Genomic DNA, 72,089 nt, shown 5'->3' with positions numbered 1-72,089 from the left:
AGAATTCTGAATGAAGGCTACTCTACCTTGATTAGACTCTACTCAGCCATATAAAGGGATTCTGGCTTTACCAGGACTGCCAAGACTGAGATTCTCAACAAGATTGCCAACATAAGGAAAACTTGGAGGGAGCCCAATGCTTTGCCTAGAACTTTACTCATTCAAGAAAGAGGAATTACAATTCACAAATCACCTCATTGGTTGATGGAGTTCAGAGACAACAAAGGAGTCAGAAGATTTTTCAGAATTGAAGATCAGCTAAAGATTTCCAGTAATGAAACTCTCAAGGATATGCAATCTAAGTTAGATATCAATGAAGAAGATGAAGCTGAATTCTACAGACAACTTCAACTTCAAATAGAGGAGAATGACAGGAGGCTAGGAAAGAAAACCAGGGATCAAAGGAAAAGAAAGTAATTTGCTAAGGCTAAAGGAGCACCCTTGGAAACAATGTAATTCTTCAATTCCATCTCAGCATATATATTTTTGTAGCACTTTTGAATTTCTGCTTTATTACAGTTTATATATTTGTTAAGTGTTTTGTTATCATCAAGCTAAACCCAAATTTATGCCTACAGTTCTAGTAGACATAAATAGGGGGAGATTGTTAGGAATATGTGTATTAGTTTGATGATAAGTTAAGCAAAACACTTAAGTAGAAATCTAGTGTTTGTAGCCTCAACGGATAAGACCATCTTGGCTATCCGTTGAAGGAGTAGCTTTACTTAGCAATAAGTTTAGTATTGTAGCACATTTCACTCTCTGGTTTCAAGCTGTAATTCTTAGACGTTGTTAGGAAATGATCAGTCATGTTGACTACTAATGGATGTACAAATAGGAGGGCTAAGTGTAAATATTTCATGCCTTGTAATTTTATATAAGTGAAGAAGTGTCAACGGATATTGAAGACCTTCAACGTATAAGAAACAAACCTTTAACGGATGTCTCTAATGCTTCAACGGATAATATCCATCAATGGATAAGTGCTTCAACGGATAAAGACTTCAACTGATAATGCATCAACGGATAAAGCTTCAACGGATAAAGCCTCAACGGATAAGGCATCAATGGATGAAAGCTTCAACGGATGCTTAGTTCATTAGCAGTTGATAGTGACAATTCACAAGCTGACAGAGGCACATGGGTTGACAGAGATACACTGGAATGTGGAAGCCTCTAGGAGGAATCAAGAAAATGCAGCATTTCCATTCTGATGCAAACAAGGAAGTATTCAAAGATTTACAGATTATTCTAGATTGCATTGGATAGAGAAATGAAGAAGAAACATGTGAAGAATCTTTTCAATTGTATTTTACAGTTTGTCTTCACTTGTAAACTTGGTGATATATAAACCAAGTAGCAGCTAGTAATTAGAAATGAATTTTCCTTGAGCTGTTTAGAAATATCAATAGAGAAAATCATCTAGTTTGTACTAGGAAGCAACTGTGATTTAATTCTTTGAATCACAGATTTTCTGAAATAACACATCTCTGGTGGAACAACAAATCCACCAGAAAAGTTTTTAAGTTCTTTGTGCTCATTACATTTGTGTTTGAATATATATCTGTCTGCATCAGCTTCAAGCAATTCACACATATTTGATCACTCAAACACTTAGCCTTAGAAACTGCTCAAAACTTGAAAAAGTTTTGAGATTTACATTCAACCCCCCTTCTGTAAATCTCATTGTTAGTCCACTGGGAATAACAAAATCTTCCAGTATTCCTATGGGGTTATGCATTGGAAACCTCAGCATATTAACTGAATAAGGTGCTTTCCAAATCTGTTCCTCAAACTTCGTATGAGATATGGAAAGAAAGGAAACCGAGTCTTAAACACGTTAAGATTTGGGGATGTCCAGCTTATGTCAAGAAAGTTGACCCAGATAAGCTGGAATATCGATCCGTAAAATGTAGTTTTGTGGGATATCCTAAAGAGACTTTAGGGTATTACTTTTACACCGATCATCGGGTGTTTGTATCCAGACATGCTACCTTTTTGGAAAAGGAGTTTATCCTTGAAGGAAATAGTGGGAGCAAAATTGAACTTATTGAAGTTCAAGAAGCACAAACTACTACGGTTCAAGTGGAAACACCTGTTCAGACTGAACAACCTTTTGTGGAACAGCCCATTCATAGATCAGGGAGAGTGTCTCGCCAACCTGAGAGGTAATATGGCCTTGTCATTGAGAATGACAATGAGTTGTCGATCATTGATGATGACGACCCTGTAACCTATAATGAGGCTATGAGTAGTGTTGACTCAGAGAAATGGCATAGTTCCATGAAATCCAGAATGGAATCTATATATACGGTATACAAAAGATAGATTATAGCAGATGGCCAGGTGGAGACCTATAAGGCCAGGCTTGTGGCAAAAGGATTCAAACAAAGGCAATGGATTGACTTTGATGAAACCTTTTACCTGTAGCCATGTTAAAATCAGTTCGGATTTTGCTTGCGATTACTGCTTACTACGACTATGAGATCTGGCATATAGCCAGATGGTTTTCTTTCTGAGGGAAATGAAAACCTAGTGTGTAAGCTACTGCGAACCATATGTGGTTTAAAGCAAGCTTCTCGAAAGATGGAACATTCGTTTTGATGAGACAATCAAAGAGTTTGATTTTATCAAAAAAACGTAGATGAACCATGCGTTTACAAAAGGGTTAGTGGGAGCGCGGTAACATTTCTTATATTGTATTGAATTAGAGTTGACACACATAACAACATAGCAGACCCACTCACAAAGCTACTTTATGAAAGTCACTTTAATCGTCATAAAGACAAGATGGGTATTAGATACCAGGGTGATTGGCTTTAGTACAAGTGGGAGATTGAAAGGAATATGTCCTAAGTCCAATCATGAATTAGGATTTAGGAATAACTTCCTGTGTAATCTGTTTTGATTTCATTGATTTTAATAAAAGACTTGTTTTGTTTTTATTACGGGCTCTATCTATTTAAGTGTTTAAATAAGATATACCATAGTTTAGAGTAAAGGTTTTTATGGATTATGATGAGATCATAATAGTGAGACCTAAAAGGATGATAACTCTAAACTTAAATAGTTCCTGGTCATAGGATTTCTAACTGGTAATTAATAATCCGCAAAGATCGGTACATACTATGCTTGCTTCATTATGAAGGATGTCTGTTCTCATAGACATTTGTGTGGTGACACTATAGCTAGTATGTAGGTGCTTATTATGGAATAAGTTCACTGAACATGACTCGCATAGCTGAACAACTGATGGAGTTCACTCACGTGTCAGCAGTTGTTCACATAGTGATAGTTGTACAAGTATCCTTAGACTTGAGGTCATCATAGTCATCTTGTGTACACTGAACTATGTTTTGGCTTAGTTCTTAGTCTCCAGGGACAATTATTAGGGCTCTACTGGGTATAGGAATTTGTACACGAAGATAGTGTATGATCAATAAAGGATCTACCCCTTCCAGTGAAGGAAGCGAATGTTCAAGGCTGATCCACTTATGCTAGTTCAGGAATCTCTGGTTAGAGTAAATGAAATTAGAAAGGAGTTTCTAATTTGTATAGAACTACGCATAGTAAATGGTAAGCAAGTGATTGAATTAGATAGGCTTGACACGAGATCCATGCCTTGTATTTAATCGGGACATTGTAGGGTAGAATGAGTTTATTGTACGGTAACTATTCACTGAAGAGGTTCTTGGTATTCTAAGCAGTGAATTCGTATTATCCGGATAGTCACGATATGCTGAGAAGTATCCCTCACGATGTAGAATAAATGTGATTAATTAATTAATCATATTTAATAAATTAGAGAATTTATATAAATAATGATAAAATAGTTTTATTATTATTTATTTCTACTACCGGCTTAATATTGAACCTACAGGGTCACACCATAAAAAGAGAATGATTTATTGGTGGAGGAATTAATTAATAATGGCTAATAATTATTTATTTATGAAATAAATAATTAATTGGCAAATTTAATAATTGATTAAATGAGATTTAATTGATTATAAATTAATTAAGAAAAGTTCTTAATATTATTAATTAAGGATTTAATTTTTTGGAAATTAAATCAGGAGAGAGAATTATTTCTAAAGTGTTTAGAAAAAGGATTAATAATTAAAAGGTGTTTTAATTAAATAATAAATGGGAAAATAATAATAATATTTATGGGAAAATTTCAGCTGAAAATTTTGCCTATAAATATACTATTATAGACCCTATTTTATTCTAACCCCAAAAACCCAAAAAGTTTGGAAAACCCAATTCTCTCCACCTCCTTCCTCCTCCTTAACATCGTTTTCTTGGTGGATACCGGTGGAGTGCTTCACACTTGAGGAGCAACTGCTAAGGATCTCTGATCGTTGTCTCCGAATTATTTTAAAGGTTAGATTCGATCCCTATGTTTTTACCACGATTTATATGCTATTATTTGGATTTTATGTGTGTAAAAGTGTTTTGCCATGCCCCCGCTGCGTTTAAAATCCAACAAAAAGCACAAGTGGAAGCTGCCAATTTCTTGGAGGCAGATTGGTTTCTTGGTTTAGCAAGAAACAAAAATCAATTTCCACATCAACTGCAGAAGCGGAATACATTGCTGCAGGAAGCTGTTGTGCACAGATTCTTTGGATGAAGAATCAGTTACTGGATTATGGGTTAACATATTTTAAAATCCCTATTTACTGTGATAATCAAAGTGCTATTGCTATGACAGGTAATCCAGTTCAACACTCAATGACAAAGCACATCAGCATTAGGTACCACTTCATTAGGGAACATGTGGATGAAGGTACAGTGGAATTGCACTTTATTCCAACAGATCAACAACTAGCAGATATCTTCACAAAACCACTTCGTGAAGCTACTTTTATAAGATTGGTAAATGAACTTGGAATGGTTTCAGGTTCTTTCTCTAAATCTGCTTAGCTTTTGTTCTGATGCATCAGACTTTATGATCAGTATTTACAGAAATTACTCTCTTTGTGTATTCTGTGCTTAATTGAAAATTACTTAAGTACTGATTGTTGTTTGATGTGAATTTCTAAACTCTGATAGTGAACTGACTGTTTCTGTGACTATTCAATCCTATGAGGATAACTGTGCTAGATGCTGACCTAGTAGTCTTTAACATACTAGAGATCCCATGTTAGAAGTAATTATTTATGTGAAAATCTATTGACACAAGCAAATTCTGATATTGAGCTTAGTCACGTTTACTTTGTCTATCTTATTACTAAGTCAAAAACTAGAATAATGCTTCTCATCTGTTAAGTTCTGATATTAGTAAATCTGATGGATGTACTAAGTGCTGATAAACCTCACTCATCAAAAGAAAAAGTAAAAGAAAAGGGAATAAAAATCAGGTACTCCTTTGAGATCTAGAGTAAAAATGTGGAAGGGACGACCCAAGTACATTGCTGGTATTAAGTAATATGTATCAGAAAAGCAAATAATTATTTTTCTTGGTGACTTTTCACACTCTATGATTACTGGAGAAATATTATGATAATAGTATAAATTCTGATAAGCAGTTGTGACTCACTTACACTGAGGAGCCACTGTAAAATGGAATTTCAAAAGATGCATAAAATAAGCACAAAACAGTTGAGGTGGACTCGTGCATGAACTCATTCAAAAGTAAACTTCATAATAAATAACAGATTTTTTGTAAAGTTCTTAGTTATGCCTTATTTCTAAGATGTACTGAAGTGAATCAGACTTTACTCTTTGTCAGATATTTTGCTTAATGCACACACTTATACTCCATATGAATGATGAAAATTACTGTGGCGTTCAATGTTGTTTTAGATGAACAGTTTATGTATCAGATTGCATAGAACAAGTTCTGATGGAAGTTCTGATAAATAAGTTCTGAAGAATCGAAATCAGAATTTGTGTAAAGAATCACAGAGATAGGCATTCATTTTTCAAGTTAAGAAATCATGTTCTGACGACTGTTAAGTTCTGATATAAGTCTAAGTGCTGATATTAAATTCTGATCCTCTATTTGAGTTATTTGTGGTTAAAATCTGAAACCGTCTTATTTTAAATCAGAATATGTACGGGTGAGATATCAACGGTCAATATAATTAGGGTTAGTGGAACACGTACATGCACAGTAATTTTTACTTGTTTCTTGTGCGCATTAAACCCTGCTTTACACTTCCAATGACTGTTTTTCTTCTTCCCAGTCTAGGGAGACGAGGTAGAATTATTTCTACCTGTCAGCATTGAATTTCCTTGCATCTCCTGGCATTCTATTGCCTATATAAACCAACACCTCAAATCAGCCTACACATCATTTCTTTTCTCACATACTCACTCTCTTTTCCTTCATACCAACACAATCATGGTCAACTCCAATATGTTTTTAAACTATGAGACCTTCAACATGGAGTTGATCTGTGAGGACTGGCAGCAGGAATGGCACGTAACTGTCATTCCTGATGAGATTTGGGGCTCGGTTCCCCATAAGGTTCTAACACACCTCCTGTTCTTTTACATGGACTACCATCGCCATATGGAGCGATTGGAAGAAGAAAGGCTGGAAGCTCTCCGCCAACAAGAGCGAATCATTCGACTCGCTATTCTTTTTGTAGAGAGTCGGAAGAAGAAATAATTTGTTTTCTTCTTCCTATTTTTCTTCATCGTCAGCTTTGTCTAGCTTCTTAGCAAAGGACAAAAGCTGTTGATGTTGGAGTTTGTAGCTTAGGACAGTCTTGTAATGTTCTGATGTAAATTTCAATTTCATGAATGTATTCTCTTAATATATTAATAGAATTTTATATTTTTGCAAGATTTTGTCTCTGAGATGTTTTAGATTCTGCTGCATTTTTAAATCCTGATATATCCATATTCTGATGACCATTTTAATTAGTGATATAAATTAAGTTCTGATTTTAAAACATCAGTACTTGTTTACTTGATTTTTTTTTGGTCATTCTCACACTTGAATATTTTTACAGAATATTGGTTTTGCAGTGAAAATGATTAAATAAGTGGGAACAGTTTAAATTTTGAATTAAAACTGACTTACCTCAATTAATGGGATTACTTGGTAAGTGGAACGGTTTTTCCTTGAAAAACTGCATGTGATAAGTAATGATTACTGTTTTCCCGTGCCCATTAACTATTCATTATTGCTGCATGTCTGACAGGTGTCCAACGGTTATTTTTTTAACCATGTATAAGTAAGAGAGAGAGAAGATTATACAATCTTTTATTTACTTTTACACTTTATCTCTCTTTCTTTACTTTTACTCTCTCTCATCTCCTGACGCTGTTTTTCATACAGACATTTTGTCAAACACCTTACAGGCAAAATTATTTCGCAATTTTTCTCATGGCACCTAAGGATTTGATCATAGATGGAGCCAAGTTCGTTCCCAACAACTATGCTGCAATCTTAAATCATGATGAAGCTCCATCTGAGTTGCACTTTGTGCAAGATCTTCTTGCACACAGTGAAATTGGGTATGCATTGACCCAGCCACCAGTCTTTTCAAGCCAACAAGTTCTGACATTTTGGCGGACTGGGCATTTTGATAATGGTGGTGCTACTGGTACTCCCAGCATTATTTTTGAAGTGGATGATTTTGAACATGTGGTAACTCCTGGAACAGTTCGTAAAGCTCTACGTTTATTAGTGTTAGTGTATACTGAAAATATTTATTTGAAGTATGTACATTTATTTCTGGCCAGTTTATTTGAGAATCATTTGAATGTTTACATGTTGTCTAATATTATATATTGTGAACAATCTAGTATCAAATGGGATACAGAATATTAGATTGTTAAATACAGTTATATAATATAATAAGGTTCACAGCACAGGTGGTGTTGGACAATCCACTAGTATGGCTGTAGTATTATTTAGATTAGTTTATATTGACTAATAAATAATACTAGTATACTTTGTGTATATTGAACAGGATCAAATTTAGAATTGTTCCCTTAATACTGATTAAGAAGGAGAACTAAGATTCTATGTTATTATTAATGCTTAGGTTCTTAATCCGGAAATAGTAATTGACACGTGTATATTATTTACATGCTTTGATTTATATATGAAATAATTCTTTTGAATTATATCATTATATTTTGGGTGATGGAATTATATACATGGTGGATATTATTTATTGAAGGAATCCATGTCCTGATAATATTTGGGTTATTGATGTCCCCTTGAAAGCTCAAAAAGATTTAATTATGTGAAACCCTGCAGGTGAAATTTATTCTGGCATAATTAAATAAAGGTTGAGTGGATGATCAAGGATAAAAGATATTAATTAAATAAATTATCAGTAATGTATTTAATTAATGGACATATAATATTTTAAACATGAGGAATTTAATAAGCAAATAATATTGGAACCGAATTAATTAAATTACGGTATTAGGAAAGGTAGTGCAAATATTAATTCTTTAGTGGATTGAATTAATATTTAATTACATTGGGCTAGGCTCAAGATGTAATTAGAAGGCCCAACCTAATTATCCATGGTCCCTATTGTAGCCTATATATATTCTTATTCTCTTCTTGCTTGGAATTGTGTGAAAACATATTGTAGCCACCAAGAAGCAAGAAGAGAGGATAACTTGAGAAGACGGAGGCCACACTTCGCTCAAGGGAATTTGGGAATACAATAGAAGAGCGTGGAATCAACCATTAACAAGGTAATCCTCTTTTCGTAATCTTTATCGTAAAACGTAGTAACACCCTAAGTCCGTGGTTCCCAACAATTGGTATCAAGAGCCTGGTAATGGGTTCTACGTTTTATGATATTATGTCCATGTCGTAATTATATATGCGTGTATATAGTGTTTTGCTTGTATTGGTTTTGATGCAGGTTGTTAATCCACTATTATGGCCATGTATATTTTAATTATGTGTTTGGATCCCACGTGGTTTAATCGTGGTTAATTTTTGTTTTGGTTTCCACGTGGTTTAATCGTGGTTGTAATTTATACGAGGGTTGATCGTGTCAGAATAGATTTTACAAAATTAGTTTTGTATTAGATCTATTTTTTTTGTAATTGTTCCGGGTATTTTGTAATAGTTATGTGCGATCGGAAATCAATTCCGGTAGTTTTTTGTTCCGCTGTGCGATTACATGGGGCTGCTGGGGCTGCTGCGGCAGCTGGGACTGCTAGGGCTGCTGGGGCTGCTGCGGCAGCTGGGACTGCTGGGGCTGCTGGGGCTGCTGCGGCAGCTGGGACTGCTGGGGCTGCTGGGGCTGCTGGGGGCGTCGGGGGGCGCTTGGGGCAGATTTTTTTTTGAGAGCTGTATTTTTTTTCAAGGGCCATAATAGTGGAAAATTTATTTTAATTTTTTCCATTAAATTTTAATTATTGCTTTAATTTATTGATTATGTGTGTCGTTAATTATGTGTGTAATTCTTTTAAAATTGCATGTTTAACTTAATTAGGACGACATGGACATAAAATTTATTTATTGCTTTAATTAAATGTTATATGTTGCTAAAATTATGTGTGTATTTTGAATGCATGATTAGACATAATTATAACAACATAGGGCCCCATTTAATTTTAAAATTCCTCAATTTTAATAAAAAAAAATCTAAGTGGGAGAGGGAATTAATATGAAATTAAATCACATGGTCTCCATTATTGGTTGTAGGTAATTTAACATAAAGACGAATATAAATTATAAATACGTCACCCATCGTGGCATGTAATTTGTGGTTTCTAGAATGTTATAGAAATTACTAGAACAAACTTCTTAAATTAATAAATTTTGAAAGGAATAAAATACGGATTTTCTTTATTTCTGATTTGGGGCGATTTTGTCAAAAACGAGTTCATCGAACTTGTAAGGCTGTGGGTTTTAAGCGAGACCGATGTGACTCCTCCACTACCTGGAAATCAAACCATTGATGAATATTGAATTTAAGTATTCTATTCAAGGCAAAATTACGAATACTGGAAGGTATACACGCCACCCATCGTGGCGTACCAAGTTCCATAGATTTCAAATAATTTAAGATTTGATGATGGTATACACTTAGCTATGAAAAATAATATAGTCCACCCCAACGTGGCATATTGTTTAGTAATAGGACCGAAGTAACATTTAAACAAAATTAGGTGGTATACATGTCACACATCGTGGTGTACCAGAAGCTTATGGTGTTTATATATTAGTGCATTAAATTTTAATAATTGTTAGAGGAATCAATAGATCTTAATAATTAATGCACCCTTATTTATGTGATGTTTTTATGCATGATTCTCAGGATAAAATGGGCTTTAATCCACTATTCACCATACTTAAGGATAACAAACTTACCGGACCTAACTATATTGAATGGAAACGAAATTTGGACATTGTGTTGACTGCTGAGGAGTACAAGTTTTGCACTTATGAACCCAAGCCTGAACAGCCTGCTGCTGATGCTCCTGAAGATGAGAAAGAGTATTATAAACGGTGGATTAAGGCTGATGAGATGTCGCGATGTTACATTCTGGCAGCAATGTCGGATGTTTTGCAGCATCAGCATCAGTCTATGGCCACTGCTTCGGATATGCTCTTTAATCTCAAGGAAATTTTTGGAGATCAGAATAGGGCTGCTAGGCAAGTAGCCATGAAGGCTTTAATGAAAACTCAGATGGCTGAAGGCACACCTGTAAGGGATCATGTTCTCAAGATGATGTCGCATCTGAATGAGATGAGATCCTTGGTGATGAACTTGATGGGGAAACCCAGATTGACATTATCCTTGTGAGCTTGTCCAAGAGTTTTGAGCAGTTCCGCTTGAATTACAACATGAACAAGAGGCAGTATAGTCTCGCGGAACTGTTGACAGAACTTCAGGCAGCTGAAGGATTATTTCGGCAGAGTGTTCAAGTGAATGTGGCTGAGAAAGGTTCTTCCTCTAAGCCAAAAGGTATTAAGAAGAAGAAAAAGGCTCAGACACAGAAAGCTGTGAAGGCAGTGGGAGTTCAGGGTGGTGTGAAAAAGCCTAAGGGAAAGTGCTTCAGATGCAAACAGTCAGGTTACTGGAAACAGGATTGTCCTCTTCCTATGAAGACAAACAATACTGGTATGTCTCTTTCTCTAGTTACAGAAACATTTATAGCGGCTATATCTACGAGCACTTGGTGTGTAGATACAGGAGCCACTGATCATGTTTGTAATTCTATACAGGGGTTCCAACTATCCAGAATGCTTAGAGATGGTGAGATATACGTGTTCATGGGAGATGCTACAAAAGTAGCAGTAGTTGCAGTAGGAGTTATTCATTTATCTTTTGGTTCTGATAGGATTTTGGTTTTGAACAATTGTCTTTATGTACCTTCTTTTAGAAGGAATTTAATTTCGGTTTCTAAACTTGCTTTGGATGGTTATAATGTTTGTTTGGATCGTAATATTTCTATTATGATGAATAAACGAATTATATGTTCTGGTACATTGTAAGACAATTTGTATATAATTAATCCTAGTCAACCTGCACTGCAACTGCAATTTAGGGAATTGAACAACACATCTTCTAACTCTACTAAAAGAAAGGAACCTTCTAGTTTGAACCAAACATATCTTTGGCACTTCAGATTAGGTCATATTAACTTGAGGAGGATTCAAAGACTGGTAGTAGACGGGCCTTTAAGCTCATTGGCAGTGGAGCCATTTCCAGTTTGTGAATCCTGCTTGGAAGGTAAAATGACTAATAGGCCTTTCAAGGCAAAAGGGAATAGAGCCAAACAACTGTTAGAATTGGTTCACTCTGATTTATGTGGACCCATGAATATCCAAGCAAGAGGTGGTTATGAATATTTCGTCACTTTCATTGATGATTATTCTAGATATGGGTACGTTTATTTGTTGCACCGTAAGTCTGAGTGCTTTGATAAGTTCAAAGAGTACAAAGCTAAAACGGAGAAGCGACTTAATAAAAGTATCAAGTCACTACGATCAGATCATGGTGGCGAATACTTGCTTGGAGAATTTAGGGAATATTTATCAGAAAATGGGATAGAATCCCAGTTAACTATACCAGGCACACCCCAGCCGAATGGTGTAGCAGAGAGAAGGAACCGGACTCTTTTAGAGAGTGTTAGATCGATGATGAGTTATTCGGATTTACCCAAGTCGTTTTGGGGACATGCCTTAGAGACAGCAGCTTATCTTCTGAACTTAGTACCTTCTAAGTCGGTTCCTAAAACCCCCTTAGAATTGTGGACCGGGGATAAACCGAGTCTAAGACATATTCGAATATGGGGTTGTCCAGCACATGTGCTGAACAAGAACGTGACTAAGTTAGAATCTCGTACAGAAGTAAGGTTGTTTGTAGGCTACCCCATGGGAACAAAAGGATATTTATTTTATAGTCCGAAGAATCGGGATATCATTGTTAGCACCAATGCAAGATTCTTAGAGGAGGAATATATAATGAATCACAAACCCATGAGTAGTGTCGTTTTAGAGGAACTAGTGGGAGGGACAAATAATACCCATGAAGCTGTAGTACAAGTAGAACAACCACAACATAATGTACAACCTGTCACTAATACCGCACCAGTGCCTCGTCGTAGTGATAGGGTTGTTCAACAGCCTGATAGATTCATATTTTTGGGTGAGTCTTCAGACTTGGTCTCTGGTGAACATGATGATGATCCCCGTACATACGAAGAGGCAGCACAAGACAAAGATGCAGATCTTTGGCAAAAGGCGATGGAATCTGAGATAGAATCAATGTATTCTAATCAGGTCTGGGAGCTCGTGGAACCACCCAAAGGTATAAAACCTATTGGATGTAAGTGGATCTACAAGAAAAAGAGGGGATTAGATAAAAAGGTGAAAGCCTGGAAAGCAAGACTTGTTGCGAAAGGGTATACTCAAAAAGAAGGTATCGATTATGAGGAAACCTTTTCACCGGTAGTCATGCTTAAGTCAATCCGTATTCTTTTATCTATAGCAGCTCATCTCGATTATGAGATTTGGCAAATGGATGTCAAGACAGCTTTTCTTAATGGAAGTCTTGAAGAAACCATCTATATGCAACAACCAAAAGGATTCATTAAGGAAGGCCAAGAGCATCTGGTATGTAAGCTTAAGAGGTCTATTTATGGACTTAAACAAGCTTATAGAGACTGGAATATTCGTTTTGATCAGGCAGTCCAGTCATATGGATTTGATCAAAGTCCAAGCGAATCGTGCGTGTATAAGAGAAGTGAAGGTAATGCAGTGGTTTTTCTAGTACTATATGTAGATGATATTTTACTCATTGGAAACAATGTTGAGATGTTGTCATCAGTAAAGGCATGGTTGTTCAAACAATTTGACATGAAGGACTTAGGTGAAGCGGCATACATCCTTAGGATCAAAGTAATAAGGGATCGCAAGAAAAGGATGTTGGCTTTATCTCAAGAGCCCTACATTGATGAAGTATTAGCTCGTTTTAACATGCAGAACTCCAAGAAAGGTTTTCTACCTTTTAAGCATGGAGTTGCTCTATCTAAGAAGCAGTGTCCTTCGACACCTAAGGATATAGAGAGCATGAAAGCAGTTCCTTATGCTTCAGCATGTGGAAGCTTAATGTATGCTATGTTATGTACGAGGCCTGGCATCTGCTTTGTTGTAGGCATGGTTAGTAGATATCAGTCGAACCCAGGTCAGGAACATTGGAGTGTAGTAAAAACTATACTCAAGTACCTGAGAAGGACTAAGGAGTATATGTTAATTTACAAGGCCTCAGATCTATTTCCTTTGGGATATATTGATTCAGATTTCCAATCAGATAGGGATAAGAGGAAATCAACCTCGGGATATGTTTTTACTTTGGGAGGTGGAGCCGTTATATGGAGGAGTGTAAAGCAGAAATGCATTGCAGACTCCACCATGGAGGCCGAGTACATGGCGGCCTCTGAGGCTGCCAAGGAGGCTGTATGGTTCAGGAACTTCCTTTTGGACTTAGATGTGGTACCTAATTTGCCTAGGAGCTTGACGGTGTATTGTGATAACACTGGTGTTGTGGCAAATTCAAAGAAACCGCGAGACCACAAAGCAGCTAAACATATTGAACGTAAGTATCATCTCATACGAGGAATCGTAAAGTGAGGGGATATAGTTGTGGCTCACATATCATCAGAAGACAACCGAGCAGATCCTTTCACAAAGAGCTTGTCAACCAAGGTTTTTGACAAGCATGTGGAAGCGATAGGAGTCAGATGGATGGACACATAGATTTTTATGTAATAGTGGATTAAATAAATAATGATGTACACATAGAATATTTTGAGTATAAGTGGGAGATTGTTAGTGTATACTGAAAATATTTATTTGAAGTATGTACATTTATTTCTAGCCAGTTTATTTGAGAATCATTTGAATGTTTATATGTTGTCTAATATTATATATTGTGAACAATCTAGTATCAAATGGGATACATAATATTAGATTGTTAAATACGGTTATATAATATAATAAGGTTCACAGCACAGGTGGTGTTGGACAATCCACCGGTATGGCTGTAGTATTATTTAGATTAGTTTATATTGACTAATAAATAATACTAGTATACTTTGTGTATATTGAACAGGATCAAATTTAGAATTGTTCCCTTAATACTGATTAAGAAGGAGAACTAAGATTCTATGTTATTATTAATGCTTAGGTTCTTAATCCGGAAATAGTAATTGACACGTGTATATTATTTACATGCTTTGATTTATATATGAAATAATTCTTTTGAATTATATCATTATATTTTGGGTGATGGAATTATATACATGGTGGATATTATTTATTGAAGGAATCCATGTCCTGATAATATTCGGGTTAATGATGTCCCCTTGAAAGCTCAAAAAGATTTAATTATGTGAAACCCTGCAGGTGGAATTTATTCTGGCATAATTAAATAAAGGTTGAGTGGATGATCAAGGATAAAAGATATTAATTAAATAAATTATCAGTAATTTATTTAATTAATGTACATATGATATTTTAAACATGGGGAATTTAATAAGCAAATAATATTGGAACCGAATTAATTAAATTACGGTATCAGGAAAGGTAGTGCAAATATTAATTTTTTAGTGGATTGAATTAATATTTAACTACATTGGGCTAGGCTCAAGATGTAATTAGAAGGCCCAACCTAATTATCCATGGTCCCTATTGTAGCCTATATATATTCTTATTCTCTTCTTGCCTGGAATTGTGTGAAAATATATTATAGCCACCAAGAAGCAAGAAGAGAGGATAACTTGAGAAGACGGAGGCCACACTTCGCTCAAGAGAATTTGAGAATACAATAGAAGAGCGTGGAATCAACCATTAACAAGGTAATCCTCTTTTCGTAATCTTTATCGTAAAACGTAGTAACACCCTAAGTCCGTGGTTCCCAACAATTAGAAGGCTGCATTTTCTCAACACCGGAGGAACCAGTTCTACAGCAGCTCATGGTCAATTTGGGGTATGATAAGAGTTTGGCTAAGCTTGGACAGTTGAAACGAGCACATATCAGAAAGGAATGGAGCTTTTTCTTCGACTGCATCACTAAAGCCTTCGGGAATAAGTGTTCCAACTTTGATGTCATTCCAATAATGAGTTAGCACATCGGGTATGCTATTATTAACCAAACTCATTTTGATTTTGCAAGTACTGTGCTAGATTTTATAGGGGATAGGATGACAAAGCATAGGAATGTTGTCTACTTTGCTAGATTATGTCAGCTTATATATAATATATGTTGTGCTGATGAACCCCAACCTACCACTGACTTATTTCCACCCTTTAAACGTGCAAAACGAGCTTTTAATGACTTGGTAAATGCTGACCTTAAGAAAATGGTGGTTAGACCTTTACAGATTCCTCAGTTTGTAAAATAGATCCTGGTAAATGCTGATCCTCAAACCTATAGATCTGTTTATCCTGATGTACAACCTACCACCACATCCCAAACACCACAACAACCATCAGAACATACCACTCATACATCTATACCTCAATCCTCTATCAGAACACATCTCAAACCTTCACATATAGCTCAACCTTCATCATCAGCACATACTGTGAAGCCTTCATCTTCCAAGCCCAAGAGGACAAAGATTGTCCCTCAGACACCACAGAAGAGAAGGAGGATTGTTCTGAGAGATGATTCTGATAGTGAGGAATAGGTTTCTGCATCAGAACTTGTTGTTAAAGAAGCTGAGAAGGTCCCTTCTCAGAAGGATTCTGGAATTGGGGGATCTAAGCTTCTCAAAAGACTTAGAAGAATGACTTCTGCTGAACCTCCCAAGGAATCCCCACCTTCAAAGAGATACAAGAAACAGAGAGCTAAAAGGCCAGCTTCAGATGATGAGGAAGCAGCAGCTAAGGAAGGAGATCAGGAATCTCTGATCTCAAAAGAACCAAAATTTGTTGAAGCTACTGGATCTCCCTCTCCATTGTCCCCAACTCAGGAAGCTGCTACAGACAAGGAAAACACAACATCTGTGTCTCTTGTACATGAAACTGTATCTCCTGTAGACCCAGGCACAAGTGCTGAAATTGATATTCACAACCTGGTTGTGCCTGAGGTTCTCTACTTAGAAGCTCCAACAGCAATTAATCCATCAACAACACCTTTTACTGATGCTACTCAAACTCCAGAATTGTCTACAACACCTTCTCTGCATCTAGATATTGATGATCAGAATATAGGTGAGCATCTGGATATGGCTGTTTATCAGAACTTGGAAACAGATCAGCACTTAGAGAATGATGTTGAAGCCTCAATTGCTTCTCATACTGTTGTTTTATCAGAAGATGTTGATTCTGTCAGTTCTGATGCTGCAAATGCTGATACTACTGGTAATGCTGCTATTAATGCAGATGCTGATGAAGCTGGTCCTTCAGGACATGCACCTCAACAAACTGTTCATAAATCTGAACTAGTTAAGAAGTTTGTTACAAGAGCAGCCCCAGTACCTTGGAGTGAAACTCCTAGAGGACAGGAGTGGAATAAGGAATGGATTTCAGTTACCTTTGTTCCATCTGAAAAGATTCTTGCTGAGCACTTGGCAAAAGCTGATGAAATGTTAATTAATGATTATTTCAAGATACAGCTTCGAGTCACTGCATTGAGTACTAGACATCTGCAAGGTCTCCATTCAACAACTCATGCAGAGTTACATAAAATTCAGGAAGAATTGCTCAAGCAAGAAACGATTAAGAAAATTGAAAAGAAAAATTTCTTCCAACCTACCTTTGACAGAGTTGCTTACATTGAGAAGACCCAAGAGAAGCAACAGTCTCAGATTGATGATATTTTGAAAAATCAAGTTTCTCAGCAATCTCAACTCGATGAAATCCAAGCCTCAGTGGAATTGCTTGTCTCTCTTCTCTTACCTGCTGATGCCAAAAAGGGGGAGAAAGTAATTAAGTCCAAATGTAAAACTGATCAGACACTGAAGGAGAAGGATGATGAAAAAGATGACCAGGAAAACTCTGGAATGGGTGGAGGTCATGGTCAAGGTAGAAGTTTCTCATCAAGAAGAGCTGAAATTACAAGTCACAGGAAAAGTTCTGATGCTGGAAAAAGAATTACTTCTGCTACTGGTAAAAGGATAAGTTCTGATGAACTTTTGGATCTTGATGAAGAAATATCAAGACAGTTATTTCTGAAAGAAAATCCAGGAATGGACTTTGAGAGTCTGATGAAAGAAGAAGCTAGACTTAAGTCAGAAAAAGTCAAATCTAAATCTGAAGCTTCTGTTGGTAAAAAGAAACTTCCAAAGGTCAAAGGCATTATGATAAAGGAAAGAACAAATCCTGAAGCAACCAAGGCTAAATTACAATTGCAGATAGATCCAAGGTCCAAGGGCAAAGAGAAAGTTGGTGAACCTATCAAGGTTTATGTGCCTCCTGTGGATGAAGAAATTACTGTTGAAGATTCTGATCTTGCTCTGACTTCAAGAAAAATTTCTAAGACAACCTCTGACATGGCTCAAGTTGTTCAGAGTCAAGATATAGTTAGTTCTGATATCTCAAAGAAGCAAGTAACCTCTGACATAGCTCAAGTTAACTTGATATCAGAAGATAAATCAAAGGAAACCTCTGACATTGCTCATGTTAAACCTTCAAAGTTACTCCTACCAGGATTCACCAAAGCCAAACAGACTCAACCTTTGAAGACTGCTGTAAGTGGTTTTGAAGCAAGAGTGGTTACTAGAAAGGAAGCAAGAGATAAATCTGGATTGGGTAGTGCTGAAGAAAGAAGAATACATAACACAACCAATGATCCAACTTTCTTAAGTGAACCGGGTATTGGAGCAACTCCTAAAATATTGAATCAACTAGAATCTGTACAGATGGTTTACCATACCTACTTGAAAGAACACATCTTGTTGTACTTCATGACAGATGGTAGGGTTTATCATATAAGGGAAAATGCCATTTCACTGAAGTATTTTGAAGAATTGGAACATGTATTATTCTTACTTCAAGTGAATGACAAAATAACAGAAAGTGCTGCAAACTATTTGAAGAGTCAAATTCAGAGACAGAAAAGGCTTTATTCTGTAAAGTCTGACAGCACATATCTTCCAAAGTACAGAGATCATAAGGGTGATATTGTTGAGATGAAGCCTAACTCTGCTAAGATTATAACTACCTTTCTGGGTTACAAGGCTGTGGAATTCAATTTTGAGTCTGACAAGGTGTATTTGATCAGACTGGATCAGGACATAAAGAAAGGTAAAATTAATGATCTCAGGGCTGCAATCTTTCAAACTGGTGAAGATTCTGCAGAAATTAAAGATGCTAAAAGGAGGATGATTGATGAACTCAGATATGCTGAGAGATGTTTATTAAAGAATTATCTCAGAACAACTCCTGACATCAGAGAGATCATAAAGTGAAGCCAAGTCAAGATCTACAACTGCTCAAATTCTGATATGAATACAGACTGAAGTTGTTATCAGAAGTTAAAGTTGGTAAAGCTTTAAGGACTGTAAGTTGTAGTTATCTAGTCAAATTCTCATGCATTTGTACTTAAGGTTTTTGACATCATCAAATATCTGTTAAACTTATATATTATGCTAATTTACAAGTTGGGGGAGATTGTTAGATATATTTGATAATGTAATGTCTAATATGATTTATGTTTAGTTTTCAGATCTTACTTAAACAGGACAAATCAGTACTTAACTGAAATCAGCACTTATACTGAAGTCAGAACTTAAGTCATCAGTAGTTAAGGTTCAGGAGATATTTATCAGAAGATAATATCAGGACTTAAAGGAAATGTTCAGATAAGGAAGGCGGATAATTGAAAGGAAAAGAAGATCAAGACAAACGTAAGAAGAGATATGCATGAAGAAGGAATTCTATGAAGAATAGGATACTTGGAAGAAAAGATATCTGATTGATATATTTTAGGAAGCATAATTATATTCCATGTCAATTAGCGATTATCTTGTAACTGTGTAGTATATAAACACAGACATAGGGTTTACACTATAAGTGTTATCATTATCGAGAAGATTATTCATTGTAACCCTGGCAGCTCTCGTGATATTTGTTCATCACTGAGAGAGGACGGTTCCATACTGTAATAGAGTTTATTGTTTTGAATAAAGTTTGTTTTCTGTTACTTGTGTTATTAGAATTCGATTTGATTGTACTATACACTGTATTCACCCCCCTCTACAGTGTGTGTGACCTAACACTTTACATACACTTATATACCATATGGAGTACTAATAAGATCTCAGAATATCAATAAAAGAACTCCTACATAGTGTGGCATGAAAAGTTTTCTTAATCAGCAAAATCACTATTCATAAGGATTACAAAAAGTCCAAATTTTTTGGGGTTATTACAAATTTCTTGGTTGTAAGCCATACCGCTTACGTCTATCTGCACTATTAGAGAAACTTCTTCTTCCTCCATCTCAAGTTGATTGTGCCTTTTTAAAACTCGAAAAGTTGTTGTGTTATCACTTTAAATATCACCAATGAATGATTTCGTTTAAAGCGACTTTCATAGCTTTGTGAATTTCCCAAAGCTGAGATTCGAATACATTTGTTCCCTTCAAAGGTCCCACCTCACCCCAAACAAAATTTCCCTAGTAATCCCTATCTAAAATACCAATGTCATTTAGATTTCCATTATTGGGGAGGAGTTTCAACTAAAGTGTCGTGCATATTAATCTTAATTGTATAACCAACTCCGTTCCATTTTAAATCTTGATGTTACCTGTTAGGGCGAAATCACGCACTAATATTCACGCAAGTATACGCATTCGCAAGTAATATAGAATACTTTCTAGTTCGTTCCCTCAGAGTCTCAGACTAAGTTTTTGTCTAATTAAACTCACTCACCAATGTATGACTACTTCTCAATGTTAAGATAATAACACTTAAAATTGTTGATTAAATATTAACTATAATGAACTACTTAATTAACCACTTAACTAACACTTCAACTTATCAATAATAAAACACTCATGAGATCACAACTTCATTATTACTTCCTTCTATAGCCATTGTTATTACCTTTAGCATGTGACAGTGATGACATTAATCGAATAACACGAAATTGATAAAAGCCAACTTTCATTGTACTAATACCATTCTACCAAGCATCCACAATTAAGATAGAAGTTGAATAGTCATCAATTATGTTGAGTTCCTATATGTCTACAGAAATTGACAACACAACGATTTAAGCACAAGTTATTCCTTTTGATTACATAGGGCAAATAAAATTGTTAGAGTTACCCACTAATCATGCACAACGTACATGAACCTATGCTAGCATGGCAAGTTCTAAATCTCAAGATCCACCGTCGCTTCACAAGAGATTAACACCCTATCTTATATGTTCGCAACGCACATAAGACGAATACGCACAACCAATACTAGATATCATGCAATCATCACACACTAAAGTATTAAACAATTAACTAAAGAATTCCATAATAAATCTGTTGCAACCCCATGATCACGATTAGCCCATAATAGAACTTATCGCCATCATGGATTCATATGAAATCATGATAATCAACACAAGAAAATAATAACTAAACTAATTATATTAAAACAGAGTACGTCACAAGAGTAAATAAGTTAAAGCAAGAAAACTAGCATCCAACGTTACAACGAAACAAGAATCACAAGAATATATGCTTCCTCTTCGCTGCAGTGTGCTAAATCGGTCTTCTTCCTTATCTCCTTCGCTTCTTGCGCCAACACAATTTAAAACTTAATCTCCTTCTTATTATCTATGAAAACGTCTCAAATCTACTTATATAATAGTCCCATAAAACTCAGATTACATAGAAGTTGGAAGCCAAACAGAAGTAGAAGTCTAAAATAATTCAGCTTTTTCCCCGACCCTGCGCGGCCGCTCAGCATTTCTGCGCGGGCGCGCAAGGCTGCTGCGCGGCCGCTCAGCATTGCTGCACGGGCGCGCAGGACCCTACTGGAAAAATTCCCGGTTTGCTCCGTTTCTTCGCCGTAATCTGCCCGTTCTCTTCCTCTCACAATGGTAAACACATGCCAAGGCTTATTCTTGATTATTCCTCCTCTGAAATGCAACTAATACCCTGAAATGCATAAACACTAGAAAAACGCATCAAATACACAAAATACTTGATTTCAAGACACCAATTTAAGCCATTTTAAGACGTTCTAAGTGGTATAAAATGCCACTTATCACACCCCCAAACTTAAATTGATGCTTGTCCTCAAGCGTCACAGACTCAAAAACAAATAAAAATATGCATGAATGCAATCTATATGAAAATGCAACGATCCCCCTTTCTACAATTAACCAACCAAATTGTCACATCTCAACGAATGCAGTTAGACACTAAAGATCAATAAACTCATGCAAATGGACATACAGCCAGAAACGTGGTGTGTGCAAATGCTTAACAGATATGCTTCGGAACTAGACCAATTACTATGACTAGACTATCCTCAAGGCAATCCTACGATTATACAAAGAATAAAAATTCTAGACACAAAGTGATATACAACACTACAAGAACTCTAGAGCTTACTACGGAATCGTGCTTTTTATTTACAACTCAAATGCTTATTTGACCGTGCAATGAGTGAGGTCCACAAAAGACTTATACAATGGTATCCATGTAACGAGCGTTAGGTTAGCGGATCCCAGACTCTAAAAGCCTTAGGTCACTAGGCACAAAGTCCCCTAAGAACTTAATAACTCGAATACCAAAGAGCCCACTCTTGATCAATTATGCAAAAAAAAAAAAAATTTTCTCTGAGCAAGTGCGTTTCGCTCCATCTTGCTCAACCCTAGACTACTCGCATAACATTCGAGCCGGCTACTAGCCATTTGACGCCTAGCCACAACTAGCAACAAATTCCATTTTTACTCCATTTTTTTCTTTTTCATGCCTTTACCACTAAGAACCTATTATCAAATTCTAAGCATAATAAATAGATTATCCCCGAAAATAATCAGATCATAACAACAATCTAGCCCTTAAGCATTCTCTAAGACTTAGTGAAAATACAAGTGCTTCTAGCATGCATATCAACCTACACAACTTAATATCACTTTAATGCTATCACTACACTCGCATCAATATCACAATTCAGTCGATAAATAATTGCAAAAGGGATCATGGTATATGCATGAGCTATATGATATGACAAACAAATAAAGCTATATAAAAAAAAACTTATATGGCAAAAATTATGCAACTATATGAACTAACTATCATGAATATGCAGCTATATGACACACAAAATATTCCTTAACTACCACCCCCAAACTTAAAATCTTCACTGTCCCCAGTGAAGGTAGTAGAAAGGAACACAGGGTATACCTACTCGGAGTCATCATCATCATCACCCTCAGTGGGTGGAGTATCAGGCGGCGGGTATGCAGAGTCCTCACCAAAAACTGGCCACTGGATATCAGCTCCAAGACCTCGAAAAGCAGTCCCTAACGCAAGGGTGAGCTCCTGAGCAAACCTGCTCTGCGTCTCATACATGGCATCCATCCGCCGTGAAAGCCTCCTATACTGGGCATCACCCACCCCAGCACCCTCCTGAGCTCTCGAAGAACCAGCCTCACCACGCCCTGGCCTAGCCATAGTAGCACCTCGTGCTGGACGTCCTCCTGGAAGACGATAACCCAGCCCATGCTCCTCAGGCTCACCACCGGTCCACTCCTGCATCCCATTCAGAGTGCCAGAATCTATCGGAGCTGCTGGCAACTGCAACTGCTCATGAGCCGGCCAGTTCACTCCTACTGCTCGGCATAGCTTCGTAACCGTGGATGCATAAGGGATGTTCATATGCTTTGCTCCCCTCAAAAACTTCAGAATTCCTTGGTAGATAAACTCACCAAGGTCCACATAGTATTCCTCATTCAGAATTCCCCACAACAACTGTGCTCTCTCAACTGTGACCTCGTGTGCATGTGAAGAAGGCAAAATATTAGCACATATAAATGCATTCCATGCACGGGCATACCTGTTCATGGCGATCGCCGGAAAGTAACGATACTCATTATTAGCTGGACTGCGGTTCCAAACTGTGCCCGGTCGACAGAGAGTCGCACAAATCAAATCCAAGTCAAAATCCTCAGCAGTCTTTTCATTCCAGTTTTCCTCCTCGGGCTTCCTCTCTCGCTGTCCAATCACACGGCGAATCACCGCAGGATGATAATCAACCGTCAGCCCACGAACTACAGAAAACCCATTCTTTTCAGCCTTCGCGTTCACGTAGAACTCGCGAACAACACTCATCGGTACTGCTTCGGGTGACTCACAAAAAGCTATCCACCCCTTCTCTGCAATCATCGGCAACAACTCACCATCCCTCCCTGATGGTAAAAACCCCCTCTCCTTCAGAATCGGCTTCCCCAACAGCCTAGTGTACTCCTCCTCCGCAGCTCTGTCAGTTAACCGAGGCCTTGCAGCAGTACCCCTTGATGAATCAGCAGTAGGAACTGTGCTGCTGCTGTCAATAGTGCGTGCTCTCTTGGGTGCCATTGATTTGTGAATAAAAGTGTGTAAGAACTGATTTTTGATGTTTATGAGAGGGTTTAAGTGTAGGAAGTTTGTGGGAGATATGTGGGATAGGTGTATGTATATATAGGGTGTGGAGTAGGTTAAATTAGATTAGGAGTAGGGTTGAGGGATAAAATCATGGGGTAATGGGAAAAGAATTCGTGGGTTTATGGGCTGTGATGGGTTTTTGTGTTTTTGTTTTTGTTTTTGTTTTTTTTTTCTGAACTGTAAAAAATTTTCTGGAACTCGACCCCTGCGCGGCCGCTCAGCATTTCTGCGCGGGCGCGCAGAGGGTCTCTGGAAAAAAAAAATTTCAGCCCATTTTTCTGATTTTTTTTGTGTTTTTGGATAGGTTATTAACTTCTAAGGGTTCCTGTAACAACAATTCATGGGTTGCCTCCCACGCAGCACTTTTTTTTCGTCATTAGCTTGACGTTCCGTACCTTTCTCAAGTAATCAACAAAATGGCACTAACCACCTCTCGGTTTGCCATGTCCCCATAGTAGTGCTTCAACCGCTGACCATTAACCTTGAATGCTTGGTCCGAATCATTCTCAAAAATTTCCACCGCTCCATGTGGAAACACAGTTTTGACAATAAAAGGTCCAGACCACCTTGATTTCAACTTCCCAGGAAAAAGTCGGAGCCGAGAGTTGAATAACAGAACTTGTTGCCCTGGCACAAATAACTTAGGATGTAGCTTCCTATCGTGCCACCTCTTCACCTTTTCCTTATACATTTTGTTATTCTCGTACGCTTGTAGTCGAAATTCATCAAGTTCATTAAGCTGAAGCATTCTTTTCTTACCAGCTGCATCTAAATCCAGGTTCAATTTCTTCAATGCCCAGTAGGCCTTATGCTCAAGCTCCGCCGGTAGATGACATCCCTTACTGTACACCAACTGAAACGGTGACATCCCAAGTGGAGTTTTGTATGCTGTTCTGTAAGCCCAAACAGCTTCATCGAGCTTTAAAGACCAATCCTTCCTTGACGGATAAACAACCTTCTCTAGAATGCGCTTTATCTCTCTGTTAGACACTTCCGCTTGACCATTTATTTGCGGATGATAGGCAGTAGCTACTCGATGATTCACATTATAACGTTGCATCATAGAAGTGAACTTACGGTTGCAAAAATGCGATCCTTCATCACTTATGATTACCCGAGGCGTTCCAAACCATGTGAAAATTTGCTTATGAAGAAAATTTAGCACTGCCTTTGCATCATTTGTCGGTAAAGCTTTAACTTCGACCCATTTTGAGACATAATCGACTGCCAGCAAGATGTACTGATTATTGCAAGATGAGATAAACGGCCCCATGAAATCGATTCCCCATACATCAAAGACCTCGACTTCAAGCATCACATTTAATGGCATCTCATCCTTCCTTGACAAATTTCCCACTCTTTGGCAACGATCACACCTTAAAACAAATTGATGAGCATCCTTAAACAAAGTATGCCAGAAAAAACCTGCTTGCAGAATACGAGCTGCCGTCTTCTCACCTCCATAGTGTCCACCATAAACCGTGGAATGGCAGTCTCGTAATATCCCCTCCGTCTCACAGAACGGGATACATCTCCTGATGATCTGATCAGCTCCCTGTCTAAACAAATATGGTTCATCCCACATATACCACTTCACCTCATGCAGAAACTTCTTCTTCTGAGCGGATGTCAAATTAAGCGGCATTATATTGCTGACAAGATAGTTTACAATATCTGCAAACCATGGTTCTTCCTCCTTAATTGCAAACAACTGCTCATCCGGAAAAGATTCATTGATTAACGTCCTATCTTGTGAAGTAGAATCGGGATTCTCCAACCTAGAGAGATGGTCAGCTACTTGATTCTCAGTACCTTTTCTATCTTTGATCTCTAACTCAAATTCCTGAAGTAAAAGCACCCAACGAATGAGTCTCGGCTTCGAATCCTTCTTAGAAACTAGGTAGCGAATAGCTGCATGATCAGTGAATACTGTTACTTTCGTACCAAGCAGATAAGATCGAAATTTCTTAAAGCCAAAGACTATAGCCAAAAGCTCCTTCTCAGTAGTGGTGTAGTTCAATTGGGCCCCATTTAAAGTCTTACTCGCATAGTAGACCACATGGAAGAGATTTTTCTTGCGCTATCCCAGAACTGCACCTACCGCATAGTCACTCGCATCACACATCATCTCAAACGGTTCTGTCCAATCTGGTGCTGTAATAACTGGTGTCGTGATCAAACTCCCTTTGAGAGTCTCGAATGCTGCCAAACATTCATCATCAAATTTGAAAGGCACATCTTTCTCAAGTAAATTGCACAACGGCTTAGATATCTTTGAAAAGTCCTTGATGAATCGCCGATAAAAACCCGCATGACCGAGAAAACTACGGATTCCTTTCACCGAATTAGGTGGGGGAAGATTTTCAATGACTCCCACCTTGGCCTTGTCCACCTCCAGACCTTTGCTAGAGACCTTATGCCCAAGGATAATGCCTTCACGCACCATAAAATGACATTTCTCCCAATTAAGCACCAAATTAGTTTCCACGCATCTTTTGAGTACGGCGCGCAGATTATTCAAACATTCATCATATGAGTGTCCAAAGAAACGAAACTCTACGAAAAGCAAATGTGCCAAATGGACAAGTGAAGGTAGTCTTTTCCTGATCCTCTGGTGCAATACAAATCTGATTATACCCGGAATAACCATCCAGAAGACAAAAATACTCATGTCCCGCCAATCTGTCAAGCATTTGATCAATGAATGGGAGAGGGAAGTGATCCTTCCTTGTGGCTTTGTTCAATTTTCTATAATCCATGCATACTCTCCATCCTGTAACTGTTCGAGTAGGGATGAGCTCATTCTTTTCATTTGCGACCACAGTGATACCTTCTTTCTTAGGTACACATTGCACGGGGCTCACCCACGAGCTGTCAGAAATAGGATAAATGATGCCTGCATTTAGCCATTTCAGAATTTCTTTCTTCACCACCTCCTTCATGATCGGGTTCAGTCTTCGCTGCTGTTCCACCGTTGGCTTACTACCTTCCTCTAACAGAATTTTATGCATACAATATGAAGGACTTATCCCCTTGATGTCTGCTATGATCCATCCTATAGCCGATTTGAATTCTCTCAAAATCCTTAAGAGCTTGTCTTCCTCACTACCTGAAAGGTCAGCTGAAATAATAACAGGTAACGTAGATGAATCACCTAAAAAAGCATACCTCAAGTGTTCAGGTAATGGTTTGAGCTCCAAGGTAGGTGCTTCCTCTATTGATGGTTTGAGCTTCTCTTCAGCATTCTTAAGGTCAGAAGTACCAAGAGATTCAAATGGTATGTCGAGCTTTCGCTTCCATGGAGAAGCGTTCAGATATTGTAATTACTCGTTGCTATCTTCATCATCGCTGCCAAAATCCCCCACTAAGGCCTTTTCCAATGCATCAGACATTAGCATGTGATCGAGTTCCGAAGTAACCGCAGAATCAATCACATCAACTTTTAAGCACTCCTCATCTTCTGTAGGGAATTTCATTGCCTTGAATACGTTGAAGGTCACATCCTGATCTTGGACCCGCATAGTAAGTTTCCCTTTTTGCACATCTATCAAAGTACGGCCAGTAGCCAAGAAAGGCCTCCCCAAGATTATGAGAATCTTCTTATCTTCCTCAAAATCCAGAATAACAAAATCAGCAGGAAAGAAGAGCTTATCCACCTTGACGAGCACATCCTCAACTATGCCCCTTGGGTAAGTAATGGAACGGTTAGCCAATTGTAGCGACATGTATGTGGGTTTTGGATCAGGCAGATCCAGCTTTTTAAAGATCGATAACGGTATCAGATTAATGCTTGCTCCCAAATCACAAAGGCACTTGTCAAAAGTTAGATTGCCAATGGTGCAAGGAATGGTGAAGCTTCCTGGATCTTTCAGTTTTGGTGGTAACTTTTGTTGCAGAACCGCGCTGCATTCTTCCGTGAGAGCAACGGTTTCAAGGTCATCCAGTTTCACCTTCCTTGAAAGAATAGTCTTCATAAACTTCGCATAACTAGGCATTTGTTCCAGAGCCTCAGCGAAAGGTATATTGATGTGAAGTTTCTTGAACACCTCCAGAAACTTCCCGAACTGTCTATCCAGCTTTTATTGCTGCAATCTCTTAGGAAAAGGTGGTGGAGGATAGAGCTGTTTCTCCCCTGTATTAGCCTCAGGCAGAGTGTGTTCAACAGTAGTCTTCTTTGGTTCCGCCGCTTTCTCCTTTTGCTTAGATTCTTCATCTCTAACTTCAGCTTCGACTTCTTTTGCCTTTTCAGCATCAGCTACTTTTCCAGACCTTAAGGTAATAGCCTTGACTTGCTCTTTAGCTTCCTTCCTGCCTGGTACTTCCGTGTCACTGGGAAGAGTGCCAGGTTGACGATTGAGCACTGCATTGGCTAATTGACCGATTTGATTTTCCAAGGTCTTGATAGAAACCGCCTGACTCTTGCACAACAGCTTAAGTTCCTCAAAATCAGCACTAGTAGGTGCAGCTGCACTTCCCTGTTGAGGATATGATTGCCTTGTAGCATACTGCTGTTGTTGCTGGAATCCCGGTGGATTAAACTGTTTACTTACTCCTTGCTGATATGGTGGCTGAATAGCATTCTGATTATTCCCCCAGATGAAATTTGGATGATTTCTGTTGTTAGGATGATAGGTCGCTGGCACAGGCTGCTGTTGTCGCTGATAATTATTCACATACTGAACAGATTCGTTGACAAGAGAACACTGATCCGTAGCATGAGAACCTGCACAAAGCTCACAAACCATAGCTATTTGATTAACTCCTTACGTAGCCAAAGAATCAACCTTCATTGATAGCGCTTGGAGCTGGGCTGCAATAGCGGTGGCTGCATCAACTTCCAGAATACCTGCTACCTTGCCTGACGTCATCCTCTGAGTTGGGTTTTGATGCTCATTTGCAGCCATTGTCTCTATAAGATTATACGCCTCAGTATAGCTTTTAGCCCATAAGGCGCCTCCAGCTGCTGCATCGAGCATGGGCCGAGATTGGGCCCCCAAACCATTATAAAAACCAGTGATTACCATCCAATCCGGCATTCCATGATGTGGACATTTTCTCAACATTTCCTTGTAGCGTTCCCAAGCCTCGCACATAGACTCTGTAGGTTGCTGCGCAAACTGAGTAAGAGCACTCCTCATAGCAGCAGTCTTTGCCATTGGATAAAACTTCACCAGAAACTTTTGCGCAAGATCTTGCCACGTAGTGATGGACCCAGCTGGTTCAGAATGTAACCAGTCTTTAGCCTTATCCCTCAGTGAGAATGGGAAAAGCCTCAACTTGATAGCCTCATCAGTCACGCCATTATACTTAAAAGTGCTGCAGATCTCGACAAAATTCCTTATGTGCATATTGGGGTCTTCAGTTGCCGCTCCTCCAAAAGAAACAGAATTCTGCACCATCTGAATAGTGCCCGGCTTGATTTCAAAGGTGTTAGCTTGAATAGCCGGATGAAGGATGCTTGACTGAATGTCATCAATTTTAGGCCGAGAAAAATCCATAAGAGCTGGATCAGCTTGAACAATACGATCTCCCATATTTACTGGTTCTTTCTGCTCAGTTCCTGAATCCGAATCCTCAAAATCTAACTTCTCCGGAGTATCAAGAACTTCATCTTTCTCCTCAGCTGTATCTAAGGTCCTCTTGCGAGCACGGGAACGAGTTTGCATAAACGCTTGCTAAAGTACCTGAAACACAACCGAAAAGAGTAATTAACTACTACGTCCTAACCACTGAGTCCTAATGACCAATGATGGTAAGTGCATAAACTAAACAAATACGCCGAGTCCCCGGCAGCGGCGCCAAAAACTTGTTAGGGCGAAATCACGCACTAATATTCACGCAAGTATACGCGTTCGCAAGTAATATAGAATACTTTCTAGTTCGTTCCCTCAGAGACTCAGACTAAGTTTTTGTCTAATTAAACTCACTCACCAATGTATGACTACTTCTCAATGTTAAGATAATAACACTTAAATTTGTTGATTAAATATTAACTATAATGAACTACTTAATTAACCACTTAACTAACACTTCAACTTATCAATAATAAAACACTCATGAGATCACAACTTCATTATTACTTCCTTCTATAGCCATTGTTATTACCTTTAGCATGTGACAGTGATGACATTAATCGAATAACACGAAACTGATAAAAGCCAACTTTCATTGTACTAATACCATTCTACCAAGCATCCACAATTAAGATAGAAGTTGAATAGTCATCAATTATGTTGAGTTCCTATATGTCTACAGAAATTGACAACACAGCGATTTAAGCACAAGTTATTCCTTTTGATTACATAGGACAAATAAAACTGTTAGAGTTACCCACTAATCATGCACAACGTACATGAACCTATGCTAGCATGGCAAGTTCTAAATCTCAAGATCCACCGTCGCTTCACAAGAGATTAACACCCTATCTTATATGTTCGCGACGCACATAAGACGAATACGCACAACCAATACTAGATATCATGCAATCATCACACACTAAAGTATTAAACAATTAACTAAAGAATTCCATAATAAATTCGTTGCAACCCCATGATCACGATTAGCCCATAATAGAACTTATCGCCATCATGGATTCATATGAAATCATGATAATCAACACAAGAAAATAATAACTAAACTAATTATATTAAAACAGAGTACGTCACAAGAGTAAATAAGTTAAAGCAAGAAAACTAGCATCCAACGTTACAACGAAACAAGAATCACAAGAATATATGCTTCCTCTTCGCTGCAGTGTGCTAAATCGGTCTTCTTCCTTATCTCCTTCGCTTCTTACGCCAACACAATTTAAAACTTAATCTCCTTCTTATTATCTATGAAAACGTCTCAAATCTACTTATATAATAGTCCCATAAAACTCAGATTACATAGAAGTTGGAAGCCAAACAGAAGTAGAAGTCTAAAATAATTCAGCTTTTTCCCCGACCCTGCGCGGCCGCTCAGCATTTCTGCGCGGGCGCGCAAGGCTGCTGCGCGGCCGCTCAGCATTGCTGCGCGGGCGCGCAGGACCCTACTGGAAAAATTCCCGGTTTGCTCCGTTTCTTCGCCGTAATCTGCCCGTTCTCTTCCTCTCGCAATGGTGAACACATGCCAAGGCTTATTCTTGATTATTCCTCCTCCGAAATGCAACTAATACCCTGAAATGCATAAACACTAGAAAAACGCATCAAATACACAAAATACTTGATTTCAAGACACCAATTTAAGCCATTTTAAGACGTTCTAAGTGGTATAAAATGCCACTTATCATTACCATGCCAAGAAATGTTATTTTACCAAGAGAAAATGTTAATATATAAAATTAAGGAGCATGTATTATGAAGGTAGTGTGGAGAAGATCTATAGAACTTCTTCAGTTCACAAGCATAATAAACCGTGAGAATTTAAGACCCCAGGAAATTACACAAACCGGAGAACGGATAATATTACAACATAGTGTAGATAAACTCCAAAATTATGGCCAAAACTCAAAAAGCAAAATCAACACGAAGCGCTCCTTATTTCTAGTGAGTTAGCCTCCTGTTTTAAATTTTGATGTATGTGGCTGCAGTCTACTAAATGTTGGTCCAATAAGGAACAAAACAGACCTGATTAAGCTAATTGAACCTTCTTTAGAATTTTTGAAAATATTTTAATTACAAATTTTGGGCTTGCCTTTTCTGTAATTACCCAATAGACATGTTGTAAAGCTAAAAATTCACATTGACAAGCCGTCTTAACATTGGTAGGCCTTGAAAAGATGTATATAGTCAATTTGATGAATTTTTTGATATAATCTCCCAAGCCTGCTGAGATTAGACCATTACGAGCTTTTTTAAATGACCCATCAAAAAAATAATACCAAACTACCTCCGTTGTTAAGCTATGCAAAAAGACTTGTTTCTCTTTGAAATTTGATAATGCTAAAGCACCCAGTGAATCTAATTCCATTAGAACTCTACACTATTTTCTAAGAAGATATATTGATTCTAACCATATCACCGCTATGGTTTTAATGACAAACTGAACATCTTCTTTACTTATATTCTTCTGAGCAAAAATGAATTCGTTCCTTGTTAACGAGACAGTCTATAATAAAGGTACCACTGCAATTTTCCAAGCTTCTTTCTGATTACAATCCTTAACAATCGAGAAATATTGTCGAAGTCACATTATATTCCAACGGTGCCTCGAGCTTCTCAGATCCCACCACGGCTTTAACTCAGACCAACACCACTATACAACTACACATTTCAAAAAGAGATGAGTTAGAGATTCCAGTTCCTTTCCATACCAAGCACACTAATTAGTGTGAAAATTCAGACCCAACCTTCTCTTCAATAGATCATTTGTAGGAACAATTATGTTCCCTATTTTCCAAAGAAAAATTAAAATACTTGGAGGGACTTTGATTTTCTAGAATGATGACCAGAAAATTGATTGAATCGAATAACTAAATTATAACGCATAACAATCATTGGAATTAAATTTGTCCTTCCCTAACCAGGAAAGATGATCAGTTTTGTGATTTAAGTGAATATCATTAATTAAAGAATTTAGAGAAGCAATTTGAGCTTTCTCCCAAGCTCTCATCGGTCTTAACCACCAAAAAGAGTCATTCAAATCACGATCCTGAAGTAACTATAAGAAATTCGAGACTGTGATTTCCTTAAATTTACATATTTTGAAAAGCCTCGAGAATGTAACACTAAGTTTCTCCAACCGTAACCACAAGTCTTCCCAGAAGAGTATGGTTTCACTATTAATCTTCCATCTAAAACTATTGATTGGATCGAATCGAAGATTCACTTTGTCTTTTAATTTAAGTAGATGACTAAGGGGAGATTCATGATATAGTTTGTGACGAATCGAGAGAAGATTGTACTGAATTTTTAACCAAAAATTGATTACAAAGATTCATTTCTCCCTGAATAACATCTCCACCACCATTTCATAAGTAGGAAGATGTTTTCGTTCCTAGTTAAACAAATTCCAAGTCCATGTTTCTCATTTTTCTTACAAACTTTATTCGAGTTGAACAAGTGCATATTGTGCCTAGCTCGATTTTCAACCTTGTTGTTACCCTGTTAAAAAGTTTTTTCTCTATTTTTCAATATGTTTGATTGTTCCTCGAGGAATCATAAAAAAATTTATTCAGTATATCGACACATTATCAAGGGTTGCTTTAATCAAAACCACCCTCCCTGCCATTGTAATGCTCCCAGATTTTCACCCTGCTAATTATTTATGTATTTTATTTTTGAGAGAATCCGAGTAAGTCAGAGGATTATTACCTATATCCACCCTCGAGTACGAGATGTGCCCTTTCACCACTTCACCATCGAGATGAGAATCCCACGGTTGCACGGAGATTGGATTTTCCCAAAAACCATAAAGTTTGCTCTAAATTAGTTATATATTTCTAAATTAAGAAATTATGGTTAAAATTACTATTTAATTATAGAATAACTATTTCATATAGTGTACGCTAACTAAAATGGCATGTAATTCTTTGTTAATTTTGGTATATATCTTTCATTCTCACTAATTTAATTACTTTTTTATGAAAATATTCACTCTTCACAAATTCAAATCAAACTCATCCATCCATATGACGTTAAAAACTAGGGTGAGAATTTAAAAAATAATATATCACAAAGACAAAAGACATCTTCATCCCATTCTAAACTCTCCTTGTAAATTAAAATGTACAATATCTTATTACATTAGAAGAAAAAAATGCGTGTCTTTCATAACAATATTGTATAAGATATATAAAATTGAAACTTAAAGTTATATTACTCAATATGTTAAATGGCATGTTAAATATGTGGATAATCAGTAAACATTTTTAAAAACATGTATATTACTTTTTAGTTATTTTTTTATATTAAAAGTAATACATGTGTGCATGTGCATTTCAAAGAATATTAATTTTTTCTATAAATTTATTAATTACATAATTATATAAAATACATAAATATTCAAAAGAGCATGAAACATAGGAAATTTGAGTTAAAATAATTAAAAAATATATCTTCAATGATATATAATACTTGAGTTACTAAATATGCATAGAACTTAATATCTATAACCATATACTTAAGTTCATCCTCGTTCGAGATTATAAATAATAAACAAGGGTTAACTCGTAAATTTAGAAAAAGTATTAGTAGTATTTATGAATCTATCATTAAAATGTATAAAAATATTTATTAACCCCCGGAACTAATTGATATCTTAATTATATAGACAAAGTGAGACAACTCCAAGAATTACTATTACATAATATTAACGAATTTTGTAATATGTCTCGAGATATGCGATCAATTTTTAATTTTACAAATACAGTATTGATATATTAAAATAACATAAATTTACAAACGCTCATGTCAAACATGACGATTATGCTGAAAAAATCATTTATATGTACTGAATTGTTTAATTTATAAAGCTTATTTCATGTCATTTAATTCTGAAATAATTTCTTATCAATTTAAATTATTACTAACTTATGGCCCGTGCAATGCACGATTTTCTAAAATTTACTTATTTTATTTATTTTATAAATTCTTTTAATTTTTTTTAATATACCTATATATATATATTACCTCTTATATTATTGCAATATTATTTTTTTTAATTATTTTTTGTAATATTTTTACAACAAATATTTAGATATTAAGAAATATATGGCGTTGAATTAATTTTTTTATGGGCAATGTATATATATACCTATATATATAGTAGAGCATTGCATATTTAATATGCGGTGATATCATTACATCTATTTTGGTGTTTTAATGGTAATAGAACAATATAATTTTTTTATATTTATGATTAATTGAAGCTCTAATTATATTTTATATGCAATTGTATTAGGACATTGTCATTACATTCTGGTGTTTGAAAATAGTATAATAATGTAATCATTTATAATTATGATTGTAATAAGATATAATCTTGATTGTATAATTTTAAAAATATCATATCAATGGTTGAGATTGTTTTGACGTTACATGATCAAAATTTTGGATAATAAGTTCTGTACGCTTATTATATATAAGGATATAATACCTTTTATTGTGTAGACATTAATTCAAATTTTATGAAATATAATCTAATAAAAATATATTTAGTTCATAATAAACATATGCGATGTTACAAAATTACTCTAAAAATATAAGATAAATTATTTTTAACCATTTTCTAATCATAAAATAATTATTTTAATGTATATATATAAATTTATTTGAGATATTATTTCACTAAATCTACATGCTCATATCACGCCCGGGGTTTTACGCTAGTTAGAATATTAAAACACTATTAATATTTCATTGGATTAATCATTTCCTATTAACTCCTTATTTACCGATTAATTGTAAATCGGTATTTCCGCCGACTAATTCGGGTTATCGATCTTATAACATTGTATGTAGCATATATTTATTTAGCGGGGTTAGATCCACAATTATTATGGTCATTTTTCATTTTTTTGGGAAAAAATGAAATATTAATTTTAGTATTAAATAATTCATTCTGAAAGATTCTGATATCAAAATAGTAATTGACCCCCTTGTTTTTATAAATAAAAATATGCGTGAATGGGATATTTCAAATTTTTTATACTCATTTGTCCGTAAAATATCCAATGCAAGTATTTTACAATACTCATTCATTGCAGGAATATCCTGCATAAATCACATTCTCGTTCGACATAAATAATTATTTCTTCCAAAAATTGTTTTCCATTAATTTCAATTGAAAATTTTTTGTTTTTGACATTCGTTTTTAAATTCAGCATTTTTCATTTTTTCTAGCCGCACAAATTTTTTGGTTAAAACTTTACATTTTTATAAATACACGAAAATTGTACTATTTTATAATAAGATATTTCTGTACACAATTAATATATTATATCTTGTACTTTTCTAAATTAAATTTTTTATATTTGCATCGTTTATTTACATTTCAAAAGGAATGCTTATTCTATTTAAAAAAAAATTCTTTATCCCGGTTATTTGAAATTATTAATTTTATATATTATATTTACGTTATCTGTATCTTACAGATAACAAAAAGATAAGAACGATATCCGTAGATATTAACGCTATCCCAACAGATAACAAATAAATTTAAATGCTATCCGACAAATAACCAATAAATAACAACAGATTAAGAAAATCAAAAAGTATATATCTTATTAAAATTTAATACCCGTTTGAAAGAAATCCAATTTTTCTTAATAAAGTCAATATCCAATCCTAAATAGTATCCAAATCCAATCCGACGTAGGAAAGAAATAAACACAGAAACGGCTGTACCAACTTGGTAACCAAGTATTTACGCCTATAAATACAAGCGTCCCTTTTCTTGGTTTTACAACAAAGAAGAAGCTGCTTCGTTTTGTTGTTCTGAAATATGATGGCAAGAGGCAGAAGAAGCTATGGGAGGCCGGAGAATCAAAGGCGATACCATCCTAGAAAGATAGCTCCGACATGTAAGTTGGAATCTATATACACTTTCGGTTCGAAATATAACTTTTGTTCATTACTGGTGCATAGAAATTTTGTTAATATGTTGTTGGTTGAACTGTTAATTCTAAAATATTACTCTTTTGCTTTGCAGATGTATGGAGGCCTCGTGTTCCTACGTGGGAGAGAGAATTTACGGCGAAGATAGGGAATATTAAGTGGGAAAAGTTTGTAGAAGCCCGCAAGTGGAACTGGCTGTACCCCAAGATTTTGGAATGGAAAGACTCAGCATGTGAAGAAGCTTTCACTGCTGCTAAGACAAGATTTTGGGATCAGTACCATGGTTATGAATCCCAGGTCCCATTGCCTGATCCGGACATGTACATTGACAACATTGATTGGACTTCGGAACCTGATGAAAACAATGGAGATGAAGATCCAATGCTGTCTATATCTGAAGACGACGACGACGACGTTCCTGAACCTGAACCTGCAGTGATGGATCTTCCTTTACCTGGACATGAAGAAATCAAACCTACCGGATGGAATTTTGAAGATCCCCCGGAAACAGACTTACTGACCGGTTTCCTCGTCGGGGAGGATGATGATAGTGTTTTACGAGATTCGAGCAACGTTGCAGGGGGGCGAGCTTTAAGGGACTACCGTCAACATAAATACTTGTTCTAAGTTTAATTGTACTCTTTCTATTGGGCGCTATGCTTTGTTCTTCAGTGTTATTCATATCTTTGTATGGAAGTGATCCCTGTCAGGGAGAATCATTATATTGAACTGATCTTTTTATGATATATCTTTAAATTGAGTTCATGCATCCATTACACTTCCTTAATCTAGTTCCCAACATAACATGAAATATAAGTAATTTTTATGATTCAGTCCTGTGGACTTCAAATCTTTAAACCCAAAAAAATCTCTTGATCACCTTTTTTGACATCAATGTAGATGGTGATAGCCCAAACTCAAAACAATTATGTTCTCTCAATTTAATAGTTGATACTATCCATTTCGGGCAGTAATTCTCATCTTTGGCCAAATTATAATGCAGAGTGATTGACATTGATATGTCGCTGGTTAAATAAAAAGCATCCACAGAATAGCACCATTAGTTTTAGACACAAAGGAGCAGATTAAGTATTATATAACTATACAATGTAGCAAAGAGCAATGTATGTTAGTAACTTCCTGCCTCTCCGATACAAAATTTAACCTTTGCAATACAGAATATGCACGATTGCAGAAATGCATTTTCACTTTGCACTACTGAGTTGAAACTTATACAATTGAGTTGCTGACTAGTGTGGATTAGAGATTAAAATTAGCAATCCGATTCAAATAAAAACAATCAGCATAACATGCATCTACTGAAGAAATTTGTGTTGTATTAAAGAGCTTGTTTCCGTGACATGAGTATATACCAAAAATGTTACAGAAAATATAGCAAAATGCTAGCACGAAAATGTTCCAGCAACAAATAAAATTAAATAGGCACATGGGTATATATTAAAAATGTTACAGTGATAATATGCTCATTTTAGCTTCTTGCTAAAATCAGACAGCTGGAGAATGTGTATTCTAGATATGCTTGCAGCTTCATCTCTTTCTTTTTCAGTGTTGTAACCCCAATCTCCTGTTTCCATTAAAACATCAAAATCTAAGCATTAATCAGAAAAACACATGTACAATAAGCAATGAAGGGAAAGCTGACTGAAATATCCACCCTTGAAGACAAGGGAGATGGTAAATCACCTAGATACAAGTTCCACCCATCCAACTCAGGCTCCTTGATAACATTCTTTAAAGTCGCAAGACGATCTTCCACAAAGCTGGTAACATGCATGCTAATCAGTTTAAGGATTTTTTGCTGGACTCAGTTTTTAAAAATAAAAAAAAAGTTGGAATTGAATTTAAAAATCTTACTGTAGGGTATAGCCCTGATAGTCGGGATTCTTCTGGAGCTTTTTCAAAACTTCTACTTTAGGACTGATAAAACACAAGATAGGAAAGAAGAATATGATGCATGAGCGAGTTAATATACCTAAGCTGGAGTTACTTGCAATAAACTCACCCACTTCCAAGACCATATATTCTTTCAGGAGGGATGGTTATTCCTCCAATCTCTCGCAGTAATGCGTCAGCAAAGCGACCCTGGGAATGCAAAAAAAGGGAGATCTATAGGCATAACTGTGAAGATTAGGCAAGTACAGATACAGTCACAAAACTCACCTGTTTTGTGGTAACTATATAGACATTTGAGCTTGCAAACTTTAAAGCATCAGATACACCTGGATAAAATCTGCAGGGACTCGATTTATCAGATTATTGGTTGTACTCCTTTCATTGTTAGGTAAACAGACGAGTCACAACAGTATGCATTAAACTAGTTTTTCAACCTTTTCAGGCACTAATAAGTATTAAGACTGGACCGGGTCAATATGTTTTGGAATTTCAACCAGTCTTTACTACTGTGCAGTGAGCGACTTAAATGGTAACTATCATAATACAAAAATTCCGTACTATTGCAGTCAAAACCTTTAAACACTTGCAGATAAAATGTAATTAGCAAAGCTCGTTCCAAACAGTATTTATTTGCCTGAGTTCACATCGAATTTACCAGACTCCAAAAGAATTTTCAGATCCACAAAACAAGAGAAAAATGAGTATATAACTTACAGATTTTGAATACTCTAGGAGAACAGCCAAATGCCAGCGTAATTTTCATAACAGGGAAATTTAGGAGTACTAATTTTGAAGTCAACCACACTTTCCATAAAGCCCTTATATTAATTCGCATATTGATATAGATATGTTCGCTGATTCTTCTTTATTTGGATTTTGCCGGTAATAAAACAGTATGCTTTCTTTTCTTATATAACAAATAGAATCTATATTAAATTACGTTAATTATACACTGGCTAAAAAGTAATTAGTGCAGTTTAAATGAAAGTTTTGGGTACCACATTTTGAAGGCATGTCATAAGCAACAGTAAAGATAAGCTACCTATTAGCACCAATCCAAGTGGTCAAGTCGTTGTCCATCCATTCATCCCGGACCTTTCCAAATAGATCAACAAGAGTATCCTTATCCTCTCCCCATTCCTTCATGATGACTGGTTTTATTTCTGACCAGCTCTCTAGTATTCCATCAACAGTGAGTCCCTCTGCAACCTTGCACAGTTAATAATGATAGTCAGAATCAGAATCAAGGCATTGCTAAAAGAGAGCATAGATATTTCGTTTTCCTCACAATTATGGTGAAACCAACCAAGTACAGTAAAAAAAGCGAGGAAACCAAGTATCAATTTTATTATCTGTGATTTCTCCATCCAACTAGACTCCAATTCTAAACATTTTTTTACAGATTGTACCCACCGAGGATTTGCGAAGGGAAGGAATCAGGATCTCCACCAACAGCCTTACAAGCAACAAATTTTCATAACCTGTTTCTACCACAGGCCTCACCTGCCACAAATTTGAAATCCGTTAATAATCCAGTGGCATCTATTATACATGCCTACCAAAAATGTATTTAATGCCTTACTATATAGTCGGTAAGACTTATATATTACTTAGAGTGAAAAGACCTGCTAAACACAAAACTAAGTAGAAATGAATAATATTATCATTAAAAGCCTTTTGTAATATCTAAATAAGCAGAAGAAGAAAATTTATGACACTTCCTACCTACCATAATATGACTTCACATAAAGAACTAGATTGTTCACTGCGTTCAGTTGAAAAATCAAGGGACTCATGGTGAATGCTGACTAGAAGGTTATGAAAAAAACTGACGGCGTACATATTGCAATTTAACTCTTAACATTAAGAGAAACAAATAATTAACAATTATTCACACCCCAACAACCGACATATAATTAACATTCAGAATCAACAACCGACACGAGTCACATAGTAAGAGAAACATCTTTGCAATGTAAATTTCATCAAACAAATATTTACACCCCCAACAGACAGATGATAAACTTTTCAAGCAATATGAATATTTACATCTATTATGTATGTGACATGGACAACAGAGAAACAAGTGTTTGTTACTGTGTTCTCCATTACTAATTCTGAATTTGTAAAACCGAAGAAGACATGTACAATATATGTCCCTTTCATAGTGAAATGTTTTCTTATTTGGAATGTCCCCATGAAGTCCACATGATTATGATATAAATTTTCGGATATTCTTCTTGTTCAAAAAAAAAACCTATTATAAAATATGAAACTGTGTGGAACTTAATTTTACGTTTCAAGATGCTCAAAAATATAAACTTGTAAAGTTCCATACTTAAAAAATAAAAGGCTAGTCCCTGAGAGATTATGACCATTTTCAAAAGTTTCAAACAAAGCACAACAAGCCAGTGAACTTGTTAGAATATGGCTTGAATCGGTAAATGCCCCAAACGCGGACTTCGGGGGTCTCGCTGCCCAGTCAGCGAGTCGGGCTCCAGGGGCGAAGCGCTAGGGTTATCTGTTATGGGCCTATTTTTCTGGGCTTCTTTTAACCGCCTAGAGAGTATTATATATTATATATATATATATATATTCTCTAGGGAATAACCTAAACGTATGTTGTTATCTGTATCTCAAGATCAATAAAACTTTTTTCTTCTGCCTTTTTGTGTTCTTTCTTTATGTTTATTATAATATTTGTTGCTTCCGTTATAACAAAACTAGTGCAAAGGGTAAAAGCAAACTTGTGAGGAACAACTTGATAACTTTCTATTTATCACTTTTTGCTCCAAACTTCATTGCTTATCACGAAAACCAAACAATTAAGGAAACTAAGACACCATATTCCTTCAAACTATATTCATCCAGATACAAATGTCACTCGAAGCAGTCAATTTCTATACAAAATTACAAAGAAAACAAAATAAAAATCGCATCCAGATTCAAATATTAATATCTACAGCATCCATCAACTTACAGTGTGCATCTGATCAACAATCCAGGCTTCCAAAGATGAACTCACATTTTCGAACAAACTAGACCACCTCACTTTAGCAGCCTACAAAATCACCAAAAAAATATCAAATCCCCTCAAAAACATACCCATTACAGAAATACATGAAAAAAAACATGAAATTCAAATCAGTTTCTCAACTCTACAAATACATGAAAAATGAAAGTAATAAATGACAAAAGCAATTCTAAACTTTCTTTACAAACAAAAACATACCCATTACATAAAATAACACCAATTTCAAAACCCATAAATCAATTTTCTAAATCACAAGCTATGAAACACTTAATAAATTCAACATATTTATATGAAAAAAAAACAGTAAAGTAAAAAAGAATATAGAAACAAGGAAAGTAAAGAAATGGACCTTGACAGCAGAAACAGAGCTCTCTCCACAACTATCACATATAACTCCATCAAAATCCAAAGCGTAGAGATCGCCCATATTTTTCGACAGCTTTTTCTTTTTTATTATACAGGGGGGATAATTTATATAATTTTTCTTAAAATTGCCGGCCACCTAAAATGTTAAAGAGTTACGAAAGCCAATAGGAGTATGACGCGTCAGCTGCCAACGGGTTACGGTTTGAAGCAAGTTGACTATCGACCCGGGTTAAGCTAATTGGCAGCTGATATGAACCCGAGAAATTTCACTATTATAATATATTTACTTAAAACCCGTGCGATGTAAGGGTTCTCTTAATATTTATATTTATATTTATATTTTATATGATTTTATTGAAATTCTAATATAAATAAATAAATACATTAATTAATAACAATATAATTATAATTTGATTGTGTATAATTTTAAATTAAATCAAATAGTATAGTATAAAATAGTATATGGTTGATGAAATTTGAACCATTAACCTTATTTATAAATAATAATTAAATGTTTGATGTTGTCGGGGTTCTAATATGTGAACTTGGTTAGTGTATTTATTTATAAATATTAATATAAATGTTTGTTGTTGGAAGGATTCGAAGCTAGAAATTTATTTGTAATTTTATAAATAATGTTTGTTGTTGGCGGGATTCGAACCTGTAAGTTTGGCTCCTGTATTTTTTTTTAGTATTCGGATCTAACAGTTATGATCATTTGGTTAAGAGATCTGACGGTCGTGATCGAAAGTGATAACCAAAAACAGGGTTAATCAAACTACAAATTATACCCATGTTCCGTTATTATAGTTTAGTATAGATATCCTATATATAATTGGAGTAAAAAAGATAAAATGATATAGTTATATCATATATCATATACTCCTTCCGTCCCACCAGATCTTTACATTTCTGGTGGGCACGGAGACCAATATATATATATGTAAGTAGGTAAAGTAATGAAAAGTGATGAAAAATTGTTAAAGTAGTGGGACCTATCAATATTTAATAATAGATTTGAGAGGGTGGAGGAAGTTAGTGGGTGTAATAGTGTTTTATATTATTAAAAGTTTACTATTTTTGGAATATAAAGAAATGGATAGGACGGTCCAAAATAGTAACTGTAAAGAAATGGATGGGACAGAGGGAGTATATAATTGGAGTAAAGAAGATAAAATGATATAGTTTGGTCGTAGGGCTAATATTGTAATTAGGGGTCGGTGATAAGGCATAATATTAAAATTATAATATGTAGAGAGAAAATTATGATTAATAAATTATTAATATTATCATTATTATATAAATAAAATAAAATATTATAATTAGTAATAAATCACCAAAATATAATATCATTATCTAGCGTCATATAGCACACCTATTTCCTCTCTAAGTATGTTGCTATTATGTATAGACTATATGATATATAGAGAAATTTATGATTAACGAGTCATTAATATTATCATCATTATGTAAATAAAGTTATTAGAATAACAAAAATAATAGTAATTTTGATAAAAAGATATTCATATCAAAAAGTAAATAAGCCAACTCATTTTTTTCAAAAAACAATTCTTACGTAAAATATTATTTATAAATTTTCATGTGCATGGCACGGGTATAAAGTTAGCTTTTTATATTATTAAATAATTAAAACATTTACGACATGTTTAGTTATGAATGTTACAAATTCTATAAATAATAAATTTTGAAAAAAATATAATAACCATAAAGAATTAATATAATTTAAAATAAAATATAAATTTAATAAAATAAAAAAAATATTGTGGCAATATATTGTAAAGTATTTTTTTAAAAATCATTACAAAAACTGAACATTTATAAAATATTATTAAAAACACACTTGAGTAGTAAGGTACAAATTACAACCAACTTTTCAATTTTTGATCAAACTCCTTTAATTATATGTCACAATCAAATATAAAAAATTAATAACAACTAAATAAACAAGTTTGAAAAATAAAATTCTTTTGAAAAATATATTATTAACAAATAAATATGTACAAATATATATATTACATGTTATTAGAATTTTAAAATATTGAAATAAAATAAAAGAAGAAATATGCATAATTGTGAAATACAATTATACAGATTAGTAATACTTTAAAAGTCATGATGCAATATAAAATATAATAATAAATAAATATATAAGAATAAAATACTTAAGATATAAAAAAATTAAGGAATAAAATTTTTGTATTAAAATTTATTAAAATAAAAAATAAATATTGACATAAAAGTTTTTATAAAAAATATTTATAATCATCTCATGCGTCGCACGCTATAAAGCTAGTAATATAAAGGTTCACTAAATATGATATCATCAACCGGGATTAAGCTAATTGATTATCGACCTTGTAATTTAATTTCACATATATTATGTCAAATACGTTAAATAAATGTTAAAATATAGCTAAATAATTTGATTAGACATTAATTTTTTTTATATTTATAATTTCATTAAATAATATATTACAGTATAATGACTTGTACTATTTTATTCCTTGTTGGTCATTTTTTTTGCTCATAGCTGAAGAAAATTCTTAAAGTAAAGTAGGTTCCGCACAATCTAGTTAAACGGAGTTAACGGCACTAATTACATTTAGGTTAAATTGATATTTTCACGAATGTATGTGCGCTTCATTCTCGTCAAATCCACTTATTGTTACCTAATCTATCTATCTGCCTAATATTATATAAAACGCAACTAAGAATTTATTGAGACAAATTATTCAATTAAAATTACTTAATTACTCTCATAAAAATCGTAATTCTATTTATATAAATATTACACTTGGATTATAAATCTACAACATATACTTACGCCAAGTTAATTATCATATAACTCATTTTCACATATTTAATACATACATAAATTTACATGCACGCATACATATAAGGAATTAAGGTAACTAATATAAATGAATTCGGTTTCTTCGTAATCGATTAACATGATCTTACCAATTAATGAATTTTCATGCTATACGATAACAAGTATGAAATTTAAATTTTTTAAATATTTTCAAGTACATCTGAAGATCATCTATCAGTTGTCCCATGCATAATTGAAAGAAGGTGCATCTTACACCGTATCATATTTTTTAACTATATAACATGTGTACATATCATTAACATATGAGTTTTGAAAATGTGTGTATCTTATACCGGCTATAAAACACACAAATTGAAGAAACTCATTCTTACATCAAAGATTGTACATAGATGAAAATAAATCTTCATAATTGAAAATATATTCTATTTCACAAGTATGTATACAAACATTATAATAGTTGATGTTATGTCATAACCGTGCTTCGCATGAGCTATAGAATTTGTTATATGCACAATACTGTAACTAGGGCTGAGCAAAAAACCGAAATAAAACCGTAACCGAACCGAAACCGGGAAAAACCGGACAAAACCGATCCGGGTAAAATCTATCCGAAACCAAAACCGAAAAATTTAAAACCAACCCGATTTAAGGATTCTGGTTCCGGTTATACGTTCCAACCGTACCGATAAAAGCCAAACCGAACCTATTATTAGTCTAAATAAATAAACATTATATATATACATATATTACATTTTATGTAATTTATGTATTAAAATGACTAAATCTATTAATATATTTAAGAGAATAAATTACTACCCGAGTCATTGGAATTTGTAAATTCAAGTTAGGCCTTGCTATCTGAATTCTATTGTTGTGATTAAGGTATGTCCAGCTGGAAGTCATGGTTCACCCGAAAGTCCTAATACTTGGGCATAATTTGTAAATGTTATCTACTGTCACTTCTACTGCCACTTCTGGTCTTATAAATTAAGGAATTGATTACGGTTAGCTACTTGCAACTCTGTAATACTACATGTTTATTCTGGAATAACAATGAATTTATAGTATAATTTTAATTTTTTACAAAAAAATTGAATTAGGTTTTTTAAGATTTCTTCTCATTTTTTGTTATCGATTTTCTAACCGAAACTGAACCGATTTTAACCGAACCGAAGATTTTTAAACTGAAACTAAATCCGAACTGGCGGTTGTGGTTTTAAATTAAAAACCGGAGACATATGGTTGTGGTTCCGGTTTCACCCGAAAAACGAACCGAACCGGCCCATGCTCTACCCTAACTGCAACATGGGGTTCGATGATCAAATATAATGTTATATATATTTGAGATGTCATGTCTAATATGATTTGTGTTTAGTTTTCAGAACTTAACAACAGGACAAATCAGGACTTACTGAAATCAGGACTTAATATCAAAACTTAAGGTCATATCACAACTTAAGTGCGGGAAGACTTTCAGATAAAGAATGCGGCTGATTTACAGGAGAGAAGATCTGAATTAAAACAAAAGAAGATATGCATGGAAAGAGTTAGAAGACTGGAAGACTTGTAGAAGATATCTGATTGATATATTTTAGGAGACAGAATTATATTCCATATCAATTAGAATATATCTTGTAACTATGTAGTATATAAACACAAACTTAGGGTTTACACTATATGTGTTATCATTATCGAGAAACATTATACATTGTAACCTAGCAGCTCTTAGTGATATTTGTTCATCACTGAGAGAGAACAAAAATTCTTATTGTAATAGAGTTTATTCAATATACTTGATCTTTGTTACATACTTGTGTTAAATCGATTTGATTGTATTAACACTGTATTCAACCCCATTCTACAGTGTTGTGTGACCTAACATATAATCATAAATATTCTAACTAATATTCATAAAATATTTATTTTAACATTAATACCCATTCATTATTACATAAGTAATACTCTTTTTTATATCAAACTCATTATTATATAAAAAAAATTAATCATTAATACTTTCTTAGAATATTCTTTTTAATCATTAATATCAATTCTTTTATATCACTATATTGATATTTAATGCCATATTTATAAAAAAAATTGATACTTATTTCCCTCATGTACACATCATTTTTATGCATATTTATAAATACACACACACAAACACACATACACACACACACACACATATATATATATATATGTCTTTACTCCATGAAGAACCATCTTATATGGAGAATCGTGGAGAACCATTTATTCTATTATAAAATCTCATCACAAATTGTAAAATTTTATTTTAAAAAATATATAATTTGATGTTAATCTAGAATAATAATTATATTTGAATATAATAAAAAAATTTAACAATTAAAATTTAAAAAAAATAATTTATTTTAAAGTTGATTATACAGTGGAATAATTTTTAATAAGTGTGATTTTATTGTGATTCTACTATAGAACCAATTTAAACTTTTTTATTAAATTTCAATGATTTTTTAAATAAAAAAATTGTGTAACTTCGATTTTTAAGTTGGTAATTAAAATTTGTAACTAAATATGATGAAAAATGAAATAAAATATATATTTTATATTTTTAAAATAATGGTTCTCCACAATTCTCTATATAAGAGGGTTATTCATAGAGTGCTACCCATATATATATATATATATATATATATATATATATATATATATATATTCTAATCAAAAAATTAGTATACATCATTTATATTACATTAATATTTCTATGTAAGTTAAATAAGAAAAGAGTAAGCAAAAAAAATTAGAAAAGGGTGATCCAAATTGCTGAATCCAGATAGAGATGATCAAAATATCGAGTAAACACCCTGAACCATGTGTCTTTAATATATATATAATACAGTATCAGGGGGTTCAATGAACAAATTTAATTATAAAAACTCTAATTAATATTCTTAAAATATTTATTCCATCCATTAATACTCACTCTTTATTACATAATTAATACTCATATTGATATCTAACCTATAATTATATAACAAAATTTAATCATCAATAATTTTATTAAATATTATTTTTAACCATTATATAACTATCGTATGCGAACATCAACAACCTATTGCATTTATACGCGACACATGATCTCGAAAAATTCTGATACATTAGAAGTAATAGTGTATATGTAAAATGTAGAGTGCTTACTACCAAAGAGGTTAACCATATGCGTAATATACGGCAACAAAACTCATATACATTCTGTTAGGTATAAAATGCATACAGAGGAGGGGGTGAATGTGTTTTCTTGATTTTTACTTTCTTAAGAACTGTGTTGAATGTTTTCAAGATAATCAAGTTAAATATATATAGCTACTTGAACTTGACAGACTAAATAATTGTAGTGATAATTAAATAACTGTAAAGACAAAAACACAATTATCAAAACTCACTTGATTTATATTAAAATCAAATTAGTTGTGCTACAAATTTGTGTTCTTGAATAATCTGAACTCAACTACTTCTCTTGAGAAAATACATGATTTCTAGATTTATTTTTGTTACTTCTAAATAAAGGACTTGTGACATGTTTTATAGATCAAAATGCACAGTTTACAAGAATTGCATTGAAATAGACTAACACATTTTCTAAAGCTAATTTGTCTATTTCTATTTTAAGTGCACCAAATCTGCATGTAATCTTCTAGGTCTTTGACCTTCCTTTTTCATGTTTATCTTAGCCCTTGATCTTGCATTGCTCAAACTGCATTTGTAAACTTTTGATAAAACGGTTTGTTGACTGATTATCTTGAATTTTCAAGTTGGTTGTATTCTATAAGTTGAGTTGTTATCGAGATGACTGTATGGAGATGTCTCATGTCGACATGTGAAATGACTTATCGATATCTACAGTTCTATATATACAGTTTGCCTTGTCGATATCTCCACTTCTCTATATGCAGTTTTGACTTGTCAATATCTCCACTACTTTACATGCAATTTTGACTTGTTGATATATCTACTTCTCTACATGCAGTTTCGACTTGTCGATATCTCTACTTCTCTACATGCAGTTTTGACTTGTCGATATCTCCACTTCTCTACATATATTTTTGACTTATCGATATCTTTACATCTTGGACTTCTCTACAAGTATTATGATTTCTCTACAAGTATAATGCCATCTCTACAAGTAAAGTGACTTCTCTACAAGTTATTCTGACTTCTCGATAGACATCTCGACATATCTTGATCTGAGACTTCTTAATATTTGACTTAGAACATTTTTCAATCCACTGTATTATTCTTCTCCAAGCAGTTTATCTTCATTCTGAGGCATGATCAGGCTCGATCTTCTTCCAAAAATTTATTTCTAACTTGTTTGTTGTTTACTGAAAAATAATCTAGTCTAGTCTACTTAACAATTTTACAGACTCAAGAACATCATTACATAATACATAAAATTACAAGTCAACTAAATTTTGAGATTGTCAAAGTGACTTAGTCTTGTTATGTAAAGGCATGTCATGCACAACAATCTCCCCCAATTTGTGAGAAGATTACTTGCCACAAATTCATGCCTGATAATAAGACTAATCCCAAGCTAAAATTAAAAACAAACTGATAAACAAAGTACAAGATTTATACATGAAACTCATCTTACAGTTATAATTGAAGTTACAGTTTCAGACTTAGATAAATTTTTCATATCACGGTTGCTCCCTAATCAAGTCCTTGAGTTTGACAAGACATTCAAGTTCTTCAATTATCTCAGACCCCCTTAGAGTTTCCACCAGTTTCATCCATTCACTTAAAGAGTAACTGTTTAGATACACCACTCTATACCTTGAAAATCTGTGAGTCTTAATGTTGAGAAATACACCATATGTAGAAACTCTACTCAACCCCTAGAGGGGGATAAGGCTAAGCGGAGCGAAAATCCTCTAACTTTCATATTATTGTGCATATGTTGTGTACTTGATGATTTCATGAACAAAACACCTAAGTAGATTTTACTTAGTGAAATAATGTAGCACTCGACGGATAAGAATTATAGTCCCGACGGATAACTCATTATAGTCCCGACGGATGATGACTTATTATCCATCGAGTGAGAAGCTTATGTAATAATAAGTCTGTAGCTCATTTCTGCATACACCTTTGTATAGATTATGTAGTAGCATATAAGTCATGTTGACTTTAACTAGATATGCAGAATAGGTTGATTAATTGTACATAGATGATGTCTTGTAATTCTGTATAAATGAATTGAAGTCAAGTGCCAAAATAGCTACCGACAGATGATTAACAAAGCCATCGACGGATGATCAAATACCTATCAACGGATGTTTAATATAGCAGTCGACGGATGATCAATGAAGCCATCAACAGATGATCATAAAGTTGACGGATGATCATGTACTCAACGGATAAAGAATTCAAATATCAGTTGACAGTGACAACTGGTCACATGCGTCGAAGTGTATGCAAATGGAATGAGGAAGCCTATTAACTGGGTAATAGAGAACAAAGTAGCAAAGCATTAGACCCGATAGTTTTTATAATGATCCTGTCTTTTGACATTGTAATCTTGGTAATATATAAACCAAGAAGTAGCAAATAGAAAATAAGAACAGAGATACAAAAAGTGAGAAACATTTGTAAGCAGAATTATTAGCATTTCTCTGTATTCTCAGTAGTTCATATTTGTAAGCAGCTGTGAGCATTCTTGCACATAGAGTTCTCTCGATATAATATATATCTCTGGTGGAATTGTTTAAATCCACCATAAAGTTTTTAAAGACTCTTGTTTTTAATTACTCGTGTTTTGGTTCACTTAAGTTTTTATTCCGCATTGTGCTAATCAATACACTTATATATATATTCGAGTTTGAACATTTTTATTTTAATAAAAAGGTTCAAGAATTCCATTCAACCCCCCTTCTGTAATTCTTGCTATATTGTTAAAGGACTAACAATTGGTATCAGAGCAAGCTCTTAACCTATAAAGAGTTTAAAGATCAAAACAATTCAGCAAGATGAACAAGAAGGATGTTGGAGTCAAGATTCCTTTTCTAGATAAAGATAATTACCATCATTGGAAGGTAAAGATGCATCTTCATATGCTTTCTCAAGATGAGGCCTATGTGGACTGCATAGAAAGAGGTCCTCATGTTCCAATGAGAGCTGCAACAGGAAACGAGCCATCAGTCCCCAAGCCAAGGCATGAATGGTCTGATCCTGACATTAAATAAGTCAGGAAGGATATAAAGGCCATGAATATTCTGTTTAATGGAGTTGATGCAGACATGTTTGACAACATTATCAACTGCAAAACTGCCAAGGAAGTTTGGGATACTATACAGATAATCTGTGATGGCACTGAGCAAGTTAGAGAAAATAAGATGCGGCTCTTGATTCAGCAATATGAGCATTTTCACAATGAGGAAAGTGAGTCACTCACTGACATTTTTAGTAGGTTTCAAAAACTACTAAATGCTCTCAAGTTGCATGGAAGGGTCTATCAAACTAAAGACTCTAATCTGAAATTCCTTAGATCTCTTCCAAAGGAATGGAAACCAATGACAGTCTCACTAAGAAACTCACAAGATTATAAGGAGTTTACTTTGGAGAGACTGTATGGCATCCTAAAAACTTATGAGCTTGAAATAGAGCAGGATGAAAGGATGGAGAGAGGAAAGAAGAAAGGAGGATCCATTGCACTAGTTGCTGAGTTGGAAAAGGAGAAGGAAGTAAAGATGGAAGCTGTTGAATCAACTTCAAAGGTCTGTGAGAATAAGGGCAAGGGGCTTGCAGTAGAAAGTGAAGATTCATTGAGCCAAGATGACATGGAGGACATTGATGAGCACCTAGCATTTCTTTCCAGGAGATTTGCCAAGCTCAAGTTCAAGAAGAACTTTGGAGCAGCCAAGCCAAATAGAAACATGGTGGATAAGTGGCTTGGCAGGGCATTTTGCAAGTGAGTGTAGGAAGTCAGATTCCAGTAAGAAAAAGTTTGAGTCTGTGGATTATAAGCAAAAATATTTTGATCTACTCTAGCAAAAGGAAAGGGCTTTTATTACACAAGAAAATGACTGGGCAACAGATGGTCTGGATGAAGATGAAGATGTCAGCTATGTCAATCTAGCCCTAATGACCAAGTCTGATGAGACAGAGACAAGTTCCTCAAGCAATCAGGTAATTACCACAAACCTTGCACATTTATCTAAAGATGAGTATAATGATGCCATAAATGACATGTCTACAGAATTATATCATCTGCGTGTTACACTTAAGTCTCTTACTAAAGAAAATGCTAAAATCAAAGAAAACAATTTGTTTTTAAGTGAGAGGAATAATGTGCTTGAGTCTCAGTTTATTGATTTCGAGAAATTAAGAATTGAATGTAAGATTGCTAAGGAGGAATTAACTGAGTCCTTGAAAAAGGAAAAAAATTTAAAGAAGCAGCTCGAGCGTGAACAAGAGGTGATTAAAGCATGGAAAACATCCAGGGATGTCCATGCTCAAATCACCAAAGTTCAAGGAATCGAGTCCTTCTGTGATGAAGCCTGGAAAAAGAACAAAGAGAAACTAGAACCTAATTTGGTAGATGGACTGCTAACAGATGTAGACTCGACGGATGATGAGGACTATCCGTCGGATAACAAAAAGTGTTATCCGTCGAATGATGAAAATCCTCATCCGTCGGCTGTGAGCAAGCCCTTAGCAAAGCCAAACTAGTTAAGCTGAATGAGAAGTATGGGTCTGTTTCCAAGAATTTTGTTTCAGGAGAGTCAAGTCAAGTTAAGAAAGGGAAAAAGGCTAATGTTGGACATGACTGTGTGGTAGTGAAAGGCATATGTCATAGCCTACTCGTTTATTCGAGTATTTAACTCAACTCAAATAAGAATGTAATAAGTAAATAGTGGATCTATCATCAGAGAGATCTCACAAAGTAACATCTGTCAAAGAATAAAGAAACATTGTTCATCTGCAGACTTGAAGATTCACTGGAAGAAGTTCAAGAATTTGATCATGCCTCAGTGATATAAATCAAGATCGTGGATTTAATCAAATGACAGAGATCTCGTCAAGGTATCATTTATTACAAGGATTCAATCAGAACATCAAAGTCAAGACATGAAGAAACGTCAAGAAAGTTAGTCACTCATGAACCAGACAGTACATCGAGTGTCAGCATTGAAGTGGCGGAATTGATTCATAAGTCTCAGTGACTTTCAGAAGATTGTCAGAAGAATGGATGCTGCTCAGGGTTAGTATTAATTCTCTATTAATTAATTAAGTCATATAATTTAATTAAGAAAATAAATTATATCTGCAAGGATTAATTTATTGATTAATTGAATTAAATTGATTAATTAATTTAGAATTAATATTAAGGATTTACATAATTTTAATTGGTTAAAATCTGTTTTAATTCTAAAAAGACAACTGATTGTACTAGTATGACAATCGGTATGACAATTGATAGTCATACCGAAAGTCATGCTAATTCAGTTGATTGTCTTGATAGAATTATTATTTAGATTAAAATCACTTATTAATTCAGTAAAACAATTTCATTTGAACTAATATGACAATCGGTATGACAATCAATAGTCATACCGAAAGTCTTGCTAGTTCATTTTAATTGTCTTGCTAGCTCTAAAAATTGTCACACCGAAAGTATTATTGGACAAAGGATTGTCATACCAGTTCATTAATCTCGGCTGTGTTGATTAAAAAAGCAGAAGAAGCATCCAATTAACTTACACACATACAGAGAGCAATCAAACAGAAGCCAAGAACAAAAAGAGAACAAGCAGCCAAATATTTCATCTTATCTGCTAATTCAAGATTACAATTTCTAGCTTGTAAAGTTAAATCCAATCAACTAGAAATCACTCTCTTGTTCTTGTGTATCAATCTAGCGGATTAAAATCCCTAGAACTTAATCTCAAATCGCATTTAGCATTTGATCTTTTAATTACAAAAATAGAAAAAGTTCATGTCGAATTTATTCTAGATTTGTAATAATTGATTTGAGATTAATCCCTTGTAACCGATACCGTAGTTGTAACACCTTTCAAGTTTAATAAAAGTTTTATTTAACTTGAATTTTGTTTCACAATTTTATTCCGCATTTTATTCGACTAAACGGTATTGTTTGCATTCAACCCCCCCTTCTACAAACAAATTGGGACCTAACAATTGGTGTCAGAGCCTTCTGATTAACGTACAAATCTAGATCCTAGACTTTTGTGTTTCTTTCACTTCTTGAATTTTTTATTCACTCAAAAAATTCATAATGACTACACAAAAAGTTGGAACCGTTAAAATTCCACTTTTCGATAAAGAAAATTATGTTATGTGGAAGAAGAAGATGCTACTGTTTTTACAGGTTGCTAATCCCAAATATTTGCAAGTGTTGAAGAAGGGTCCAAAAATTCCTATGGTTATGGAACCAGAGGTAATAGAAAATGATGTGGTGATCACCAAAGCGAGAACTTATGTGAAGGATCCTGAGGACTTCTCTCCTGCTGAAATAGAAGAAGCTTCCCTGGATGCTAGCCTTCAATTAATCTTAGTAGATTCCCTTAATCCCCTGATGAATAGACATGTGATGAATTGTAAAGATTCCAAACATATCTGGGAAACTATTGAGATTATTAATGAAGGCACAGAGGAAGTTAGGGAGAACAAACTAGAAATCCTAACCTCTGAATATGAATATTTCAAATCAAATCCAGGAGAAGGAATCACTGAAGTGTTTGAGAGGTACAATGCATTGATCAACAACCTGAACATTAATGGTAAATACTATTCCATCAGGGAGGTCAACAAAAAGTTCCTTTTAACACTGCCAACTCATCTCGAACATAGAATCACTGCCATAAGAGAAGCAAGAGATCTGAGTGAGATTTCTTTGGAAAGGCTCTATGGTGTGTTAAAGACTTATGAGTTGGAGCAGATTCAACAGAAGGAAGTTTACGGGAAAGGAAGAGTGGTCAGCACGTCTACTGCTCTAGTAGCTGATGAACAACAACAACAACCACAATATCAACAACAATCTCAACAGTCAGAAAGAATGGTACAGTCTTCCAAGGTTGAAGATAATGTGATAGTAGCAGAATTTGATTCTCCTACTACAAATCAATCAGGAGATGATTATTATTCCTTGGAAGAACTGGAGCAATTGGAGGATGAGTCAATGGCCCTGATTGTCAAGAGATTCTCAAATGTCAGATTCAAAAGGAATCCCAAGTTCAAGTACAAGTCCAACTACAACAGATTCTAGAAAGGTGGATCTTCATCCTCTAACACCAGCAGTGGTGGGTATAAAACAGGGATGGTTGATCGAAGCACCATTCGATGCTTCAACTGTAATGAGTTGGGACACTTTGCCACAGAATGCAGGAAGCCAAAACAAGCTAGGAAGAACTCTTACGATTCTAATCAGAAGAGTAAATCTGAAAGGGCGTACCTGGCAAAGGAAAGAAGCTGGGATGATACTGACAGTGAAGATGAAGAAGTTGGGAATCTTGCTCTCATGGCTAGTAATGCAAGCACCTCATCGTCAAGAAAAGAGGTAAAACTTTCTGATGCTGAAATGGTTTATCATCTAAGAGGTAACTTAGATTGTGCTCGTCGTGATAATGAATTGTTAAATCAACAAATCAAAGACCTTGAGAAAGAGGTCAATGAATTAAGACTTGTGCACATTAATCAAGATAAACTAAAAGAACAAGTATCTTTTCTAGAGAATAGAGTTGACTGTTATAGACAACTCGAAACTATTCTCAAAGACAAGATCACCGGTCTTGAGGCTAAGGTTAAAGCTTACTTTAATTCTTGTTCAAAGTCCAAAGAGTTTTACAATAAGCAAGCTGTTAATCAAACACATGGAATAGGTTATGATTACAATGCTGCTATTGGAAAATTAGGCATAAACTCCCCTCCTCATGTATGTGCTAAAGGCAGGGAAGTACCACATGTGCTTAAGGGTGTTGATGAACCCCTCTATAAAGAATCAATTGCTGAACCATTTGATGAGACCTCTTTTATTATTCAAGAAGAAATCCGTGCTGAAGATAATGCTAATGGGAAAGCTGTCTCCAAGTCAAGTGTGTCAAAAGTTCCAGTCAAGGTTGTGAAAGCAACTGAGACTAACTCAGACACACATGAGTTGGATAACACAAATTCCATGTCTACCATGCATAAGTTGCCTATTGTTAATCCTTCTCATAAAGCATGTGGTGTTCCTGATTGTATGTCTTGTGCTTTTAATCTGTTGTTTGCTTATTTTAATGGTAAGCATGTTTCTAATGATAAGACTACTCCTCGTCAGCATGTGAATAATAGAAAGCATGATAGGTCTAAGACTGCTAGTCCTCCTAAAGCTAGAAAGGAGACATTTGTGCCTAAGCCTAAACAGAAATTTGATAAGGCTATTTTAAAGGTCAAATGTTCAGTCATTGAGAATGTTGAGAATAGTGAAATTAAGAATGTTGTTTTGCCTGATAAAGGCCAATTTTACAAGTATGCCGGACCCAGCCAAGCTTGGGTTCCGAAGAAGTTCTAATCCATTTGTATTGCAGGGCATTAAACAGGTACAACCGGTAGTGTGGATTCTTGACAGCGGATCGTCAAGACATATGACCGGAGATAGAGCCCTGCTATCAAATGTGGTTGAGAAAGCTGACCCAGTGGTTACCTTTGGAGATAACAGCAAAGGTTTAACGGAGGGATATGGCTGTTTGCAAGCTGGAAATGTTATCACTGAAAATGTATATGTTGTGCAAGGACTTGAACACAATCTGCTTAGCATTAGTCAGTTCTGTGACAACGGCTACAATGTTTTATTCGACAAGCTGAAGTGTCAGATTCTGCACAAGAAAAGTGAAAAACCCTCCTTAATGGGAATCCGGAAAGGAAATCTGTTCGTAGCTGACATGAATTCTGGAAGCAATCTTGAAGTCAATTGTTTCTATGCAAAGGCATCGTCAGATGAGAGTTGGCTATGGCACAAGAGACTTTCCCATCTCAATTTCAAAACAATGAATTCTCTTGTCAAAAGAGAATTGGTAAGAGGTCTGCCTCAGCTGGAATTCTCTCCAGAAGGACTATGTGAGGCTTGCCAGAAAGGAAAGTCAAAGAAAGCAAGTCACAAAGGCACTGACACATCTTCCATAACTGGTGTTCTGCAATTATTGCACATGGATTTATTTGGTCCAGTTAATATCCTTTCTATGTCAAAGAAGTGTTACTGTCTTGTGATAGTTGATGACTATTCCAAGTATACGTGGGTTTTATTTCTTCACTCTAAGGATGAAACACCACAAGTTGTGATTGATCATATCAAGATGATTGAGTTAGATTCTAACGTCCCTGTTAGAGCAATAAGGTCAGATAATGGGACAGAATTCAAGAATACACTTCTCAATGGATTCTGTACAGACAAAGGGATTACCAGACAATTTTCAGCTCCTAGAACCCCTCAGCAAAATGGAGTGGTAGAAAGGAAGAATCGTACATTGATTGAAGCTGCAAGAACGATGTTAAATGAATCAGGTCTTCCAATGTACTTTTGGGCTGAAACTGTCAATACTGCATGTTATACTCAGAATCGAACTCTAATCAACAAAGACTTCATGAAAACTCCTTATGAGATTTTGAATGAACAGAAACCTTCTATCAAATACTTTCATGTATTTGGTGCCAGATGCTTCGTGCTCAAGGATGGAGATGATCGTCGTGGTAAGTTCGAGGCAAAGGCATATGAGGGTATTTTTGTTGGATATGGAAGAAGATCATATAGAGTGTATATCATTGATCAACACAAAGTAACTGAAAGTGTCAATGTTACATTTGATGACACTAAACTCCCTAGTATCCAAACTGAAGATCCTTCTGAGAAACTGAAGTTTGATGATACGTCAGATTCAGAATCAGAACATGGTCAAGAACCTGAGGTTGTTGCTGGTGAAGAACCTGTTAATCCTGATGATACTCAAGGTAATAGTGATGGAAACTTTGGCAACAATGGAGATACCACTGCTACTGACGGAGAATCTTCAAGTCAACATGGCAACAACTCAGGGGGAGATGCTGAAGGATCATCTAGTAGGACACAACATCACAATGAATTTCAAGGCGAATCATCAAGATCACATCTTCCAAGACAGACAGTCTGGAATAAAGCTCACCATTTTGAGTTGATTATTGGTGATCCAGATGTTGGAGTCAGAACTAGACGTGCTACTCAAAATGAGTGTCTGTTCTCAGGATTTCTTTCTGAGATGGAACCTAAGAAAATTGAAGAAGCACTGTCTGATCCAGATTGGGTGATTGCTATGCAAGATGAACTCAATCAGTTTGAAAGTCAACAAGTCTGGAAACTGGTACCTAGGCCTGTACACAAGAAAGCTGTTGGTACTAGGTGGGTATTCAGGAATAAACTAGATGAAGATGGTGTGGTTACAAGAAACAAGGCAAGACTGGTAGCTAAAGGGTATTCTCAAGCTGAAGGCATTGATTATGATGAAACCTATGCTCCAGTGGCTAGACTTGAGGCCATCAGAATATTTCTGGCATTCGCAGCATTTTCAAACTTTAAAGTTTATCAAATGGATGTCAAGAGCGCCTTTCTGAATGGAAAGCTGGATGAAGAGGTATATGTAGAGCAACCTCCTGGTTTTGAAGATCCAGATCATTTGGATTTTGTCTTCTTTCTTTTCAAGGCTATCTATGGGCTAAAACAGTCTCCAAGAAAATGGTATGACACTCTCTCTGAATTTCTTATTGAAAATAGCTTTATTAGAGGTGTCATAGACAAAACTCTCTTTTCTAAAACACATAAGAATGATACTATATTAGTCCAAGTCTATGTGGATGATATAATATTTGGGTCTACTAATGATAATCTCTGTAAGAGATTTGCTAAGTTAATGCACAACAAGTTTGAAATGAGCATGATGGGAGAGCTGAAGTTCTTTCTTGGATTACAAGTAAATCAAAGGTTAGATGGAACATTTATTTGTCAATCCAAGTATCTCAAGGAACTCCTCAAAAAGTACAATCTAGAGGATTTTGCATCAGCAAGGACTCCATCAACTACAACTGTCAAGCTTGGACCATGTGAAAACTCCATTAAGGTAGATGTCACAAGCTACAGAGGTATGATTGGCTCGTTACTCTATCTTACTGCAAGTAGACCAGATATTATGTATGCTACATGTTTATGTGCAAGGTTCCAAGCAGATCCTAGAGATATTCATCTCGTTGCTGTTAAACGAATCTTAAGATATCTTAAGGGAACACCAAATCTAGGTATTTGGTACCCTAAAGAATCTGGTTTTAACCTTGTCGGATATACAGATTCAGATTATGCAGGAAGTGTTGTTGATAGGAAAAGCACCTCAGGAAGTTGTCAATTCCTAGGAAGCGGGCTAGTCTCATGGTACAGCAAGAAACAACAAACAGTTTCCAACTCAACGGCCGAGGCTGAATATATTGCTGCTGGAAGCTGCTGTGCTCAGATCTTGTGGATTAGGAACCAACTACGAGACTATGGCTCTGTATTGAACAAGATTCCTATTTTACGTGACAACATAAGTGCAATAGCCATCACCAACAACCCTGTGCAGCACTCGAGGACAAAGCACATTGACATCAGGTATCATTTTATTAGAGAGCACGTCATGAATGGTACTGTTGAACTATTTTTTGTTCCAACAGAAGAACAAATAGCAGATATTTTCACTAAACCACTTGACGAATCCACATTTACCAGATTAGTTGGTAAATTGGGCATGTTGAATAGTTTTAGTGATTAATTTAGTTAATATCTGGGATCTGTTCTTGAATGAATTTACAAATGAATTTTTCATAAATGAAAAATTCATTTGCAAATTTATTTTATCATTTTATCATATTTCTTGCTTATTTCTATGTAATATATATTATCTTATCTATTTTTATTTTCCCTACTTGTTAATTTAAAATATCTCAGAATATCTTATTTCCTCTAAAAATGTTTTTCTATGAATTTTATTTGCTAAAATTCAACAGAAATCTATTTTTGGAATAAAATTAATTAATTCTGAAATATTGTCTTTGTTTCTGTAAAAATTATAAGTTTTTATTTCAGTTTTACTATTTTGTAATATAGTTTCAGTACATATATAGAAGTCTGTTCCTTTTATTTTATTTTGTTTTCTACTGCAATGACAATCGGCAAGACAATTGAATTGTATTGCTGAAAGTCATTTCAGTATATGTTTGCATATGTTTGTATATGTCGGTATAGTTTATACTGGCAAGACAATCGGTATGACTATCAATTGTCTTGCCAGTTTTAAACCATATATATAATTAGTTTCATTTTATTATTATACTGGTATGACAATCGGTATGACTATCAGATTGTCATACCAGTTATAATTTTAATATTTATTCTATTGTTTTTCTTTCTCCTTCTTTTGCCTGGTATGACAATCGGTATGACAATCCCGGATTGTCATACCAGCTGTAATATAAAGGCATGTGTTTGTATTGTTTTTAAACCATTTCAACAGTTCAGTTCATTTCAAAAAAAAAATCGAACAGTTTTTCTCTCTTAATTTTCTCTCTTCTCTCTCTTCGAACTAAAACCAACAATCTGCTATTTCCTTGCTCGAGTTTTTACTCAGCAAACTAATTCATCACTTTGTGATATATACATACAAGTATATATATACAGAGGTGCTGTTGGATTTTTCTTAAATAAAAACAAAAACAAATAAAAATCAGTTTGCCCCTTCAAATTCAATTTGTGTTTGTTGATTTTGAACTTTTTATTTTTATTTTCAATTTCTGATTTGTGTCTTTTGGTTTGTCAAAACTGTGTTTGTGAGTTAGGAATTTTAACGAGATACATTTCTGTCTAAATTTTTCGATTATAATTAATTTAATTTGAATTATTAAATTAATTTAATTAATTCGAATTTTCTTAATATTATTCTTAAAATTCTGAAAAGTGTGTGTCTTATTATTATTTTAAATGGCTCTCAATTTCCAAATTGTCGCGCATAATCAGGTTGGTTATTTTAATCCGGAAAAATGTGATGTTGAAAAATTTAAGCCATGGATTAGATTTTTAAATGACCATTCGATTGTTAGCTCTGCTATTAAATCAAATGTGATTTTAAACGTCGATCTACTTAGACTGATTTGCACAACTTCTACTGTGGCCGATGATTCAAAATCTTTTTCATTCACCGTCGCAAACACACAGTATGTAGTTGATGAAACAGTCGTCAATCGTGCGTTAAATTTTCCACTAGACAATTTCTGTAATTTACCCTCTGAAAATGATATCACAAATTTTTTCAATGCTATTCACTATCAAGGGGTGATCAATTTAACCAAACTTTCTAAATCAAATTTGGTGTCTGAATGGGATATTTTCTTCGATACACTTTCCAAAGTGTTTGCCAACTGCAGAAAATCCAATTTTCATAACATCACTTCCACTCTGCAGTATATTGGTTTTGCGGTTGTTTTCAATCAAAGGATCAATTTTGGCAAACTACTTTTTCTCATTCTCTTGAGACGTCTAACTTCTGCTTTACGTGATCATTCTACAAATCGTAGGGTATCATGTTACTATGCTCGTTTTCTCATGCTTATAGCAGATCATCTACTCATCCCTGAACACAAAGCCCTTTTTGCTAACTCTGCTGTAACCGAACCCCCTCCAGTTAGCAAAAAGATTTACACTCGCCAAGACACAACCTTCAAATTTATGCAAGTTCCAGTACTTGTATCTGCTTTCATGGCCAATTATATTCCCTTACCTATTTTCAATCTTCCCGGCCATGAACAGCAACCTCAACCTCCAGTGGTACAAGCCACCCAGGCTCTTCCATTACAGGTAGTAATTCCTCACTCTCACTCTCTTCCTACTTCTGTTGAAAGACCCCCAGTGGTTGATAGGGCTGACCATGAAATTGTAGAACCACAGCTTCAATCCCAGGTCATAGAGCCAAACACAGAGTCTCATACTATCTCAACCTCTCCCCCACTGTCTAAAATGTTACCCAGGAGATTACTAGGAAGTAGTACATTGTTAAATATGAGTGAACCCTCAGCTCTGCCTCCTCCTAAGAAAAGAAGAACATATTCTGAGGCATCTGAAAGCCCATCCTTGTCCTCCCAACAGGACATGGACTTTGAAATGGCCAATGAACAGTTACTAGAGGCATTCTCTCAACAGGATGCATCTATTGAAATTCGCCATAGGGCCATGGCATCTTGTACTGAGTCAAGCACAATTCCATTACTCACAATGGAACCATACACTTCCCCAGCTCATACTCAGGACACACAGCGAGGAGTGCACGTAGAGTCGGTTACAGTGCCTGCCATAGTTACGGCAGAAGAGCAGTCACATGCTTCAGAGGGAAAATCTGACTCTCCGCCATCTTTAATAGAGTCATTTTCTCCCCTCCCAGATCCAACACCTCTGGCTCCCTTATGGGATTCTCCACTCGCAGATTTATCTGGAGAAAGTGGAGGGCAACTCGGTCAATCTATCCCTGAAGCAATTCAGACATCTATTCCAAAAGATTTGATAGGTTTGACTGAGGATCGGGACTCGCGAATTCCCATTGCACCACCACTGACCTCTCTTGAAGAGGCTAGGGTGATTTTTAATGCAGGTACAGAAGAACAGCAACTGGAAGACTCCTCACGAGCAATTATATTGAGAGAAACACATGCACGTGAGATGAGTGAACCAAACATGAGTGAAATTCAGGTGAGAGCACACACAGACACTGATACTGTAAACCTGTTAGCTCAGATTGCTGCCCTAAAAGAAGAACTTGCTAAAAGCCAAGCTGAAGCTCAAGCATTCAAAGCACAAGTGGTTGAACGGTCTTCTTCTTCCACCTCTGTCAACAATCAGCTTGCAATCATAAGGAATGACATCTCAGATCTAAAGACCACTGTAATACCAAAGCTCAATTCTATTCAGGACACTCCAAATTTATCAGCTGATGACATATCCAACTTCTGCTCTCTACATACAAGAATGACTTCTCTTGAAGACCTCGTTGAGATGAATCATTCACTGGACTCCTCAAGATTTTTAAAGATAGAGACGGGCATGGAACATCTCAATGAAGGGATGAAGCACCTATATTACATGATCAAGAATTCTCATTGCCCTAATGAAGAACAAAGAGCTTATTTTGAAGGACCGTCTGGTGGAGGATCAGGCTCTGGAGGTGATGGAGGTTCCAAAGGAAAGTCAGTAGAGGATCCCTCAACTAAGGGGGAGAAGAAAGGGAGTAGTGCCAAAGGGAAAGAAAAAGATACCTCTGCTGGAAAGAAAGGAAAGGCTGATGATGTCTACTACAGTGGAGAACAGGATGACTTTGACATTTTTGACATTCCCATTGAACCAGTTCAGGAAGATAAAGATGGGTTATTTGAAGCTGAAGAGGAAAGTAATTTTGAAGATTGGGAAGAGGAAGATACAGTGGATCCTAGGTTTGAGAAAGAATTTCAGAAAGAGCAGTCAGAGATGCTAAGAAAAGAAGCTGAACTCAAGAAGGTCTCTCAGATCATTGACAGGAGGAAAGACATACAAAGAACAGAAACTCTTCAAAAGCAACGTCTTCATGACATTAAGGCTCAAGAAAGGAGAAGAGATGTCAGACTAAAGATTGGTGAAAAATGGGATGAAGCTAGGAGAGTACTTGATATGCCTCAGCTGAGCACTAACAATGATAGGCAGTTCTTACATCTTCTTGACAAGCTGGAAATCTCAAATCCTAACAATGACATGTACATGAATGCTATCAAGACTGAAGTCTCAAGGATCACAGCTGCTTTTGATAGATCCCTAAATGAGATGAGCATTTTTGTATATTGTCAGAGTGAAGGATCTTTCAAGGTGTCACTTCATCTATTTGAGAATCGTTCTTTGTCAGAGATTTGGGTTCTTTTAAACAAAGTCAAAAGAAGCTCAGAATTGAATGAAGTTCTTCGTGAAAGGCTTAAAGAGTTTGCCAGCAGGGCTAGTCCTCAAGTGGTCAACAATCCTCATCAGGTGAGATTCTTTAAGTCTGATTGTCTTCAAATCTGTCAGCTAGATGTACAATCTCTTAAAGACTACTCAGCTAAGCATCTGGTCTGGATGGAACATCATTTGAGAACTGCTGGATATTCATCCATGTTGAAGACTCAAGCTGCTGACTTGATTCAAGCTTATTGTGAAAAGAATGTTAAAAGGTACACTCAACTCAAGAATAAGCTGAAGTCAGTTGGAGTTCAACCAGTCAGACCAACAAGCTTTACTTCAGAAAAGGATCGTGTCTTTGACAAGGAATTGCTTCAAGATTTAGAAGAAGGTGAAGTCAGGAGAGAAGACAACTGAAGTCAATTAGCTCAAAACTCAATGTAATATGATTAGAGCGTTATGAATCAAGATAGTCTAATGTAGTTATATGTTCAGGCTAGAGGAACATCTATCTTGTATTCACTTGTAAATTTCATTTAGAATCTGGAAAATGTTAAATATAATCCAGAACTTTTCTGCTATTTACTTTACATTACTGTTTATATCTTTTTCTTATTTGTTAGTTGAGTTATCCTCTAGGTATTTGTTGTTATTGTCTAACAAGCAAATAGGGGGAGATTGAAAGGCATATGTCATAGCCTACTTGTTTATTCGAGTATTTAACTCAACTCAAATAAGAATGTAATAAGTAAATAGTGGATCTATCATCAGAGAGATCTCACAAAGTAACATCTGTCAAAGAATAAAGAAACATTGTTCATTTGCAGACTTGAAGATTCACTGGAAGAAGTTCAAGAATTTGATCATGCCTCAGTGATATAAATCAAGATCGTGGATTTAATCAAATGACAGAGATCTCGTCAAGGTATCATTTATTACAAGGATTCAATCTAAACATCAAAGTCAAGACATGAAGAAACGTCAAGAAAGTTAGTCACTCATGAACCAGACAGTACATCGAGTGTCAGCATTGAAGTGGCGGAATTGATTCATAAGTCTCAGTGACTTTCAGAAGATTGTCAGAAGAATGGATGCTGCTCAGGGTTAGTATTAATTCTCTATTAATTAATTAAGTCATATAATTTAATTAAGAAAATAAATTATATCTGCAAGGATTAATTTATTGATTAATTGAATTAAATTGATTAATTAATTTAGAATTAATATTAAGGATTTACAGAATTTTAATTGGTTAAAATCTGTTTTAATTCTAAAAAGACAATTGATTGTACTAGTATGACAATCGGTATGACAATTGATAGTCATACCGAAAGTCATGCTAATTCAGTTGATTGTCTTGATATAATTATTATTTAGATTAAAATCACTTATTAATTCAGTAAAACAATTTCATTTGAACTAATATGACAATCGGTATGACAATCAATAGTCATACCGAAAGTCTTGCTAGTTCATTTTAATTGTCTTGCTAGCTCTAAAAATTGTCACACCGAAAGTATTATTGGACAAAGGATTGTCATACCAGTTCATTAATCTCGGCTGTGTTGATTAAAAAAGCAGAAGAAGCATCCAATTAACTTACACACATACAGAGAGCAATCAAACAGAAGCCAAGAACAAAAAGAGAACAAGCAGCCAAATATTTCATCTTATCTGCTAATTCAAGATTACAATTTCTAGCTTGTAAAGTTAAATCCAATCAACTAGAAATCACTCTCTTGTTCTTGTGTATCAATCTAGCGGATTAAAATCCCTATAACTTAATCTCAAATCGCATTTAGCATTTGATCTTTTAATTACAAAAATAGAAAAAGTTCATGTCGAATTTATTCTAGATTTGTAATAATTGATTTGAGATTAATCCCTTGTAACCGATACCGTAGTTGTAACACCTTTCAAGTTTAATAAAAGTTTTATTTAACTTGAATTTTGTTTCACAATTTTATTCCGCATTTTATTCGACTAAACGGTATTGTTTGCATTCAACCCCCCCTTCTACAAACAAATTGGGACCTAACAGGTAGTGTAAATCATTTATCTGTTAATTGCAAATCTGCCATGCCTACTTCCATGTCTGTGTAACCTCAATTTCCTATCATGAATGCCATGCCTCCCATGCCTGTTAATGTTATGTCTACACAGAACATGAATGCACAATTTGCTAATATGCCATTTGCACCTAATCCTTATTATGCTACATATAGTATGCCACAAATGCCATTTAGCATGCCTTACTGGAATAATATGTTTACCCATAGCATGCCGTTCCCTCTTAGTCATACTATGCATGATAATTATGTTGCAATGAATGGTTTCAAAGGCCCAACTCAAATGACTAAGGATGAATCTGAAATTCCTAAGTCAAATGAAATAAGACCTAAGAAACAGAAAAAGAAAGCTAACAAGGCAGGACCCAAGGAAACTTGGGTACCATAATCAACTTGATTTGATTTTGATGTGTGCAGGGAAACAGAAAGAATCTTTGGTACTTGGATAGTGGTTGTTCAAGACACATGACTGGTGACTCTACCCTGCTCACAGAGTTTAAGGAGAGAGCTGGCCCAAGTATTACTTTTGGAGATGACAGCAAGGGTTATACTGTGGGATATGGCTTGATTTCAAAGGACAATGCCATCATTGAAAAGTTTGCCTTGGTGGATGGTCTTAAACACAATCTGTTGAGTATCAGTCAGCTTTGTGACAAAGGCAATTCAGTAACCTTCAATTCAGAAGCCTGTGTTGTGACTAATAGAAGAAGCAACAAAGTGGTTCTCACTGGTATGAGAAAAGGAAATGTGTACCTAGCTGATTTTAACTCATCTAATGCAGATTCTGTAACTTGTCTTCTCAGTCAAGCAAGTCAAGATGAAAGTTGGCTATGGCACAAGAAGCTATCCCACTTAAACTTCAAGACCATGAATGAGCTGGTAAAGAAAGAACTGGTAAGAGGCATTCCTCTAGTGGAGTTTTCAAAGGATGGACTGTGTGATGTCTGCCAAAAAGGGAAGCAGATTAAAGCATCATTCAGGAAGAAACTTGATTCAACAATTGAAGAGCCTTTGCAACTGCTTCACATGGATTTGTTTGGACCAGTCAATGTATTGTCCATCTCAAGGAAAAGATTTTGCCTCGTAATTGTAGATGATTTCTCAAAGTTCTCTTGGACATATTTCCTAAAGTCTAAAGATGAGGCTAGTGAAATCATCATCAATCACATAAGGCAAGTCAATAATCATCCTGATTTCAAGGTTAGAAGAATCAGGAGTGACAATGAAACTGAGTTCAAGAATTCTGTCATGAGAGCATTTTGTGAGGAAAATGGGATTCTTCATGAGTTTTCAGCAGCAAGGACTCCACAACAGAATGGAGTAGTGGAAAGGAAGAACAGATCACTTATTGAAGCTGCAAGAACAATGCTTGAAGAATCTAAACTGCCAACATATTTCTGGGTTGAAGCTGTAAATACTGCATACTACACTCAGAATATTTCTCTGGTTAATCAAGCAAGATGCATGACTCCCTATCAATTGTTCAAGAACAAGAAGCCAACTATAAAATTTCTTCATGTCTTTGGCTGCAAATGCTATATTCTTAGAAATCAAACTGATAAAAATGGGAAGTTTGATGCTAAAGCAGATGAAGGAATTTTTGTTGGATATGCTGTTGGTAAAATATATAGAGTCTACAATCTAAGAACCAACATTGTTGTGGAATCAATACATGTTGTGTTTGATGATAAAAAGATTGAAGGACTGAAATATGGAGATTACCATGAGAGCCTCAAATTTGACAATGTGGAGATGTTTAGTGATGACAGTGATGATGAAAGTGATCAAGAGAATGTATCTAAGGATAATGCAGATAAATCTACCACCAATGAAGCACAAAACTCAACATCTGTCGAGTTGCACAATGCTTCATCCGTCGGAAGGCAATCTGCGTTATCCGTCGGGAGACAACTTGCTTCATCCGTCGGTACTCAAAATTCACCATCCGTCGGGTTATCAAAAGGAGCAGGAGGTCAAGGTAGATCACCTATAGAAAATTCCCCTTTCTCAAATCAAAGATCCACAAACTCAGGGGGAGTTTCAAATAGTCAAAACTCAATCACACATCAAGACAACAATGAGGTTTCTTCATCTAGAGCTAATCTACCTCAACAAAGGAAATGGACAAAAGATCACCCCTTTGAGCTTATCATTGGTGATGTTACTTCTAGAATTCAAACAAGAAGAGCAACTCAGGAAGAATGTCTCTATAGCATCTTTCTTTCCAAGGAAGAACCAAAGAAGGTAGAAGAAGATTTGTTGGATCCTAGCTATGCAGGAGGAGCTAAACCAATTTGAAAGGAATAATGTGTGGAAGCTGGTACCCAAGCCTAAAGGAAAGAATCCAATAGACACCAAGTGGGTATTCAGAAACAAGATGGATGAAAATGGCATAGTAGTCAGGAACAAAGCTAGATTGGTTGCTAAGGGCTATTGTCAACAAGAAGGAATAGATTTTGATGAAACATTTGCTCCTGTTGCAAGACTTGAAGCCATCAGAATCTTTTTAGCCTATGCAGCCCATGCCAATTTCAAGGTCTATCAAATGGATGTCAAAAGTGCCTTTCTGAATGGAGATTTGGAGGAAGAAGTATATGTCAGTCAACCTCCTGGTTTTGAAGATCCAAATTTTCCAGAACATGTCTATTATCTTTTGAAAGCACTTTATGGACTGAAGCAAGCACCTAGAGCCTGGTATGACACTTTATCAAAGTTCCTTTTGGAAAATCACTTCACAAGAGGTACTGTAGATAAAACTTTATTTTTCAGGAATGTTAATGGCTCTAGCATACTTGTTCAAATTTATGTAGATGATATTATCTTTGGCTCTACAGATGAGAAACTTTGCAAAAAGTTTGCCAAATTGATGCAAAGTAAGTATGAAATGAGTATGATGGGAGAACTAACTTACTTTCTTGGTTTACAAGTTAAGCAAGTTAGTGATGGAATATTCATTAGTCAAACTAAATATATTTTTGATCTTTTAAGGAAGTTTGATCTAATGGATTGCACATCTGCAAAAACTCCCATGGCCACAACAACTAAGCTTGAATTAAACACTACTGAAAAGTCTGTGGATATTTCAAGTTATAGAGGCATGGTTGGCTCACTTCTGTACTTAACAGCTAGTAGGCCAGATATAATGTTTGCTACATGTTTATGTGCTAGATTTCAGGCTGATCCTAGAGAATCTCACTTAATAGCTATTAAGAGAATTTTCAGGTATCTCAAGGGAACACCAAACCTTGGCATTTAGTACCATAGAGATTCTGGTTTTGATCTAACTGGTTATTCAGATGCAGATTATGCAGGTTGTAGAATTGATAGAAAGAGTACTACAGGAACCTATCAATTTCTAGGAAACAAGCTTGTGTCCTGGTTCAGTAAAAAGCAGAACTCAGTTTCTACTTCCACAACTGAAGCTGAATATATTGTTGCTGGCAGCTGCTGTGCACAGATTTTATGGATGAGAAATCAATTGCTAGACTATGGTTTGCAATTTGAGAGGATTCCTATTTTCTGTGATAACACAAGTACAATTACCATCACTGAAAAGCCAGTGCAATATTCAAGGACAAAGCACATAGATATCAAGTACCATTTAATAAGGGAACATGTAATGAATGGTACTGTGGAGCTACATTTTGTTCCAAGTGAGAAGCAACTTGCAGATATCTTTACCAAGCCACTGGATGAATCCACCTTTTTAACGTTGGTAAGTGAGTTAGGTATGCTTAATTACTCTTAAATCTATCTAAATTATTTTGCAAGTTATTATACAGCCAGAAATTTAACTGATTTTTCAGTCTTGGATGAAATTTTGGTTAAGTCAAAATTTACATCTCGACGGATGACTCTTATCCATCGAGTTTGGTCATCCGTTGACATACAATTTGCTAATAAAAATCAATTACTTTTTTGGAATATTTTATGTCTCGACGGATAACTGTTTATCCTCATCCGTCGAATTATCTTAATCTTAGCCGTTAATTCCCTGTACATTATCCATCGAGTATACTTACAGTTTCTAAGCATTACACGACGGATAATGGGTGGAATTTTCACAGTTTATTTTTAAACGGTTATTTTAGACAATTTCTATTGGTTACTCTATTTTACTTTATTATTATTTTTTTCCAGTTATTTTTGAGATAGTATAAATGCTTATTTCATTGCAATTGTTTTCTTTTATCATTCTCAAATTCAACTGCTCTAATTTCATTCTCTCTCAAGCACTTACTCTTCTCCTCTTCAAGCTTTTATTCTCTAACAATGGCACCTGTTGTAAAGATTATGTCTCAAACTGGGTTCATTTATGAGAAGAACAATTTCACTGCATTAGTTAACAAGGGTATTCAGCAATCGGATGACTATCACAAGATGATGGACTTTGTGAAGAATTGCAAGCTCAATTATGCTATGCTGGAATCACCCACAATCTTCTGTGAAGTTGTTGAAGAGATGTGGACCACTGCTAACTACAACTATACTGACAAGACCATCACTCTAACCATCAAAGGTAAAGAATTCTGTATCAATAGTGATGTGATAAAAGCATGTTTCAAAATTCCTGATAACAATGTCACTTCACCACACAATGACACTGATATTATAAATATGCTTAATTCCATGCACTATGCACTTCCTACTTCTAAAATGAGTGATATTAGGAGAATGGGTCTTAGGAAGGAGTGGAGTTCTTGTGTGATGTAGTTACAAAGGTTTTCTCAGGAAAGATCAATAATTTTGATTCAGTGAATATTACCATGCTTAACATGCTATATATGCTAGTTACAGATAAATTTTATAATTTCAGTGACCTTGTCTTGTTTGAGTTAGGTTTTAAATTAGGTGAGTTAGCTAAAAGAGGTAAGAATGTGTATTATGCTAGATTTCTTATGTTATTGGCTAACCACCTCTGTGGAGAGATTGTGCTTGAGAACCCTAACAACAAACTGGATTGTTGGGTTCAAGAGAGAAGGCTCATTGCAGATTTGAACAGGGCCAATCATCACAAGGATGTGCCAATATTCTACTTTCCTATAATGCAGGCACCTCAGGTAAGTGAGGTAAGTTCATCCATCCCTACAACTATTCCAACCTCCACAATTTCTTTGAGTTCAGGAGTAGCTATGGCAACTGTGTCAATGACCAAACAGTTGCCTACCAAAGCTGCCAAACCTACTACTATTTCCAAATCCAAATCAAAGAAAATCCCCTCTGGTATCTCTCAAAAGATGCCAGTTAAAAAATCCACAAAAGCCAAGGAGGGGAGTGTGAAGGAGGGAAAGTCAGGTGAGGGAAGGGATGAACATCAAAGAAACCCCAAGAATAAGGTTGGAAAGTTGAGTGAATCCCAGCCTAGCCACACTGCTGTTTCCCAACAAACTGCAGTGCTTAAAAAGGATAAAAGCTCACTTCTAGCTACATCCTCCCAAAAGGATGTAGTAATTGAACAAAGCTCTCAACCAAGAGCATATGCCAAGAGGGTTAGAGACACAAGCTCACCCCCAACTTATACAAAAAAGAAGAAATCTAAAACCTCTGGGGATGCACAAGATACACACACAGTGCAAACTGGTGCTAAAGACACAATCACTGCACCTTCTCAAGTTCAGTTTGATGTAGCTCCAATAAATGTGGAGTCACAGCCAAAATCTCTAGTTATAGAAGTACCTCTAACACCATACTCACCAACAAATTCTCTGGATGTGGATATGATAAACACATCAATTCATGATTCCCCTTTTTTAACTCTGTTGGGGAAGCCAAAATCCAGTGCAAGTGAGCATCATCTCTTAGATGATTTGTTGGCTCACTTGCCAATTATTTCAGAAACTGTTGTGTCATCTGTGCCTAAAATTTCTTCAATCAGCACAGAGTCAACAATAGTTTCTCTTCCCACCTCATTCATTTCTACTCTCTCGACGGATATTGCTCATCCGTCGAGTAGTGATTGTATCCCGACGGATAAGCCTAACAGCAGTTATCCGTCGGATAGCAAAACCACTCACTCGATGGATATCACTCATCCGTCGAGTATCTCTGCACAACTTCAAACTTCAATTATTTCAAGTGCATAAGATTTAGTGGTTGTACAGTCACTTTTAGGATTGAGAGAGCAGAGTGTCTTGAGTGAGAGGCTGGGTTGCTCCCAGGCAAAAGGAGAGGAAATGAGTGAAAATCTGCAATCCATTTTTTCAGGATTGGCAAAAGGGAGTGAGAGGAGTCCCACCTTAGTAGGTGATGGTGAGGGTGTGAGGGTGGGAAGCCAGGGTGAGACCCTGATGTAA

The 72,089-nt window shown here is 35.3% G+C and overlaps 2 protein-coding genes and 1 non-coding gene across 3 annotated transcripts; 2 read left to right on the top strand and 1 right to left on the bottom strand.

Annotated features, from left to right (window-relative positions):
- The first annotated feature begins 29,081 nt into the window (after positions 1-29,081).
- On the top strand, positions 29,082-29,188 carry LOC141701754 (small nucleolar RNA R71). Its single transcript, XR_012566891.1, has one exon. It is a non-coding gene; the product is annotated as a small nucleolar RNA R71 (small nucleolar RNA).
- A 7,224-nt stretch (positions 29,189-36,412) lies between these two features.
- Positions 36,413-37,329, top strand: LOC141701751 (uncharacterized). Its single transcript, XM_074505392.1, has 2 exons — positions 36,413-36,549; positions 36,678-37,329. The coding sequence occupies exons 1-2, from the start codon at positions 36,471-36,473 to the stop codon at positions 37,208-37,210; spliced, it is 612 nt and encodes a 203-aa protein (XP_074361493.1). The 5' UTR covers positions 36,413-36,470; the 3' UTR covers positions 37,211-37,329.
- A 571-nt stretch (positions 37,330-37,900) lies between these two features.
- LOC141701753 (uncharacterized) lies at positions 37,901-42,033 on the bottom strand. The gene is made up of 9 exons (XM_074505398.1): positions 41,881-42,033; positions 41,478-41,558; positions 39,911-40,000; positions 39,540-39,706; positions 38,765-38,834; positions 38,607-38,686; positions 38,459-38,521; positions 38,288-38,364; positions 37,901-38,168 (listed from the first exon to the last, which is right to left on the bottom strand). The coding sequence occupies exons 1-9, from the start codon at positions 41,956-41,958 to the stop codon at positions 38,068-38,070; spliced, it is 807 nt and encodes a 268-aa protein (XP_074361499.1). The 5' UTR covers positions 41,959-42,033; the 3' UTR covers positions 37,901-38,067.
- Positions 42,034-72,089: the final 30,056 nt, after the last annotated feature.

This window comes from Apium graveolens, unplaced genomic scaffold (genome assembly GCF_009905375.1).
Source record: "Apium graveolens cultivar Ventura unplaced genomic scaffold, ASM990537v1 ctg4341, whole genome shotgun sequence".
Lineage (NCBI taxonomy): Eukaryota > Viridiplantae > Streptophyta > Magnoliopsida > Apiales > Apiaceae > Apium > Apium graveolens.
Note: the sequence above shows the minus strand (reverse complement) of the source record. Positions and strands in the feature narration are given on the sequence as shown.

What these genes read in the sequence shown, in the direction of transcription:
- LOC141701753 (XM_074505398.1), bottom strand. Translation starts at nt 41,958, where the DNA reads ATGGGCGATCTCTACGCTTTGGATTTTGATGGAGTTATATGTGATAGT. An exon ending in CTTCCCTTCGCAAATCCTCG is followed by an intron (nt 39,707 to 39,910) that starts GTGGGTACAATC and finishes TAACTGTGCAAG; the next exon opens with GTTGCAGAGGGACTCACTGT. An exon ending in TGGGTGGAACTTGTATCTAG is followed by an intron (nt 38,169 to 38,287) that starts GTGATTTACCAT and finishes TAATGGAAACAG; the next exon opens with GAGATTGGGGTTACAACACT.
- LOC141701751 (XM_074505392.1), top strand. Translation starts at nt 36,471, where the DNA reads ATGATGGCAAGAGGCAGAAGAAGCTATGGGAGGCCGGAGAATCAAAGG. An exon ending in TAGAAAGATAGCTCCGACAT is followed by an intron (nt 36,550 to 36,677) that starts GTAAGTTGGAAT and finishes TTTGCTTTGCAG; the next exon opens with ATGTATGGAGGCCTCGTGTT.